The 72,089-nt window shown below is 44.7% G+C and overlaps 1 protein-coding gene across 1 annotated transcript; it reads left to right on the forward strand.

Moving 5' to 3' along the window:
• The first annotated feature begins 24,224 nt into the window (after positions 1-24,224).
• Positions 24,225-27,209, forward strand: LOC136472455 (NAC domain-containing protein 43-like). Its single transcript, XM_066470158.1, has 3 exons — positions 24,225-24,713; positions 25,150-25,454; positions 25,915-27,209. Exons 1-3 carry the CDS (start codon positions 24,542-24,544, stop codon positions 26,734-26,736), a joined length of 1,299 nt encoding a protein of 432 aa, XP_066326255.1. The 5' UTR covers positions 24,225-24,541; the 3' UTR covers positions 26,737-27,209.
• The last annotated feature ends 44,880 nt before the right edge of the window (positions 27,210-72,089 follow it).

Consider the following 72,089-nt stretch of genomic DNA (forward strand, 5'->3'; position numbering starts at 1 on the left):
CGGCTATTTGGCCGCCCTAAGCCGGTTCATCTCCTAGCTAGGCGAGCAGGGGATGCCTCTCTACAAGCTTTTCAAAAAGATAGACGCGTTCGTCTGGACTGAGGAAGCACAGCAGGCTTTGGAAAGCCTCAAAACGTCACTGACGTTGGCCCCAATCCTCATCGCTCCTAAACAGGGAGAACCCCTCCTTCTCTATGTCACAGCAAGCAACCATGTGGTGAGCGCCGCCCTAGTCGTCGAAAGGGAGGAGCCAGGACACCACCTGAAGGCCCAGCGACCCATATACTTCATTGGTGAGGTACTCACCAGCGCTAAGGTTTGGTACCCCTAGGTGCAGAAACTTCTAAATGCCGTGCTGATGATGACCTGGAAGCTCCTACACTACTTCACCAACCATGAAGTCATGGTCGTCACTTCATTCCCGTTGGGAGACATCATCCGCAATCGCGATGCATGGGATAGATCTCCAAGTGGGCACTCAAACTAATGGGCCATGACATCAGGTATATCCCCCACACCACTAATAAGTCTCAGGCTCTCGTGAACTTTGTTGCCGAATGGACGGAGGTCTAGCTCCCGACCCTAGACGTCACCCACGAGTACTAGACGATGTACTTCGATGGGTCAGTGATGGAGCCTAGCTCAGGGGCTGGAGTGGTTCTAATCTCCCCGAATGGGAGCAGGCTCTGCTACGTGATCTGTCTCCACTTTTTGGCCTCAAGCAATGCCACGGAATATGAGGCCCTCATCAACAGACTGCGCATTGCCATTGAGCTCAGTGCTACGTGGCTGTACGTCCATGGCGACTCGGAGTTGGTCATCGACCAAGTAATGAAGGAGTCCTCTTACAAAAGCCTCCTCATGGCAGCATACTGTCAGGAGGTGGGCAACCTTGGGACAAATTCTAGGGGATCGAACTACATCATGTCCCCCGAAAGGACAACGATGCCGCTGATTTTCTCACAAAATTGGCTGACAGGCGGGTTCCATCTCCAGATGGGGTCTTCATCAATGACCTTCACAAGCCGTCTGCCCACATCCTGGAAGGTCCAATCCAGACACACTCCAACACCAATCCAGCACTCGGGGGCTCTGACCTCGGTGCCTCCATGATGACATCGCCCACTGACATTGTTGTGGTAGCACTCGATCAAGCTGACTGGAGAGCACCGCTACTCGCCTATCTCCTTGAGGAGATTCTCCCACCAGAAAGGACTGAAGCATGATGAATTGCTTGATGCGCCAAAACGTTCATCACACTCAGTAATGAACTTTACAAGCAAAGTCCATCAGGAGTACTCATGAAATGCATTCCCACCGACCAAGGGAAACAGCTCCTCCTCGAGGTCCATGCTAGAATCTGCGGACATCACATGGCCCCAAGGTCACTGGTTGGAAAGGCCTTTCGCCAAGGTTTTTACTGGACCACCACGCTATGAGATGCAGAGGAGGTCGTCCACAGGTACGAGGGATGCCAGTTCTATGCTCAGCAAACTCATTTGCTGGCATAGGAGCTTCAAACCATCCCCATCACCTGGCCATTCGAGGTCTAGGGCCTCGACATGGTCGGACACCTCAAAAAGGGCCCGGGCGGCTTCACTTAGCTACTCATAGCGGTGGACAAATTCACCAAATGGATAGAGGCGAAGCCCATCACCAACATTCACTTGGAAGAGGCGGTCAAGTTCTTCCTTGACATCATCTACTGTTTCAGTCTTCCTAACTGTATCATCACTGACCACGAAACTAACTTCACCGGGAAGAAGTTCCTAGACTTCTGTGATGGATACGGCATCAGGATCAATTGGGCCTCGATCGGACATCCACGTACTAACGGTCAAGTTGAGCGGGCCAATGTGATGAGGACATGGCACCTTTGGATACGAACAATGATTATAAGGTGCGCTCGTTCCTACATTTGCATAGTGGATTTGGTTATAATTCACCACTATTTGATTGTAGGTTCAAATGTGTTTCATAATGGAAGTTCATCAAAGTTGAACTTTTGGTTCGTCGGCAGCCCGATAGTGCCTCATTGGGAAGGCCATAACTCATCCATCTGGAGTGCGATCGAGGTCAATGAGCACTTGATAGAAAGCTTGTTTGATAAGCGTTCAAATAGATCTGGTCCCATCTCAATATCACGTCAGCAATGCCTCCAAATCACCAATATATTCTGTCACTGTTTCTGGCGGGAGCTACACTGTCGTCATGGGCTTGTTAGACATCCTTGGGACCCAGGCCCAAGTTGGAGCCCACCCCAAGAAGATGGAGAACACCTAAGAGATGGCCTTGGATGTCCTCCTCCTTGGCCACCACCTTAGGAGGCCAGCAAGGACGTCCAAGCCAAGCCAGAGGCCCAGTCCAATCCGAGTTCGAGTCTGCCTCGGCCATCAGGACCAGTCTGCAATAAAACGGACGCCCAAGACGCATCCGAACTCCGTTTTCGATGATCCACATATGGATGGAAAGCTAATTTGATAAGGAAGCTAATCCAAGTTGTTTCACGTCAAAACCTCTTCGGAATCAACAGGAATAGTCGAAACAAGTTAGCGTCCGACACCTACTTTTGGTCCGTTGGATCGTGTATCGTGTTTGGGCCCATTAGGGGGTGCGTCCAGGGTAGGCGACGACCCTAAGACCTTTATAATCATACGCCACTGCCATCATTAGGTTTTGGGTTTTGTTTTAGATTAATCTGTCATTGAACAGTTGCCGTTATCGGTTTGTAAGACCCCAACTTCGAGTGCTTAATCATTCATCTGCAATTGTCACTTTAATTGAGTTGCTTTTTATCTTGTTCTTGCTTGTGTTCTTCGATTCGCAGCAGGGATTAGCCTTCTTGGCGAGGTCAACCGGTTTGTGACATGGTTGATAACCAGAGGAGACGTGGTGCTAAGGTTGCAGGGTTTGGGTCTTTGTGATCTAAAGTCGGATCGGTGTGTCGCTCTTCGAACAAATCGTTGTTTATCTTGAACCTGACGGAAGATCGGGACCCCATCTCCATTAAGTGGTAATCAAAGCTTCAAGTATACCGTCAAGTTTGCATCCCCTTAGTTCGAGTGTTTTTGTTTTTATCTCATAGTCCAATGCCATATTTGTTTCCTATCCTATAACCATCTGCGCCATAGCCTTTGCATGATTCAGTTTCAGAGTCCGCTTTGTTGAGTTTGTGTCCTAGGTCAAAGTCTTGTTGCTGGTTTAGATTGTGTTCTTTTCTAGTTTGTGTTGATCCCTTCACCCGCCGCTATTCCGTATCACCATCGGTTTGCATCTTGTGTCCACTAAATCCTTGATTCGAGCAGTTTCCTTAAAACAGTCATAACTTTTGCATCCGAACTCGAAATGGGAAAAATTTTATATCTACGAAGAACGCTAGAAAATTTTAGATCTATTTCATCCCAGCATTGCTGGAATCGCAAAAATTAGATTTGCGAAATTCGATTAGGAAAATTAAGTTTTGGTATGCTTTTTAGAGCACAGTTCTAATTTTCTATAGGCCACATCTTTTATTCAATTGAGCTCAAAATTTTTGTGGTTTATTCTTGTGTGCTCCTTGCTGAGAAAAAAATATCAAAAGAGCAAAAGCAAGAAAAAAAGATTGGACAAAAAATAAAAGAAAAAATAGTAAAAGAGAATAGAAGATATCGAAAAGGAGCATATAAGGAACACTCAATTGCTCTATTGTTTGTGGTATCTTTTGCCTTGTTCATATCCGTTGCTACCTTTAATACTTGTTTCCTTTCATCCTTGTTTCCTCTCTTGTTTATCACAACTGGTGATAGAAACACGTATAGGCCAGCAACTAGGACAAGTGCTCTGGACATTTATTCAATATTGCTGTCTGTCACTGACTTGTGTGCCACATATACATATTTGTTCTTTTGCGTGCCTCCCAAGCTCCACATATACTTCAGATCGGTACAGAAAAAGACCCTTGCAATCTCGGTAACACTGCCTCATAGGTATCACGAACCAGCCGCCGGTTGTACCGCCACTGCTTGCGTTGGTAAGAACTTTGTAAGAGCTTGGTAAGACGCTTCCACTTGCTGTGAAAAGTGACACCACTGCAACCACATAGTCATTTGGTAGGGATAACTTTCACAGTTTGTTCCTTGTTTTTGTGTTTACAATGACAGGTTGTTCGTATCCACCGACTTATGATGGTATAGGTGCTGGTGAGTACATGGAGTGGGAAATTGCCATCGATAACATATTTGTTACTCGCTTTATGTGTCCAAGGAGAAAGGTAAAAAATGCAGCTAGTGTTTTGCGACATTCTGCTTTATCTTGGTGGGAGTCTTTATATCCTTCTGATAAACCTCAAACTTTGAATGATATGAAACTTCTTATGCGAGAAACCTTTGTTAATCCACCTCCTGTTTTGACTTCATATGATGAGGTGCACCATTTAGAGGAAGAGTCTATTGTTATTCCTCTTGCTATGACTAATCTTCTACAGGATAATGTATATAAGCGAGAGGATGACATGGAAGAAAATGAGGAGCTCACAACCTCATATCCAAATTCAGAACCATCACTTCACAATGCACCTATTACTCCTGCTGAGAACACAGGTAATGCCCATGGTGCTACACTCATAGAAGGTGAAAATTGTCTTAATGTACTAAATTTTTCCACAAACCATGCTATCATAGAGCAATTGTTAGTGGAACCCTCTCTTGATTTATCTTTGTCCCGTGATAATTTGCTTGATGTTCCTTGTGATAAAGATGTATTAGTTGATGATGCTTCAGTTTTCCATGTTTTGGACCCAATTACTTATGCTGAACATAAACGTTTGCTTCCCATTGCTACTGAAAAAAAGAAAAGAAATTATTGTATTCTTCAAATACTTTGGGTTATATTGAGTTTGATACTTTATATGCTCTTAGTAGTTTAGAAGAGAAACTTAAATGTGTTGAATTGCCATGGTTGTCTACTTGTACATATCATTTTATTGGAAAATATAATTGTAAAGGAGAGTATATGGTGCATCGTGTCTATATTTGTTCAACTCTGAAATCTCCTAATATTGCGCAAAAGTATGATCAATGAAAGGATTCCAATTGCTATAATCTTGTCATGTCGAGTTTCCCTAGTTTTGTTATAAAGAAACATGTTAAATTTCAAGAAAGGGAGCAATGTTGGCTACTACCAACAACGTTTCCTTCAGCTAATCCCAAACCGAGGACGGTTTGTTGTCAAGAAGGGGAGGATGATGAGGACATGGCACCTTCGGATACGAACAATGATTATAAGGTGCGCTCGTTCCTACATTTGCATAGTGGCTTTGGTTATAATTCACTTGGTTCCACATGTACATGTCACTATTTGATTGTAGGTTCAAATGTGTTTCATAATGGAAGTTCATCAAAGTTGAACTTTTGGTTCGTCGGCAGCCCGATAGTGCCTCATTGGGAAGGCCATAACTCATCCATCTGGAGTGCGATCGAGGTCAATGAGCACTTGATGGAAAGCTTGTTTGATAAGCTTTCAAATAGATCTGGTCCCATCTCAATATCACGTCGGAAATGCCTCCAAATCACCAATATATTCTGTCGCTATTTCTGGCGGGAGCTACACTGTCGTCATAGGCTTGTTAGACATCCTTGGGACCCAGGCCCAAGTTGGAGCCCGCCCCAAGAAGATGGAGAATACCTAAGAGATGGCCTTGGACGTCCTCCTCCTTGGCCACCACCTTGGGAGGCCAGCAAGGACGTCCAAGCCAAGCCAGAGGCCCAGTCCAATCCGAGTTCGAGTCTGCCTCGGCCGTCAGGACCAGTCTGCAATAAAACGGACGCCCAGGACGCATCCGAACTCCGTTTTTAATGATCCACATATGGATGGAAAGCTAATTTGATAAGGAAGCTAATCCAAGTTGTTTCACGTCAAAACCTCTTTGGAATCAACAGGAATAGTCAAAACAAGTCAGCGTCCAAAATCTGTCAGGGTGCTGCGACACCTACTTTTGGTCCGTTGGATCGTGTATCGTGTTTGGGCCCATTAGGGGGCGCGTCCAGGGTAGGCGACAACCCTAAGACCTTTATAATCATACGCCGCCGCCGTCATTAGGTTTTGGGTTTTGTTTTAGATCAATCTATCATTGAACAGTCGCCGTTATCGGTTTGTAAGACCCCAACTTCGAGTGCTTAGTCATTCATCTGCAATTGTCACTTTAATTGAGTTGCTTTTTATCTTGTTCTTGCTTGTGTTCTTCGATTCGCAGCAGGGATTAGCCTTCTTGGTGAGGTCAACCGGTTTGTGACATGGTTGATAACCAGAGGAGATGTGGTGCTAAGGTTGTAGGGTTTGGGTCTTTGTGATCTGAAGCCGGATCGGTGTGTCGCTCTCCGAACAAATCATTGTTTATCTTGAACCTGACGGAAGATTGGGACCCCGTCTCCATTACAATGGCATGGTCCTCTAAGGACTCAAGCCATGCATCTTCGACCAACTCAATAAGAATGTTGGGTGATGGGTTGTAGAGGTCCCAGCGATCCTCTGAAGCCCGAGAACAACCCCGAACTGATCCACAGGGTTCACAACTTTCTTCCTGTCCTACGAAGCTAAAGTAGTGGCGCCCTCTGACCTTGACCACGGTGCCCCAAGAGCAAAGACCTTTGAACAAGACCGAGCCGTGGAGGCTCAGCAAGACGTGGTTGACCTACTTGAGGAGGCTCATGAGACGACCGTCGTCCACTCCGCTCGTTACCAGCAAACTCTCCACAGGTACCATGGAAGAAAAATCAGTGGGAGGGTCCTCGAGGTCAGAGACCTCATGCTCCAAAGAACCCAATCAACCAAGGAGAAACATAAACTCTCTCCACCATGGGAAGGACCCTATACGGTGATCGAGGTGATCCGACCGGGCACCTACCGACTGAAGGACGACAATGGCAACATTCTCACCAACACATGGAACATCAAACAGTTACATCATTTCTTCCCCTAAAACTCAGTCTTACCATTTTTCATTCAGCGTTTGCTCCTACAAGCACCCCAGCCCAAGCACTCTCGCCCTGGGTCGCTCGAGGGCTCCACAAGGGTGCGATACCACCCCTCTTTATTACTATCATATAGTAATACTTTTCACCCAAACGAAAGGGTAGTATGTTCCTTTAATTACCCTATGTAACTTATGTTTTAAACTCCTGACTGATCAAACCCTGCCATGACCTATGGTTATGAGTAGCTGAGCCTCACAGGCCATGCCCGGGTTCTTAAGGTTGCAGCCTATGGGTCAAACGGGTAGGTGCAAAAAAGAAATGATAAAAAACAAAGCTATGCTAGGGTAAAAACAAGAAACAGATGGGACAAGCTTCCCCTTATGAGTGATTCCATCACAAAACAAAATTGAAGTATTCATGAATACAAAAAACTGTTCACATGGGGGCTCCCCCATGAACTTATCTTTTACATATACTGACTGCTTCGACTCTAAATTCTATTGTGGCTGCCTGGCAGCATCGGCTGATGGCTTAGTCGACGAGGATAAGGGTTGCTCACTTTCCGACAGTACGACATTTGGCACGATCGAAGGTGGGACGACACTCGCTTCTAACCTAGTCTCTACTCCATCCGCAGGCTGGATGACATCTTCTTGGCGCACGCATTCAGCCATGCTCGAACGGTGAGCCTCCATCACCCACTGTGTGGAGACTTGCTCGACAACCATCTGTGTGTATGGCACCAAGCTCTCCCCAAGCACATGGATTGCATCCGCGCTCTAGCCATCGGCATACCCTCTGGTGACGAAGTCCAAATCCAGGTGGTGCATCACTGTTTTGCCGCCCACGCTCCTATCACCTCAGCCGCCTAGTCTTGGGACTCACGGTGGGTGGATTCTAGCTGGTGCTCAAGCTCATCGACCCGCCATGACATCGCAGCTTCCCGCTCCATCCAACCATGTTCCTCCCAAAGGAAACAGGACTTGCGGATCGATGTCGCCTCTAAATCCTGTAAAGCGAGAAGCAAACCTGCTAAAACAACTAGAGAAAGACCAAGGAGTCAAGGACAAACGCAAAAAACATAGAAAGCTTACCTCTATGACATATGGCAGGTCGACTAAAACTGCTTGATGGATGAGCCCAACCCGCTCCAAGGCCTCCTTGAGCCTCACCTTGGTTTGGGCGAGATCGAACTCCATTGATAGTCCTCTCTCCTCGAGCAAGTGCTAGAGCCCCACCTCCTCCTCATCGCGAAGGACAAACCGAGCCTTCCTCGGGTCGCTAGGGTAGGGCCACACTAGCTCATGGGTCACCCCCAACCCACTAGAAGATCCAGCCATCACAATATCGTGCGACTACCAGACCATCGCCAACTCCTATGATGACGGGATGGCTGGTGGCTCCACCTAGTGTCTGCCTCACTGGAGCAGGGGATCTCCACTATCTCAATTCTGCGACCCACCGGTGGATGTTCTGCCTCCGGCCTAGCCATGTCTCCTCCTAACCCCTCCAGCTCCGACCAAGAGGGCAAACCATATGTTCCTCCGCCGAGCAAGGCAGGAAGCCCGGTTTCCCTCCTCTCTTTTGTCGTGGTTGTTGGGGGAGGGATCACAAGGGTCACCTTTAACCCAACCTCTGCCATCACCACAAGGATCACTGCATCACCGCCGCTGCCGCTATCACTGTACTCATGACCGACCAAGAGGGCACAACCCCCAGAAGGAAAGGTCGCACCACCGCCAGTCTGCTTTCCCCGTCGCTTATCATGACTTGCTGTAGGCTAGGTCTCTACTCCTCCCACATGGGAGGTGGGGCAATGCCCAGTCCCATTAGTCCCTAGCCACTGTCAAATAAGTACAGGTCAATCGGGCTCAAAGAACTCAACTATGAGATCGAAAAGGAACAAAGATGCATACCTAGACGAAAGCGGCAGGGCCCTGAAGCCCTGACCCTCTAGAGATGAACCCACCGGAAGAGGACCGCTTAGGGGTCATGACCCATGCCCCCTCGTATCGACCGAGGGAGGAGCCGACTTGGCCGATTCTCGATCAGCCCATGAATGGCCACGACCACCGGCTCATGGCGTACTCACCGGAGCAACTAATGGGGCATCTCCCCATTGTAAGTCACGCACACGCACTGACCCTAAAGATATGAGGGCACGAGCATGCTCCTTCGACCAGCCTGCGTGCCCTGCCACGCTCGGAGTAGGGGGGTGCAGAGCCAACAATGCCTCCGTAGGGCGCGACGACCATGCCCGTTTCACCTCTCACTCGACGGTGGTATCTTCGCTCGCGGCGTGCTTCCTTGATGCGGGAACGTTGCCATGCTTCTCCATATCCTACCCACCGCCAATGGACGCGGTCATAGGCTCATGACGCTCCATCGAGGTCACGACCATGCCCCTGCCTCCTTCATCCTCAAAGGTGTTCGCGTTGCCACCCATCTCCGTGGGCTCCTCCAACTCGAGCTCTGCCTCCACGTCGCTCCTACTTTCACCTGCCCAAACCCGCTGGGTGATCTCCTTCTCCTTCTTGAACCTCCTCCAGGCCTTTTAGCTCTCTTCTTCTTTTTGGCAACCACTGCCTCCTTCAGAGCAGCTTACCAAGCTACGCCCTCCAGCCCCCTCGGAAGATGCGGTTGGGATTTGTAATCCACGAGTCCCTATGAAATGAATGACTCGAAATCAAAATAAAGGAGAGCAAGGGGAAAAGGACACGGAATAAGAAGAGGGGAGCATACCAGATTGGATAGCTTTGTGGCGTGAAGAGGTCCGGGCTTTCCTTCAAGGGACTCTTTATCCCTCAGCTGTAGCACCCGGTCGAGTTGACTCCAGACTTCATCCTTTGGCAACTCCTCTAGCGATGCAAGGTTGGGATTCGTTGGGCTAGAGTATGCCCACATCGACTGCCTCCTCTCCGCCAGTGGGGCAACTCGATGGTGGAAGAAGGTGTGGAAGACCCGTAGCCCATCGAGGCCATGCTGCACCAGCTTTTGAAGCTCCACCTCGATGACCTCCAGCTTGTTCTGCCGACTGGAGGGACCCCACGACTAGCTCTCCTACCTCTCCGGCCTTCTTCCGGTGAACGACGGGAATGGCACCTCCGCTAGGTTCCTAATGTAGAACCACTTTTCATGCCACCCCCGATTGGAGTCATAGGTGGAGTACGTAGGGTAGGAGCCTGATGGCCTCGGCTTCTTCTGTAAGGCAAAGCCCCCAACCGACGTGGTTCTGGGTGGCTTCCCCTCTGACAAGGCTCGCCCGGTGAAGACCCACTAGAAGAGGTCCACGTGCGGCTCCATCCCGAGGAAAGCCTCGCAGACGGTGATGAAACTGGCAACGTGATGCACCACAATCGAATTGAGGTGCTGCGGCTCTAGGCCCCACTTATTGAGGAGCCTGCACGCAGCTGTAGCCTATAGGAGGAGAGGAAGCAGCTGTGGTCTATAGAGACGACGCTGCCCCTACCCTGCACACCCCTGAGCACTACGTTCTCCGGCTCTGGGTGCCTGGCCGCAACCACATCCACTTGTTGCCAGTTGCTACTACTCATCACTCTTTCTACTATACTTACACAACAACACACACATAAGCACAACTAATGTTTGTTCCTCTATCTACCTTTACGTAGATTTTCTCTCTCTAGAAATAAGGGAGGGATGAGCGAGGAGGAGGTGACGACAGAGAGAGAAGGAGATAGAGAGAGAATTCTCCCCTAGAATACCCGTAGGGCTCCTCCAAAGAACCACCGTCCACGTCACCTCTAATTTTTTTGGCCGTTAGATCTTTGATCGTGTGGCCCAGATTGCTTGGAGCGGATTTTGTCGAAAGTGGCTTCTCGTGCTTCTCCTTGGCTTCTCCCGCTTCTCCTCTGCATCCTTCACTTCTCTTCTGAATCTAGAGAAACAAATATATACCCTAGCTTCCGCTTCTCTATCCAGCTTCTCATCCCCTCCTCTCTCATCTTTCGTTGTTTCTCTCGCTCTCCCCGTCTCTCCCCGACGTGGGCAGGGGCGACGGTGGCTGGCGCTGCTGAGGCTCGCTAGTAGCCCACCCTCCTCTTGCTCCTCCTCCTCCATTCCTCCCTTCCCCACCTGCCTCTCACCTCTGTTCCTTCCTTCCCTTCCTCTCTCTCTCTCTCCCTCCTGAGGTGGCGGCGGGCGTGAGGCGATGGTGCCCCCGCGGGTGGCGCTTTGCCACGGTTGTGGTCCGGCAGCCCCCTCCCTCTCCCTCATTCTCTGCGCGGGCTCCTCAACGCCTCCTCCCACCGGGGAGCGTGTGCTTCTCTGCTCGATGAAACCCTAGCTACCTATGCACATTCTTGTTACTTCTTCTCATATGGTTTTGTTATTGTTTTCGGGGTTGATTTTAGCTTTTTCCTTCTCTTACTTAGGGTTCCCCTAGGATCCCCAAATTTGATGCCTTCCTTCTCTCATATCCCTACAGCAGTAGGTGTGACGAACACCTCTAGAGGGGCTCCGTTGCTTTCGACCTTGGGGACGCAGCGTGTCAAAGGGGCTGCATCAGCTCCGGAGGTTCCAGGATCCGTGCTCCTCCTTGTCTGCTCGTCCCTGCTACTTTCGTGTGTATTTTGTCTATTTTCGTACTTATCCATTTATTGGTCCCTTCTGATACTTGCTTGTCCATTTAGTACACCCAGGTTTTGGATTTTATTGATGTCTATCTTACTTTTTTTGTTCCAGGTGCATCCACACTTCATTTGGTTGTAATATATGTACCTAGGAAGCTTGAGCACCCAGTTAGTTTCCCATCGATCTCTTCCTTTGGCCACCAGTTACTTATCCACTCATGACCTAGCCATATGCTGATGATTTTACTGAAATTGAAAAAACTGGGGAAACCATTGCACAGTATTTTCTTAAGGCTATTTATGAGATTACAAATTTAAACATTCTTCAAATCATGAACGATAATGCATACAACTGCAAAGTAGGTCCATGCGAGATTGAGAAATGATGGTTGCGGCCAAATGCTGAATTGATTGATATGCCACTGTCCTATACTTTAAATTTATAAATTGTAGTCTATAATCTATGCTTCGATCCAAAGACTATACTGCACTGATGACTATTGGTTGAAGGAGTGCAGCAGGACGATTTGGAGGCAATCCATCTATTGTTCTCCCACTTTTATCTTACCAATCTTGATGGTTACTGCCTTACAGCAGATTTTTTTGTATTGCCTATCGTGCCACCTGCTCGGTTCAGGCTAGGATCTTGAGACTACTAGGTATTGTGCCATATATCTGATGATATCACCATGTCAATGATATTTGTTCGATTTCTTAAGGTACTGCAGTGCTCATGATTATATGGCATATATCTGAGGACATGACCATGGCAATGATATTTGTCTGGTTTATTAGTTGACTGCAGTGCTTGTGATTTTCTGGTTTATATCTAAGGACATCACCATGATAGCCATATTTATTTCATTTCTTAGTGCACTGCAGTGGTCATGATTTTGGTAATGTCCAATGATGAGTACACTTTTCTCTTGTTGTTAGATTAATTTGAGTGAATAGGGTCGTGTTGTGATGAATACACAATAAATGTTTAATGTTTGATGCAGTGATCATGGTCTATCATTCCACAATTTACACCTCTTTCTTTTTCTAGATAACTAAGGCAATGCTCATGAGCTATGATGATTCTTCCTTTCATGTCTCTCTACTGTGTTCATAACTGAGGTGGTGATAATGAGGACAAGTTGATTTTATTTTTCATGTCGCTTTCTACCTGCTCAATGATAACTAGAGTTGATGGTCACTTGGTTGGTTCTATTTTTTTCGATGGTTTCCTTTTACATCTCCATGCTATGTTGATAGTTGACACAGTGACCATGACCAATGCTGATTCTATTTTTTGCACCTCTTTCTGCCTCTTCCATGAGCACTAAGGCAATGGATTAGTTGGTTGCTTTGATTTTTTTTGTCTCTTTCTACCTATTCTATTTTGTGTATTTTAGAGCCTTTCTGCTTCTTCCATCACAGCTGAAGCAGTGGTCAATTGGTTATGTTGATGACTGAGGATGTGATCGTGACCAATGTTGGTTTTATTTTCCCGTCTCTAAATACCTGCTCAATGATAACCGAGGTGATCGTCAATTATGGCCAATAATGCTGATTTATTTTTTGCACCTGTTTTTGCCTCTTCCTTGACCATCGAGTCAATGGTCAGTTGTTAGCTTCAATTTTATGCGTCTCTTTGTACCTATTCTATTTTGTATATTTTTGAGTCTTTCTGCTTCTTCTATGATAGCTAAGGCAATGGTCAATTGGTTAGTTGTTTTGCCTCCCTTTGCACCTATTCTGATCATTTCCGTTGGTTTTACGCTCATACTTGCTTATGATCATTTCCTGTGATGTCAATAGCACATAATTATGCAATCTGAGCTTCTGTTTATTGCCTATGAAGTGCTATATATATTTTTCTTGATTCTAGGCTTGTCATCGTTGTGTGTGACCATTGCTTGTGACGTCGGGTTATACACTTTTGGTTCTAAGCACACACCCTATTCCCAGAGATGGCATTGTCAGACACTTTGCTTGTCTATGATGACTTTTGCTTCTCCTATTTTTTTGAGTTCTCACTGCAACTATGTGTTGAGATAGGTCCGTTTTAATAGAGGCGGTCTTTTTCTAATTTCCTAATAGTGCAATAACTTTGAGGAGATTCGTTCTAATGTGTTTTGGGGGCTCTTGTTGTAATGCCAACGTTTTGATAAAAAAAATGCTCGCCATACCGGTTCGAGGTTGCGCACTATTGCCTTTGCTTCTTGCTGCTATATAGGTTCCTCCGCTCCGAGGCTTGCTATAATCTACCTATTTGGCTATTTCAGACCAATTACGCTCTATACTACAAATAGGAATTTTGGATTCAACAAAAGATTGTGGATTAGATTTGTTACGTAAACAATAGTCTGTTGCCTAATTCAAATTAATACTGTATAGACTGTCGCATTATCTCTTTTAGTAGTCTAAACTCCACCCACGAAGGGCAACATTCCAGTGCTTTTTAATCTTAAATTACAGCCTTTTTAGTAACTTGACCTTGCTTAGTTGAATAGTTAGGATGCAGTGCATGCTATCCGCTATCAATTTCTTCGTGCTCCTCATATCTTCCTAGGGTGAATAGTCTCCTTTGTTCCATATCACCATATCTAGATTCTTTTTTTAATGCATGCAGTTTACCTGCATGTGTTGCTTTGGTTAACAAGGGAACTGTTAATCGAAGATTCAAAATAAATTTAATTATGTTAGTTGTTGTATCAGTTTCTTTTTGCTTTTGGATGAAGAAAATTTAGGTTCCAGCTTTTAAAAAAAAATGATGACAGCAGTGGGTTTCCCAAAGGTGAAGTGAAAATCATGAAATGAGAGGTATGTGCTTCTCTCCAGTTATCAGTGCAATGATACGTTGTCAAGTGCAACTCAGTATAATGCTCTATGTCTCTTATCCCTTGATTTCATTTCCTGCACGTATGAATTTATTTTGCTCACGCATAACGTTTGTGTTCTTGCAGAAAAATCGGACCTTGGCTCAATGCACTGTGCTGTTGTTGTACTCTTTTCATCGGTATATACAGGTGTGTGCCTCCCAAAGGTGAAGTGAAAATCATGAAATGAGAGGTATGTACTTCTCTCCAATTATTACTTGCAATGATATGTTGTGAAGTGAAGATCAGTGTTCTGCTCTAAGTCTCTGATCCCTTGATTCTATTTCCTGTATGTATGAATTTATTTTGCTTATGCATAAGGTTTGTCTTGTGGCAGAAAAATCAGAGCTTGTCTCAATGCATTGTTCTGTTGTTGTAGTCTTTTCATCACTATATATAGATGTGTGTCTAGGGTGTTGCTTTGTTTATTTTTGTCTTAGCATATGCCATTGCTAATGGTGTACGTACCTGCTGCAACTTGAGCATATGATGATACCTGTGAGGTGCTTCTGATAATATGCAGTCATGATTATCACTCTTTTGTGATCGTTTGTTTCACATTGCAAGTGGGGCATCCCCATATGTCAAATCTGGCAATATTTCCATGTTATTGCTATTTTGCGTTTTTTCCGCCACATGTCAATGCCAATAACGTATCTGGATTATGGATACGTACATGTTTGTAGGCACCCTACCAATCTTAAAAGCAGAACAACATATGGTTGGATATGTATCTAGACTACCTTTTGGGTCTACTGTATTTGGGGCTAACCAAGATTTGTCACCTCAAATGTTAAAGAACCAAACTTATACTAATTTAGCTCCACCAAGTATTGAATCAAAATATCGATTTAAATTACTCATCCAGCCTGTTGAGTTGGGCATGACAGTTTTAACTAGATTTCTGCTCATATGTGCATATATAGCTGCTGGTTACCTTTTCGTGTTGATATGTAAGAACATAGGCTTCAATAAACAATGTGCATGTATATAACAACAATATAATATTGTTTGGGGGTTGGGGCTTCAGATGTATATGTGACAAACAAATTGGTGGCCATCAGATGCTTGAAACGTACAGAGTAAATTCAATTGCGCTACATGTTACCGTACAACATTGTAATGATTAGTTTGTTTTTTTTAACTAGCTTCCATTGCAACTGATCCAATCCTTCCCTCATTGCAGACTGTTGAGGACAAATAGCTGCGTGCTTCGCAGATGCAGTACCTTCACACTTGGTTGATCGGACAATGGTTCTTTGGAATGAGTGGAGTGCAAAGGCAACTTTAGTTAACATCCATCCATGACCCACCTTACATGCTGGAGAGTTTTAAAATATGGCCTGCTTAAAGTGTAACTTTTGCTGTAGTTCATTTGTGGTACTGCTTAAAGCTACCCTAGAATACTCTTAGTGTGCACTTATTCCAAGCAAATTTAGCTCCTGGTATAAATGCACGATTCAGTTGAGATTTATGCCGGACCACATTTGTGGTTCTGTCTCTCAGTGTCCCACTATGTTCTCATAATCTTTTTTCCTCACAGTTTAGTTTTTCAAGGCTTGCACTTGTAAAGAAAATAGTATCCATTCCTGTTGCCAGGATCCATTAACATCTACAAGTTTGCCATGCTTATATGAATAAGGTATACCAATGTAACACTAGATGATCACCTGCGGCGCGCGGCTTCTACTTATATAATATTATTGGGGACCAAAAGGCCACTACGTTGCACCACGGTACGTGCGCTGGGGACAGCCGCTAGTGACACAGGGCCCCCACCAGCCTCCCGTCCTCCATCGGACGACCATTTCTTGCTTTCCTCACTGCTGCGTGGGTCCATGCACGTACGTACACATGCACACTACTCTTTACTAGTAGTAGTACCTCTCGACATGGAGGCATGGACGGACCACCCCTTGATCCAGCGGTGAATGAAATAAATAATGGATTAAACTACAAGGAGTAATCAGTTAACTGATCATCATGGATTAATAATTAATCAATGCTTGGGGGGCAGAGGGCACCAATTCCCAACTAGTACTACCACCCCATGCATGCATGCATGCAACAAGCAAACCATGCAGGCATGCACAGGACAGACAGCACCACCGAGCTGGCTCTGTTGTGCTCCAGTACTCAGCATGGTCCATGTACGAGTACCATGTCTCCCTGCTCGTGTCCGGTGTCCCTCTCCGTCTACGTCTCTCTGTCTCTTCCCCGCCCGTGCCTGCCGGAACTACCTGATCTTGTTCATGTTTTCTCGGACACATGTATATTTCATTTGTCCCATAATAATAAAGCAATTATAAATTTAACTGATTTTAAATAGGTCTCATATGTCCGATGACGACCTTCTTTTATTTTTTTTATTTGCAATATTGACACGGCCAACTTATATACGTATGTACGTATTCGTGATGAGCTAGCTGCTAGCAGCAGATGGAGTAATGGTACTCTATGTGAGTGAGTATTGCGTACAAAGACAGGGTTACAAGCAAGCAAGCATGCATGGAACAATGGGGTGTGTGTGTGTGAACCGTGTAGCCGTGCAGGTAGCCCGGACGCAATAATGCATCCGAGCTTGTGGTTTTATAAATAATCAATTGTTAGAAAAAGGATTATGGTTGGCGATAACACAGATGGTTAGTGTCTCTGCATGGTTGGTATGTGCGCGTGCGCGTCCACGGTCCAAACTTGTCCAGCCGGGGTTACTACTATACGTACACACATATCGATATGATCCTGAATTCCTGATGCACACACCATGCATGCAGGTACCCTATATATCACACATGCATAGTCATTGTGACATGATCGACAGTATTTTCTCGGCCCATTTGGGAATTTAATTAATTAGTCACCCATCCTATTTGGTTAACTTAGTTAACCGTCTGCGGTTCATATATAGCTCGATTTTCACCGACGGTTCAGTAAAAATCGTTGGTGTTAATACATCACCGTTGGCTCGAAGTTAGGAAATCTAGGTGCGGTGGCCGTGCAAACCAGGGGTAAGAAGGATTTTTACAACCGGGTTATGTACTGAACAGGCCATGAAAACCTCCTTGGTTTTCATTGCTGGTGTGACACACATATTGACAGTGAATTCTTTTTCTACTCCAGTTTAATCGGCTTGAACGGCCACTACTATGCCACCTCCTAACAAACCGCCGGTGAAAATGGTCTTGTACAAAACCCTACTTCCCCCCTCTTCTTCCTCACACCCTCTCAACATTTTTAACCACCAACTTCCATCATTGTCGGAGCCAGTTTAATCATTGCTCAAGGAGGGCTCCCAATTCTCGAAGGATGCACCTCACATCCTTGTTTTAAGGGCTGGGAACTAGCAACCGTTTAAATTTCTAGCTTGTTCCTATGGATAAATATTACATTTTGGAACTAATAGCCGTTTAAATTTCTAACTCCCAATTGATCATGGAGGCCTATGAATTTTGAAGGTCACACATGACACCAAATTACTCTAAGGTTAGTATGTAGCCTCTAATTTAATTGTTAGCTTGTTTGCTTGGTTATGTTGTTTCCAATATATTGAGATGAATGTGATGGAGAGCCTCTTTAATTTAATTTCTTTATTTTATAGGGACATCTTTACCGAATTGTTCAAGGAGGCTCTCCAGAATTGTGAAGGTTGCAAATCACCAACATTATTGCTCTAATTAAGTTTGGTATCTAGCCACTCATTTAATTATTTATTTTAGCAGGAAAATTTTCATTAAATTGAATAGTTGTTTGGGTGCCATACATTTTTCTCCTCACCCATGCCTGCTCGCCGCCACTATTGTCGATGCACCTAGTATACTGCCCGCTCATCGCCAGCTTTCGAGACACCCCATGCCCTCCAATGTCCTCCTTGATGACCTTGATGCTCGCTTGTTGCTGCCATCCTTTGGGGGTATAGTATAACCCCCGATACCAACAGGGTTGTATATGGGCCGAGCCGCTAGGGGAGGTCCAGCCCACAAGACTGCGCGTGGGCCACGCCACTAGTGGAGGCCTAGCCTACAAGACGACACTGTGCGAAAACACGACACAGGTCGCCGTGCCTCGCAAGACTACGTGAAGATCTCTGGTGATCTAGGAAACCTGCTCGCATATGCTAGATCCCTGTAATATCTGTAACTTCCTATCTTGTAAAACCGATCAGGATAGAAACAATCGATCTGTAACCCTACACCTCGGGCTATATAAGACGGGTAGAGGACCCCCCTCGTTTTGATATCATTTCTCATAATACAATCCACAAAGACACAGAACGTAGGGTATTACGTCAAGCTGATAGCCTGAAGCCTATCTAATCGTTGTCTCTTGTGTTCTGTGTCACCATCCGGTTCCCTCACGCGCTCCTCCACCGATTCATATTCTACCGTGGGCATACCCCTCGGCAGACTGCCTGGACGTATTTCGTCGACACATTCCCAACGGCGCCCCTGCACCCGGTAGCCGCTGCAAGCCGACACCCCATCGCTCGCAACAGCTCCAATGGATGGAGGAGAGCAAGGGAGGAGGAAGCGCAACCGAGTGGAGCTATATGACATATCAAGGACCGGATGAGCCAGCAGGTGTGCTTCTCCAAGCGGCAGAGAAGGCTGCTCAAGAAGGCCCATGAGCACTCCTTGTTGTGTGATGCCAAAGTCACACTCATCATCTTCTCCCCTAACGCCACTCACTACCACCATGTGTTGTCCCCTGACACTGCTCACCGCCATAATGTATTCTCCCTTAACGTTAGTTTGTATAAAGAGTCGTCGGTGATAAGTTTATTATCACAGGCATTTTGTTTAGTGAACCAATGGTGATAATAATAACCTATCAACGCCGGTTTGTTTATCGAACCGGTGGTGATAAACGTGGTTTTCACAGCCGAATTTCACCAACGAGCGGGGTGAACCAGTGGCGAAAGAGAGGAGCTTGGAACCAGTGGGATAAGGCCTGTGTAGTAATGAATATTAAATAAACCGTGCACAGGTTTGCGTTCTCGCTCTAAAAATGAATACAAGTCTAGCTTTTAGATAAGTCGAACTTTTCGAAGTTTGGTCGAGATTGAGTTTATAGGAAAAATATCAACATTTATGCTGGGTTTAATTATGTTTATTGTAAAAATATATTCAGTAATTAATATAATGATATTTATTTGGTATCATAAATATTAATATTTTTATATAAATATGGTCAAATTTAAAATCATTCAGAAGTGAGAATTATATAGTTCTTTTGACGGAGGGAGTACTACATGCATTTATATATAATATATATAGTAACATTCTCGGCCGCTAAAAAATCAGTAAATTTCTTATGCATGCATGATTAATTTGGTAGTACGGTTAATTGTCCCTGCAGAGCGGTTACCGACTAGGAGTAGTACTTTTCCAGAAGAGGTAGCGTGCGTACGTACGTACGTATGCAGAGTGGAGTGGAATCTGAGGTCAATCAGCGGCCGGCGATCGAGTCGAGTCAGCACTGCAATACTACATCGATGGTCACCTCACTGCGGTTACCGGGTACATAGCAGCTATACAGCGCATGCAGGCAGCTTTCGCATCTATCATGCGTCCCCGTCCGGCACCAAACCGGCCTCGATCGACCTCTTGCAATTGCCTGCTTTGCACAACCTCAGCAGCTCTCACACACACAGGCGCATACAACGCTTTCAGTAGCCTGCTGGACGACACTCCTCTCTCTCCCCCCATGCTTTCATGCAATTCCATCCTCATCAACCGTGATTAGGGGATGATTAATTGCCTCTCCATCAAACAATGGCTTTAATTGATCAATTTTGATTCACGGTAGAGATATCGTCGCTCGATCGGTCCCTCTCGGTTGTGCCGTGGTTCATGCATAGAATCGTGTCAGTCAGCGATCACCAACAGTAACATTGAATTATTATCACCTTTCTCTGTGGTATGCATAAGAAAGCAAGATTACCAGTGCACTGCCCCAATTCGTCGCTGATCTCTGATGCTGATGGTTAATGGTGACATTGTTACCTAAACATGACCAACATGATTACGTAGCTAGCTATAGGTTAATTTGATTCTAGTTTAACTTCAGCGAGGAATTACTAGCTACTCATTCAGCATTATTCAGTACTCGCACTCAGAGTCTCAGACACTGACACTGCTCCTTATACATCCATAGTTAATTTTTTTTTGATAAAATAAAATACTAAGAGGTTAGCTTGCCGGTTTAATTAATTTGGCACCCTTGTGTACGTAATCAGCAGAAAAAATTAACACTGGTGCTAGAGAGTTTAGGCCGGTTACTCTTTGACAATTGGATGAATATTACTACAGAATGGACAAATACTGCCAAACCATCACTACAAAGGACAATTTTGAACCGACTATGATAGGTCTAACACAATCCGTTCGTAAGTAATAGGCGAACCACTGTCGGATTTTAAAATCACTCGGGCAGTGATAAGTATCACTGCCAGGTTGTATTACCCTGAATCCTAGACCTGCTTCTATTCAACGTGTTTAACTTTCTATATCCCGATCATGTCTTTGTCCTTATCTTCTCTCTCATTCTCCCCCGGCCTTCTCTCTCCTCCCCTCCCCCCTCCACTCTCCTCGCTGGCGACCCAGCACTGGGCAGAACCGGCGGCAGCCACCGTGTGTGTGGCTCGAGACGGGTGCGGCCAGCAGCCACTGTCCCAGACACGGGGGACGGCCTTGGGTGTTGCGGCAGACACGGTGCTAGGCGCGAGCATGGCCTGCGGCCACACGACCGTGGGCGTGGGCGGCGTTGGTGTTTTCTTTCTTCTCTTTTTCTTTTTTTTTTCTTTCGTGAAATTAGATCTCACTGTCGGTACTGAAAGTCCAAGCCTATCACTGCAAATTTCCCACTATCAGATCAAAATCCAGTAGTGAAGGCCCGTTTGGAACCGATAGTAATTGTCGTCCGTGGAGTAGTGACTCCACTTGAGCAGACTTCACGTTGAGATAAATTTACCGCCGAACAACTCACAACTGCATGACAGATAGTCATCGTTCAGGATATATGTAAAATCGATCGATCGGTTCCGAGTTGTGACATGACATCAAATGAATGTTGAATTACACTGGATGCATGGTATCTGGGCAAAGTGAAATAACAGCACACACTTGAATTTACTGTGTGGATTTTGACCGCTCATGGTTGATAATTGACACCTAAACACCACTGTTTACCTAGCTAGCTAGGTTTCGTTGTAATTCAAGGGATCAGGTATAGCTAGCTTTGATGCTACAACTCGAACACAAGCAATAAAATCAACCATATATGATAAAGGCTAATAATTACATGACACTAGCTAATAACTGCAACACCACACGTCCACACTGTATGAATTTAGTTCTGATCAGCGCAAGTTTTTTTTTTGGATGCAAAATCATCAAAGGGATTTGGCACCCATGCATGATGGGTAACTGAAAGAGATTAGAGATCGAAGAGCGATTTGACAAAGGAAAAACTGGTTACACGTACAGTAGAGCTAATAACTGCATGCCTTGGATTTTCCATGCACGCATGCCTTGGATTTGGACGATGGATGGCTCTAGTTGTGACTTGACCATTCCTGGGTCGCATGCATGCATCACCTTGGCTAGCTAGTACAAAGTAGTGCTTACAAGGAGGAGTATGTGTGTGTGCAGGGCATCTTACTAATACTACTTGATCATGTTAGATGTCATATGCATGCAAAAAAAAACTGAAACAGTAGCTTTGACCAACAAGGACCAGGCCAGGCCAAAATGACAAAAGGACGGGTGTAGTAGATACAAACCCTGAACTCAGGTGGAGGCTTTTTTTGTCTGTTGCTCTCTACATGTGAACAGAGATATGAACTACTACTCTCTATTTTTAAAAAATAAGTTTTTATATTAAGTACATAATTGCTTATATATAATGAAATTTTGTGTGGACACGTACTATATATCATTGTACTTTGATGCGAGTGACAGAGTGACACCAACATTTCCAAGAAACAGAGCTGGTCCATCCAAGGAAGAAGTGTCACCCATTATGCATTGATCAGCATTGTACCCAGCTAGCTAGCTGCTTATTATGCTACTATGCAGAGTTCGTAGCCAGAGGGAGGAGGAGTAACTATCATTATTTGAAGCAACCAGAAAGAGGACACAAATAATAGAGCTGAGATGAATATAGTTTATAAAAAGGACAAGTATACCTCCAGCTCCGTCCATGCATCAGGTTATATAATATTACCACCGATTAGATCATCATCCTGCAGTACAAACAGTACAAATCAAATTGAGCGGCCAGCACATGGGACAAAATAATGATAATAGCCTCAAAAGATTGCAAGGTTAGGCGTGTCAATATACACAACTCATATTATCAAGGGATTTTTTGCAGTCGGTCAAAAGAGAGTTTTGAAGGCGGGCAGGGAGTCCGCCTCCGAAGCAATGCCTGCGTAAATCGTTATTTTTGGAGATGGTCAAATGTTCGCCTTTGAAAATAGATTAAAAATAAAAAAAAAGAACATCGACAAGACCACTGAGCCCATCGACGCACCGCTGCCGCCGCTCGCCGGACCCGAGACCCCGCTGCCGAATTCAGCCATGGCCGCTGCTGAAGAGCCACGGGCACTGTTGAGCCCCTGCCGCTGCCGTCGCGAACACCCTGCACTGCCGCGGAAGAGACCCCCGACGCTGGCACGTGCGGCCCCCGTAGCCGTGGTGCGAGCGCCCCAGCCACCGGGCACGAGCGGCCCGCCCTCGCACCATCATCATTGATCGGAAGAGAGAAGTGCGCGTGTGGAAGAGAGGCAAAGAGGAAGAGAGTTGGACGTGGAACGGGTGGGAGGAGAATGAATGAGCTAGGGTTTCTCAGTTTATATACTTTGAACCCGTTAACGGGCCGAGATGGGCCAAAAACGGATGGGCTTAGCCACGATTAATAGAGCCCGCATCAAAAAATGGCCTTCATTTTCAGAGATTGAGCTCTTAAGAGGCCCACCTCCGTAAATCCATTTTCGGAGATGTGCAATTTTTTACTACTTTCGTAAATCCATTTTAGGAGACGGGCAATTTTTGCCTACCTCCATAAATAAAATGTTTGCCTCTAGTAATGCTCAGGTATTTTAGAAGACGATTGAATTTTGTGACCGCCTCAGTTAATGATTGGATAGTGTCGTGAAATCATTTGTGTAGTAGTGATATATAATTAAGTATATACATATACATATACATATACATATACATATACATATACATATACATATACATATACATATACATATACATATAGAGGTATATATCACTATATATAATGCATGGAAGAAGAGAAATGAAAACCGTTGGCTTGTCCTCTCCCTTTCTCTCTCTTAATTCTACTACTCAGCCCGTACTAGCAAGGATGCACCTTTCCTCTTTGTCTTTCTCTCTGTCCGGCGTCTCTCTCAGGAGTGGGTGGCAAAACTAACCCCACTGCAAGCAGCTCCGGGCTATAGCTGCAGTACACTGACTGACGACCCCTACTAGAAGAAGGGGTAGAGTATAGTGTGTAGAGAGAGAGAAAGAGGTAGCAGCAGCTGCTACAGCAAGCAGAGCTATCTAAGGTAGCTACTCACAGACAGACACAGGGGAGAGAGAGAGAGAAGGGAAGGCAGAGGCGGCCAAGGCAACAGCATGGAAATGGAATGATGGCAATATGATTCATGGATGGATCCATGGACATATGGACGCGATCCCCATCCATCCCCCTAATTTCACTCGGATCCCTCTGCTGCCTTTGCCTTGCTGGGCGTGGGCGGGCGGGCAGCAAAAGTACCCCAACCCCCACTATATAAGTGCGCGCCTTTCCTCCCCTGCCACCAGCTTCTCCTTCCCTTCCCTTCCCTTCTCTTTCCTCATCATCGTCTTCCTCCTCCTCTGGCCTCCTCTTCTTCCTCTCGTCCTCTCCCTCCTAGCTACCACTAGCAGCAGCAGCAGCCGCGGCTCGTCAAGCAAACTAATCTGTGAGTGAGTGTATGTGTGTGTGAGGAGATCGATAATCGATTGATCAATCGAGAAGGAACGAGTTAGAGAGATCGACGCCGGCACACACTAACACCTGCACGGGGAAATTAACAAAGAAAGAAAAAGAAATAGCAAGGAAGAAGATCGTAGTATCAGCAATGAGCATCTCGGTGAACGGGCAGTCGTGCGTGCCGCCGGGGTTCCGGTTCCACCCGACGGAGGAGGAGCTGCTCAACTACTACCTCCGCAAGAAGGTGGCCTCGCAGGAGATCGACCTCGACGTCATCCGCGACGTCGACCTCAACAAGCTCGAGCCATGGGACATCCAAGGTACGGTACTCACTCTCTAGCTGCTGCTACCTTCTAGCAGTGGCAGATCGTGGTCGTGGATCGATCGGATCCATGGGAGCTGGTGACCTGATCATGCATGAACATAGACATGGATCCAACTGCTACTGCACGTACGTACGTACCCATGGACCATGGCTTGTTGCACCACCACCACCACCACCTGCACCGTCGACTACAGCTGCCATGTGCCATGGGCTGGCAGCTGGGCAGAGCTAGAGCTTGCTGAATTTTGTAGTACGAATTGTGCGGTTTATTATGCTTGACCTGGAGGTGAATGCAACTGCCTAGCTAAATAGCTAGTCCCATGCATGTAGATGTAGCCTGTTCGTTCATCGACAAACTAATAAACGATCAAGAATTGCGTGGTAACAAGTCGTCGTCCATGGTGCTGATCGAACTGCGTGCGATTTTGCAGAGAAATGCAAGATCGGGTCGGGCCCCCAGAACGACTGGTACTTCTTCAGCCACAAGGACAAGAAGTACCCGACGGGGACGCGCACGAACCGCGCCACGGCAGCCGGATTCTGGAAGGCCACCGGCCGCGACAAGGCCATCTACAACGCCGTCAAGCGCTTCGGCATGCGCAAGACGCTCGTCTTCTACAAGGGCCGCGCGCCGCACGGCCAGAAATCCGACTGGATTATGCACGAGTACCGCCTCGACGACCCTGCTGCTGCCGGCTCCGGCGATGCCGCCGCCGCCGCCTACGCTGCCACCACGGTAAGCAAGCAAACATCCATGATCGATCGCCCACCCCTGCATCCAGCTCGATCAGATCTTCCTTCCTTCCCCTAGCTAACATAATTGTCTATGTTAATCTCTGCACCAATTCACGTACGCCACCATTAATTATTGCCTGCCGTAAGAAACAATTATATGGCGGTGGTGGTGCAATCATACGAGTACGGCTGACCGCCTTGATTTGATCCAGCTCCAGCCTGCCGTAAGAAAAAAAATTATTTTTTTTCTTCGTTTTTGACTCTTGTTTGATTGATTGACGAGGAGAGAAGAAGAAGAGAAAGAGGGTAGTACGGTGGTGGAGAGAGCAGTAGGCTATAGGGAAGGCAGTAATTATTATTAAACTTTGCCATGTGCTTCCTATGCCCCAAAAGGTAGAAATAATTAACATTGCTGCCCTGCTTTATCTCGTCGGCGGCGGCGGCGATGTCGTGGTGAACAGGTCGCCGCTGCTGCGTCGTCGGACGGCGGGCAGGAGGACGGGTGGGTGGTGTGCAGGCTGTTCAAGAAGAAGCACCACCACAAGGAGTCATCAGGCGGAGGCGGGGGCAGCAAGCACGGCAGTAACAACGAGCACGGGCACGGCGGCGGCAAGGGTGCGGCGGCTGCTGCGGCTGCGGCAGCGGCGCACCAGCACCAGCACCACGGTGGGCTGCAGTACTCCTCCAGCGACGACGCGCTGGACCAGATCCTGCATTACATGAGCAGGTCCTGCAAGCAGGAGCACGAGCTGCTGTCGCCGCAGCCGCCGCCGGGGCGGGCGGCGTCCAGGTACCTCCGGCCCATCGAGACCGTGCTGGGCGGGCACGGGTTCATGAAGCTGCCCCCGCTCGAGAGCCCGTCCGCGGCCGCGGCGGCGCTGACAACGCCGCTGCAGCACGCCGTCTCAGGCGACGCCACCGCCGCAGCCGGGGTCGTCGTCGACGACCTCCTCGGCGTCCACCGCGCCGGCGGGATCGGGATCACGGACTGGGCCATGATGGACCGGTTGGTGGCGTCGCACCTGAACGGGCAGGCGCCGAACGACGTCGCGCCCGCCGCGGACCACCTCGGCAGCTGCTTCGACGACGCCACCGGCGCCGACGACGCGGACGACGCCAGCCTCGCCTTCTACTCTGCCGCCGCTAACCGGCTGCTCGGCTCCGCCGCCGGCTCCAGCGGCGCTGGCAGCGACGACGACCTGTGGAGCTTCACGCGGTCCTCGGCTTCGGCAGCGGCGGCGGCCGCCACGTCGACGGAGCGGCTGAGCCACGTGTCACTGTAGACGCGGGGGCGCCCGGCCGTTCGTCGTCGTCGTCACCTTACTATGTACGTACGTCGTCGTAAGCACCTTCGTGATGACATGGCCAGCATGCCCCTGGTACAGTAGTAAAGAAGAGACAACAACAACAGCAACAAGGAGAAGAGAGAGAGAAAATAAAAGAAAGATCTCTAGAGAGAGAGAGAGAGAGAGATTTCAAAGGTGATTAGAGTGATGAGAGAGAGTGAAAGGAGATGGAAAGAATGGCCGATAGTAAAAGCTGCTGGCAGTAAGTTGGAGTGGCACTGTCACTCAAACGCCACATGATCTCGCTCCTCCTTCTCGATCTCGATCTCGATCTCGATCTCATCATCAGCCCTGTTTAATTAACCCCGACCCCCGATTGTTGTTGTTATATTATAATCACAACATTTACTAGCAGATGTTACTCATATGATTAGATTGATACTACATCTATCACTGTTACTAGTATTCAATTGCTCATTTGAATTAGGAGAGGGAGATGACAGAGACAGCATGGCATGGCAGGGGTGATATGGTAATTTGCTAGCAGGCATGCACACTGCTCTTACTACGTGCGTACGTACGTACTCTGGGTGTGTGCATGGTACGGTGGTTGGTGTGTCCGTAGGTGCTACACATGTGCATCCTTTTTCATTAATTCCCAAGACGTGGATATATATATATATATATATATATTTCTCCGGTGCCTCTCTCTCTGTTATTTGTATGAATATGAATGATACCCGTGCATTTGTCCGTGGCTGCCTGCTGCATCAATTTCCATCGGTGAGGTAACCAACTATTGGCCATTTTTTGCCAGCTTTTTTTTTGACAATTGAGGAAGTTTTATATATTTTCTGAATAGATTAATTCTAGAGTTATTTTAAGTTAAATGTTTTTGTGTTTAATTTAATTGAATTTATACAAAAGATCGAGCATAAATGTTTTAAAATATATTTTATGATGCACCTAATGATGCTAATTTGATTTCATAAACATTGGTGCTCTTTTCTATATATTTGGTTGAATTCAAAAAAAAGTTTTACTTAAATCAACATTGGAAATTAAATTATTCACAGACGGAAGGAGTAATTTACGACAAATTTTTTACCCTTCGATCCATGTGAAGCTTGTGCGTGAAACGAAGGTAGGTGGATAGCTATAGCTAATTACTATAGGTGGTAGCAGTAGATCACCTCGGCACCCACAAGTTAGTCATAGGACTATACTCACACATGGGCGGTGGGGAGAAGCGCTAAAACAGCCTCGGCCCGATCCTATCACCGAGCCATTAATTTTGATTGCCTTATTTGCGTTGAATGCATGCATATAAGCCCTCTAATTACAAATGTAATAGGTCATCTCGTTTAGGCACAACGGGAGAACGTAGATTTGCCGAGTGCCAAAAATCGGGCACTCGGCGAAGCCATTCTTTGCCGAGTGCCGGACCGGGTGACACTCGGCAAAAAGTGGTTTTGCAGAGTGCCACAGAGTGCCCGGCACTCGGCAAAGAGCGGCACTCGGTAAAGAGTGGCACTCGGTAAAAAAAATGGCACTTGACGGCCGAGCCCGCCCACGCCGTCAAATTTTTTTTTAAAATTCTTTGCTGAGTGCCGGCGTTGCCACTCGGCAAAGAGGGCCTTTGCCGAGTGCCAAGGCCCTGCACTCAGTAAAGATCCCTTCTTTGCCAAGTGCCACTTCCTGACACTCGGCAAATGACGACCTCTTTGCCGAGTGCCAGGGCCGGCACTCGGCAAAAAAAAAATTTGGTTTTTTTGACCCATTTTTTGTGAGGCCTTCCCACATTATTTAAAACTCCATGTTCAAATTTGGGACAATTTTGACTTTTTTTGCTATATTTTGTTAGTTTTTTTGTTTCGTTGAATTTTATGGAATATTTCAAATTTGAACTGCAGGTGCATGGAATAATCGAATTTGGTCATTCAAAAAATGATATTCATGATATTTGGTGTATGTTGAGGCCGTATCCAGGAACTCATATGAAATTTTGAGCATCTTGTTGACGTAACATGACGAGGTACCTGCGGGAAAAGTGTATTTAAATTATAAAATCCGAACGAAGTCCGAAAATGACAAAACTTGTCGGGGCGTCGTGTTATCGCATGTAGAGTCTATGGTAAAAAATTGAGAAGGTTTCGAGCAAGTTGCGACGTCGGATGCCTAAAACCCAGACATCTCAACAGGCACTCGGCAAAGAGCCCGCCTCCAGTAGTGAGGCCAGTCTTAATGAAGGTTTCATGAGAGTTGCATAGGCATTAAATAAACTGATATGGTATAGTACATATTAATGAAGACAGCATACCTGCAAAAAAAAATGAAGACAATAAATATGATAAAAATTTTATAGGATGAAATGAGTTTCACGAGTATAAAACTTGTATACACTATTTCAAACACATTGGAATCTTGGAAACAATGACATGGAACTCCCATTAAGACTCACCGTAAGACACTGGCATGGTCTTCAACGTGACACTTTGACATGATTTTTATTAAAATATACTACCTCTGCAAAACAATGATGCAACTACAAGTTATGTTTTAAATCAAATTATCTTAATATAGATTTGACACAGTTTATATAAAATATAATTAACATTTATGACTCCAAATAGATATATTATGAAAATGTTTTCCATGAGGGCTCTCATGATACTTCATTGGCATGTTAAATATTTTTAGATTTTTGTAAATATTTGATCAAATTTGAGATAATTTGGACTTAGAATATTCTACCTAGAGTTGCATTCTTTTTGTTATGAAATTACTTTCCTTGATAAATGTGATAATGTTAGCAATTTTTTGTGACTATGTAACATTTCATATATATTAATGGTCTAATATAAGTTTTTAAAAAACTCGACTAAACAGAATAGAATCATACAGTGACCAACATTTGGGGGGAGGGGGCGTAAGTGTCTATTAACGGCATGTAGTTACATTGATCAATTCTCTTCTTCAAGTGTCTGAGAAAAATGTACCGTATCTTCTTCAAGTAGCCAAAGATGGGCAAAACTTGGAAGTGATTTTGGTTGCATCAAGTCTTTGTAATGTGGAAATCATGTTCATCTTCCACGAGCCCTTTTTTATATAAATAAACCAAACAATTCCTATCCAAGTTAATTTTACATCTTTTTATGGTGGCCAAATCATCTTTGATTCTTAGAAAGAAAAGCATGAATTTTATGTATGTATCCCTTTTCACTAATCTCACGAATTTAAATTCGTTGTGAAGGAAATAATTAAATTGACTTATGTAAGCCCTTTCCATGACAACTTGGGTTACTCTCTAGTCTCTACTACTACCATGGTTTGTGTTGTCTAGCATGTTGATTTGATCACTACTATAAAATTGATTTTTAGGACACAACTAGTTTTATTAACAAAGGTGGTAAAAAATGTATATGTCTTCCAAAATACCTAATGGTTTTTAGAGACGAGGGCTTTTTCATGGAGACAACCAAAGAATGCCCGTATCTCAAAATTGATTTATAGAGATGGACCTATTAGCCACCCACCAAACCCTTAGTCCTCCTCATCTCCGCCCGTTAAGTCCTAGCCACCCACCAAACCCTAAGTCCTCCTCATATCCGTCCTCGAGTGCACCCTCTCCTATACCTCCTCACCTTCACGAGACCTAACATCCTTCCTCTCCTCTCTAGTCCCTTCACTTCTCCCTCATGCTCATGTTATTCAACGTAAAGATGAGTAAACAGCCGCCCGGCCCAGCACAGCACAGGACCGTGCCAAGCATGGCCCGACCAGGCATGTCACGACAAGGCCCGGTGTGTGAAAGCTCTAGTTTGGTTTTGGTGAATTGATGAAACCCTAAGTGCTAACCTAGTTTATCTAAGTGATCATGAGATAGGTATCACTATTACAAGTGGTGAAGCAAATGAAGATCATGATGATGGTGTGACCATGGTGATGATCAAGTGTTTGGACTTGGAAAATAAGAAAGAGAAAAACCAAAAGCTCAAGGCAAAGGTGAAACTTGATAGGAGCTTTTTGGTTTGGTGATCGAGATACTTAGTAAGTGTGATCACATTTAGGATCGATAGCCATACTATTAAGAGGGGTGAAACTCGTATCGAAATGCGGTTATCAAAGTGCCACTAGATGCTCTAACTCATTGCATATGCATTTAGATCTAGTCGAGAGCTAACACCCTTGAAAATGTTTGTGAAAATATGCTAACACACATGCACAAGGTGATACACTTGGTGTTTCGCACATTTAACCAAGGGTAAAGAAGTTGGAGTTGAAAAGGAGTTAGTCGCGCTAGTCACAAGGTGACCGGACGCATCCGGTATTTTACCCAAGCTTGGGCTTATGTTGCAGAAGTGACCGGACACGTCCGGCATCGGTACCGGACGAGTCCGGTATTTGGACCTAAGGTGAGCGACTAAAGCAGAGGTGACTGAACTCTAGCATGCGTCCATTAAGTGGCGATCTAACGTGTCCGGTCATGCTCTAGACCTCTCGGTGTAGTTTTTCGACGTGACCGGACGCTCAGTACTTCGAGTGACCTGACGCTGAGCGTCGCGTCCGGTCAGGGGGGGCTGCGGGCATGATGGTGTGTGACTTGACGCCGGGTGTGTTTGGTCGATTGTACCGGACGCGTTCGATCACGTTCGAGAAGCTCTGGGAGCTCTCTGGACTTGACCTGACGCTGCCTCTCCTGCGTTCGATCACTTTCTAATGGTACGTCCGATCAGTTGTGTCAGAGTGTGATAGAGAGAGAGAGAGAGAGATAGAGAGAGAGAGAGAGCCGTTGGGGCGCTAATGGCTAACTCATTTGAAGGGGACACATGGCTCTCGTGGTGTGACCGGACGCTGCGACCGAACACGTTCGGTCGCCACATCGAATGTGTCCGGTCAGTGCGCACACAACCCAATCAGGGAGCCAATGGCTCTATTATTTTGGGGTGTCTATAAAAAGTGTTTGGCCGGCTCTAGCTCATTCTCTTGGTTGTTTGCATTAACATAGAAACCTTGTGAGCTTAGCCAAAGTCCTCCCACTCATCTCCATCATTGATTCATCATCTTAGTGAGATTAGGAGTGAATCCAAGTGCACTGCTTGAGTGATTACATCTAGAGGCACTTGGTTTTCGTGTTTTGCTGTGGGATTTGCTTGTTACTCTTGGTGGTTGCCGCCACCTAGATGGCTTAGAGCAGCGAGGATCATCGAGCGGAGGAAGATGCTTGTCTTCGGCTCTGATCGTGGTGATTGCGAGGGGTTCTTGACCTTTCCCCGACGGAGAGCCAAAAGGTACTCTAGCGGATTGCTCGTGGCTTGTGTGATCCTCATCTTGTGTTGGTTGTGTGGCACCATATTGAGGGTTTGGCGTGTGATGCCAATTAGTGCGTGAACCTCTAAGTGAGTGAATCGCCACAACGAGGACTAGCTTGTTGGCAAGCAAGTGAACCTCTGTAAAAAATCTTATGTCACCTTGTCCGAGGATTTCTTGGTATTCATTGATTGATTGTGGTTGATTGGCTCCATCATATTGTGGTTGGTTCTATCCTCGACACGGTGGCATAATCATTACATCCCCTACCTTGCATTTACATTTCTAGTGTTGCTTCGCTCTTTAGTGTAATTAGTTTTGAGAGCAAGCTTGTGTCGGGTCTAGTGGTTAGTGTGGCTCTTTAGTTAGCCTTTGAGAGCACACTAACTTAGTGTAGTGACAGCCAATGTGTGCTTAGAGATTATAGTCACTAGAATTGCGGAAGGTGGCTTACATTTTTAGTAGGCTAGCACAACACTCGCTTCACCATTTAATTATCTAACATCTTTGCTAAGTGTTGTTGTAGAAATTTTTAATAGACTATTCACCCCCCTCTAGCCATTAGGACCTTTCAACGTGCCACCAGGCCATGCCACCCAGTCCTTCGTAACTGGCCGACGGCCCAGGAACGGTCCTCCGAGCCAATTTCCGTGTCGTGCCAACCTGATGAGCATGACCTCTCGAGCAGGCCAGGCCAGCCCGACGCCCATGCTGTCGCTGCCACTACGGCTTCGGCCTCGCCATCTACAAGGGAGTGTCCATCGTCAGAGGCATTGGCGTCGAGGAAGGAGGCCGTGACTGTTGCACTGTGGGGGAGAGGGATCGATGTAGCGGGACGGGGAAGGAGGCGACGACCTGCGTGCTCCACGTGGCCATAGCCAGAAGCGAACGCGCGACCTCCATCCACTGGGTGCGATCGCCGTCGGTCTGCCTAGCCAAGCCGTCACCGCAACCATCGTGCGCTCACCTCTGCCTGCCTCTCCCAGCCATCTCCATGGAGGAGGAACGAGGTCTGGTGGATTGAGATTTGAGAGAGAGCGAGATTGGGGGAGGACAGAGGAGCGACTCCGTGAGACGAGGGAAGGGGTCACGAGGATATATAGGGTTATGGGGAATAGAGACCTAGGCCTTTAGCAGGCCATGACAAGCACCGGGCCTTTCACTATTTTATGGGCCATGCTGTGCCGCCACCACCGGCACCTAGATGATACTTTGTGGAACTGCAGGATTAATTTCTTTTGGCATGAATCTTAACCTATCTCACTATTTACTTTAGTTAAAAAAATGTTTTTTTGCTTTTACCATAGCATTAGCACGGGTATGCTACTATAATAACTAATCATCCATTTGTTGGCATGATTGCCCTAGAAAGGACACCAATTAGCACCAAGAGGAAGGGAGATTACCGTTGTGCTTTTTGCGGGGCTAACTGCGTACAGAACAATGCAAGTGGGCAAGTGGCAACCTCATTCAACTGCAAGTAGAGAATCTTTAGATCTTTTTTATCTTATATATATAAGTTCCTCTGTTGTATTAAGGTGCATAGCCTCTACCAAGCTTGTGTGTTTGTGTGGCCTAACAAGCTCCGTGCAAACATAAAACACCCCTTCAGAAACACATCTTTCCTTTAATTTTTTAGGTAGCCAAAATAACTGTAGTATTATTGACATAGTAGAATGCCTGTGCTAATGATACGACGACATTTAGTGATGTATTTAAAAATAACAAAAAGATTATGCTTCATATTCAAGAATAAAATGGTAATTTTAAGATTCATGCAAAAAGAAATGAAACTTGGTACTACATTGTTGGATACACAACCATTTTCAATTTCTTTCTACAAATATATTTCATGAAGTTAACATACCACACAAAAAGATTTGATTCAGCACTCATTGAGTGTAAAATTTGGAACTGCAACCCAACCATGACCACTGAATGGGCACACCTGCAATAGTAATATGAATGGATTAAAGTCATACCTACAACTGCAATATTAATATTGTTACTAGTAACAGCAAATGTAGCTGATCACCATGCAGAGCGGGTCTAGCCACACCCGCGGCGGGTCCGTCCACACCCACGGCTGCGCGCAGCAGCAAGGCATGCTGGGAGACGACGACGCTCTGCGCATCAGGCGACCTTGGGGTGGATCATATCCAGGCCTTTGGAAGGCGGATCCAGCGGAGACCGCAATGGCAGCAACCCAGCCACCACGCAGAGCCGGCCCGGCCGCACCCTAAACCATAGTCAAGCAACCATAGTCCGGAACTTTCTGAACAAATGATGGACCAAAATCATCGACATCAGATCGTGATTCAGCATTTGATGTATCACTTAACATGCCCTGCCACTGAAAGAGGCCAATATAGTAGTAGTTTAGAACAAGAATCCAGAAAAGCAATCAACTTCTTGCAATACTACTAATTATGAAGGCTGTAATTTTAGAATATTACTTTCATCTGTTCCAACCGAAAGGAGGAGTTGCTTTATTTCTTCCCCCTCAGAAACATGTTTGATTTCCCTCACGCATCCAGCTTCCAAATTGTGGATCAGCTACAAATAATATAAACAAGGACAACATCTAGATAAACTATTTTTAGGTATACACAAAATAGTAAATGTCACCTTCAATATCTAAGGATCATTCCACCGTCCGAACTTGAGAAGAAGAAATTCTATTAATCATTTAGAGCTTCTCCCATTACGCTTGATTAGACATCGAGTATGCCAACAGCAGGCTGCATAATAATCAAATCGAAGTTGCAGAATAACACCAGCTTGTCGTTGGTTATCCATAGCAAAAAAAAAAATCTCGAGATCCAATCTGCCCTTCGATCAAACAAGGAAGGAGAATCAAAATTGGCAAGATGGCAGGACGCCGAGAAAACAGAAACAAAATTTTCTACCAGAGCAAAAACCGTCGCGTCGTAGGCGGCCGGCAGTAGACGTGGGTGGGCAGCAGGGTTCCTCGGCCGGTCATGGTCGCCGCCAACGCCCCTGTCCGTCGCGCGCGTGATGCCGCGTCTAGGCCGTAGGTGCAGCCCGTCAGCGTCGGCGTCGTCCTTGGCGATGTCGCGTTCAGGCCTGCAATCTACGCGTTGCCGTCGATGTGGCCGGCCGGAAGTAGCCGTGAGCGGCCAGCAGGGTTCCTTGGCCGGCGATAGCGGCCTGGTTGGCGGCATCGGCGGCGCATTTGTTTTTTTTTTCATTTTTTCCGTGATAGGAGGGTTCGATCGTGGGTGGTTCTACGGTAGACGCGCGTTGAAGCCTTGCGGTGCCACGCGTTGAAGCCTGATTTGATACAAACAACCATGGCCACATGATTGGGTTGAAGCCTCTCACGGTGATTTGTAGCCCTTGATTTTAATAAAGACGATTTTCTGGGTGCAATTTCTTTGGTGCATATGGTTGGAACCACTCAGCAGGGGACGTTTTTTGGGTGGACCTAGTATAGTTTGGATTGGTCCCTTATAGTAGAGATTAGCCCCCCCCCCCCCCCCCCCCCCCCCCCCCCCCCCCCCCCCCCACCTAATCTACCGCTAGGTAGTCTCGTTTGTTGTCGTGATATAAAAATACATACATATCCTAGGCAAAACTAGGCAATTTCATTAGATATAAAGTAGATGAATCAAAATTCGGCTAGTTGGAGACGTGTCACGAAGAATATAGGTCTCACTCAACTAGTTGAGGTAAACTCACTTCTTGACATTTGGTGATACGACGGAACCATTGAGTGAGTACTGAGTATGCCGCATTAAAGAATTAAGCCAGTATAGTATATATGTAACACCAAACCAAAAGGCATAGGGGTGGAGACCGGAAAGAGAGGTGTGCCCGTGGAGTGCTCCACTAGAGTCTAGAGCGCGGCGTGGATGCATGCACAGGCGTAGTTTGTTGCTTGCTTGGTACATGCGCTCTAGCTAGCCATCGATCAGGATCAGCAAAGTGTACTGTAACAGATAGAGTGCACTGAGGTAGCCGTAGCGTAGTAGTACAAACTACCAATGTAAAAAAGCCTACTAGTCCTTGCCAAACCACAAGGAGGAGTACTCTCTATGGGTCTCTCTCACACACGCACCAGTCGGACATATTCGCTTCTGTTATCGTTCGTACTTTTTAGCTTAGATTTTTAGTTAGAGTAGTATTTTTCTCCGGTAGATTAATTGGAATAGTGTTTTGGTTTTTTTTAAGAAGCAAACGGAGCCCTGCCGAGGAGTTTGTCGTGTGCGCAGTGCGCGCAATATAATTGTGCCCTGCTGCACGGACCCCGGCGGTCCGCCGGCCGATGAGCGCGACCGTTCTATGCATGGCTGCGGCACACAGTGGCCGGCCGGTCGCTTTTGCCCGTGGGGATAGGGATGCATGTGTGCGCGTGTTGCGTGCGCCGTGCCCCCCGGCCGGCCCCGGGGGCTCCGCTCCCAGACCCATCCATCGATCTCACACAGTCCCCTGGCGATCACGTACGGCTCCGTTCGATCGGTCCACATCCATCCACCGTTCCGTGTCCATCCGCCGGCTGGCCCCTGCCGGACTGCCGGACGGACACCACCACCACCACCAGGAGTCCAGGACCCAACCCCGGCCAGCCTGCTATTAGCTACCGATGTACTCTCCTACATGCATGTGCATCACTACTGTGTCTGTACCTCTCGATCCACTGCACAATCTACCATGACTGCTACTAGCTACCACCATGCACTCGCGTTGTTGTGAGCAGAGCTGCTGCGGCGGCGTGCTGCAAGCTCGTTCGAGTACTCCCAGGTCCCAGCTACATACCTGGTGTGTGTCTATTCTAGCGTGCAAGCCTCTTGCTTGTCTTTTGTACTAGAGTCCAGACCCAAGCTAGCTCTAGCTAGTTTATGAGTACGTACGATCGACGGGCCATGCACAGGTGCTATAGCTAGCTCCTGATCCGATCCATATGCATCCAATGCAGTGCAGTACAGAGCCAGGCCAGAGCTAAGCCACAGGTCCAGGTGACATTTAGACTGGCCGGACAGATGAGACTGGTACCTGCCCTCTTGTATTCATGCGTTTGCTTCGTTGTGGATGATGGCCGTGCGTACGTTGGCACGTTGCTTGCTAGCCTAGCCTCTCGCCTGGGTCAAGGGTGGAGAAGGCAATCCACGAGCTAGAGCTAGCGCATCTATCCATGTGAAGAGGCCGGACGACAGTGTACTGCACTCTGCAGATTTGTAATAATTGTAACTGAGACCATCGATCCATCTATCTCTCTGCATGCCATCCGTCCTTTTGACTTGCTCCTGTTTGACAAATTTTTCTTTCGTTCTTTCCAGCCCAGGAAAATTACTTTAACAATCCTAATTTTTTGATATATATATATATATATATATATATATATATATATACACACACACACACACACACACACACACACACACACACACACACACAAGCGTTGTGCTAGGAAAAGTTATTAACACGGACCATCCTATGGCTGACCATGGAGAGGAGTTGAATTAGGGGGAATCATGCATGCATGCACAGGAGCTGATTTTACATATATATGGTAGATAGACTGTCCCACTACCCAACTTCTCCTTGATAAAGTAACGATCAATCTCATTGTGCATGGCCGCTTCTATCATGGTGAATAGGATTGTTGGCTTTATCAATAGCCGCCTTGCTGTCATATATATAGTACAACATTAAGGACTCGTCTTCAAATAGTTTTAACTCCGTCAAGAGAACATGCAGCCATAACAGCTAACACGAAATTCAGCCTCGGTTGTGAATCATGCTATAACACTTTCCCTATTGCTTCACCAAGCTACTAGCAAGATCACCTCCAGTGAATGTACAATATGAGATACTTTAGGATCTTGAATAAACTGGCTCACTACACTTACCGCAAAGGGTTAATTCGAACGGTGCCATTACAATTCTGCGAGTTTGGAGAAATACCATTACTATTCGTGATATTGTAAAGTTGCCATTATAAGTCTAGTGGAATGTGAGAAAAGGCATTTTGCTTAGTTGGGTTTGGATATAGGCTTAACCAGGTTTCCTAGTGAAAATAGACTTGGCTGGTTTTGAATTCCAAGTAAACAGGTTTTCTCAAAGAATTTTCCAGTTGTGTCATTCTTTGCTCGTGTTTCAATACCAATCTACCATGTGAAAATAGACTTAGCTCCTTTTTTATTTTGACCATTCGATTAAATAAGGTTATGTTCCATTCCCACTTTTTAGCTATTTATTAATTGTATTTGTTATGGAGTTTTTATGTATTTTGGTTCCTAGTCCATGTGAAACTCATATATATTGTCGGTGTTTTGTCAATCAACGAGTGAATTTATACGTATGTCGCACTGCTCTAGGAAGACAATGATAGCATCCAAAGACATAAGGAATTATACTGGTTCAGGCCGCAGCCCTACGTCCAATCTTAGAGAGAGTTCGAGTGTGTGTTTCTCGGTTGAATGCTCTAAATTTTTTACAATGGGGTGTGTAAGAAGAGGGAAAGAGGTAAGAGAGTGATGAGGGACCGCCCAAATGAAGTCTTGGGAGTCCGTCCCCTTGGGAGGGAGCCCTGGGTGCCCTTATGTAGAGTTCGGGGGCCAGGTTACATACAGAGAAACAGGTTCCTCAGATTAAGTGGTTGTTAGCCTGAGGGAGGGGAAACTAGTAAACTTGGCTTGCAAGGAAGGCCGTCTTGTCTTGGCGTCAGTGTACGTCTAGGTATGGTTGTCGTCATGGTTTTGTGCCCACGTCGCAGCATGGTGTGGCATGATGCTATAGTGTCGGTCATGATGGTACTGTTGGCATGGTGGGGGTTCGCCAACTGTTCTGTGATACGTAAGCTTGCCGTGGCCTTCGTCATTGTCTCTTGTTCTCCCGGTGGCGTCGTGGCGACAATGAGGGAGTAGGTAGCCGCCCTCGGGTCGTCGGTCGCCTGTGCTGGTTGTGGTGCTGGTGACCTCGATCCCGAGATACGTCGAGGCCTTCGTTGGCTTGGTTTGTCTTGAAAGTGAAGGTCATGGTTGTGCGCCCCATCCCGTATTGGGTGGGGTCGTACGCTAGTCTCATCGGGCCGTATTTGAACTGTGGGTTACCGTACCAGTCGTCACCGCTTGGCGGTGTTGTCTTGTCCCCGCAGTATGGCACAGGGATGTCATCTGTCCTAACTGAGGGGATAGCTGTCCCCTCGGTCCTGGTGGAGTGAGTGGGGCATGCCTGCCCCTGTCAGGGTTGGCGTACCTGATGGGGCTCAGCCCCTCCTCGTCCCTTCCCAGGGGTCGGGACAGAAGAGAGGTCGTGCGGTGGCGCGTAGTGTGCAGCGGAAGCAGGAGGAAGAGGTCGTGATGGACCTCACGGCTTGGTGCTTGGCTCGGGGCCTTTGTGGCTTTGGCGAGCTGCGATTGCTGGCTTCTGCAAGTTGGGCCAGTGTGGGCCGCCCGAGCGGCTAAGTATTCGGTGTCCTGAGATACCCGGGGTATCATAAATCCAACATATATTTTTCCTTAATTTTATTCTAAAATTTAGCTATTCATTAAATTATATTTATGTTCTTTATTGAGAAATGTTGCTTTCCAATCCCAAAAATCTTAATATATTTTCTCATTATGTTTATTCTAAATTTACCTTCGTATTAATTTTATTTGATATGGTTTCTTTGTTTATGTATTTTACTCTAAGCTTTGTTTAAATTATATGCATGGGTTCTTTATTTAGACATTTTGCTTCTAATCCAAATAGACATTAAAAAATTCATAATTTTTATTGTAAATTTGGCTATTTACTAATTATACTTAATATAGAATCTTAAATATTTATTTTTGCCTCTAAATTTGTATGAGAACAATTACTTATTTTATTTTTAGTTGTAAACTTAGCTATGTATTAATCATATTTGCCATGTACTTTTTATGTTATTTTTAGTGTTTGATTATCATAAAAATTTCCAAATCAACGATGAGTACTCTTTTCTTTTTTGTCACCTTTAACTTTTTTATAATTTTCTTTGATCGTTGAGTGATGGGTCTATAAAATGATTTTAAAATCAACTTTAAAGTTGTGAAAGACTGATCTATGCATGGTCTTTTGGAGCCTACATGCATAAACTCCTCCATCCATTATACTTTTTTTACCATTAGATGAACAATTTTTCATGAGTTTAAAATCTCATAATTGATAGGTCCTCTCAGGGAAGGTGGTATATGTCCCTTTGACACTGTGGTAACAAGATAGTAGATTAATGACTGGATAAAACAAGTGATTATAATGATCTTGGTCTGTAGCATGCGCTAGCCACTACTAGAAACCGGCACTTTGCCGAGTGCCGGAGGCTTTGCCGAGTGTATTTTATCGGGCACTCGGCAAAGACGGTCTTTGCCGAGTGCCTAATAAAATACACTCGGCAAAAAAAACACTCGACAAAATGCGTCTTTGCCGAGTGCATTTTTTCTGGCACTCGGCAAATATGTATTTTGCCGAGTGCTATTTTTCGGCACACGATAAAATGCGTCTTTGCCGAGTGCCTTTTTTTTAGCACTCGGCAAATATGTATTTTGCCGAGTGCTATTTTTTGGCACACGGCAAAATGCGTCTTTGCCGAGTGCCTTTTTTCTGGCACTCGACAAATATGTATTTTGCCGAGTGCCTTTATTTTGACACTCGGCAAAGAGGCATTTTGCCGTGTGCATTTTTTTTGGCCCTCGGCAAATCAGTTTTTCAAAGCAATTTTTGAGGCCCTAAATGAATTCAAATGAAAAACTTTTCAACTACAAAGTTGTATAACTTCTCAAGATCTACAAAGTTTATTTTGGTCATTTCTTCATTTGACAAAGCGACAATAACGTTGTTCATAAAATCTACATCTCTCGTATCTCTCATATTAGTTTCATGAAAGTAGAAGAGAGATATATATGATTTGTGAACAATGTTACTACCACTATGTCGGATGAACAAATGACCAAAATAAACTTTGTAGATCTTGAGAAGTTATGAAATTTTGTAGTTGGCAACATTTTGATTTGAAATCATCTTGTCATGCAAAAACGACGTTTGAATTTGAAAATTTTAAAATTTGATTTTTTCAAAAGACATCGGATGGAAAAACTTCCTAAATGAAAATTGTAGATCTCCAAAAGTTATGAAACTATGTAGTTGACAACTTTTTGATTTGAAATCATCTTATCATGCAAAACTACGTTTGAACCTCTCAAATTTGAAATTTGAATTTTTCAAACGACCTCGGATGGAAAAACTTCCTAAATGAAAATTGTAGATCTCGAAAAGTTATGAAACTTTGTAGTTGACCACTTTTTGATTTGAATTCATTTAGGGCCTCAAACAAGCAATTTACTCTCGGTTTAGTATAATATATGAGGATATAGATAACGGAATCTAGATACAAGTGACAGTGTAGTGTAGTGGTAGAGCAACAGACATGCGAGGGAGAGGTCGTGAGTTCGAATCCCGCCGGCCGCATTAGCCGCGAATTTAGCGCAAAAAATGCACCGACTTCGATGAAGACGGGCGGGCGCTGGCTGGTGGCGGCCTCCCTCGATTTTTTTTTGAAAAAAATTTACTATTATTTTTGGGTTTTTTTTCGTATTTTTATTTTGCCGAGTGTAAATCTTTGCCGAGTGCCCGACAAAAAGCACTCGGCAAAGAAGCATTTGCCGTGAAGGGATATGCCGACAGCTCTTTGCAGAGTACAGCACTCGGCAAAGGCTTTGCCGAGTGCAAAGTCTTCTTTGCCGAGTGCAATTGCACTCGGAGAAGCACGCGTTTGCTATAGTGAGCTAGCATCCATCGAGCTACTCTCGATATATGCATAGGAAATGAACTCATGCATTGTCTGTCGATCGACTACAACAGCCACTACAACTTCAAAGTGCTTAACGCATCAAGTTGCCCTTCTAGTTAAATTAGTGAAAGTGATCAGATTCGCCATACATATAATTTTCCCTGCTGCTGAAAACTAATATAACCCGGCCAATCTCCTGTGGTCACTTAGTTGTCATCCAAACTCCAGCAGCGACTTGCCAACAAATATGAACACCACTCGCTGAGAGGTTCGTCGTCATGCATGTATAGGCCTGCTAGTACCAAGTAGATCGAGCCACCACTAGTCGTCCATCGATCGATCCTCTCATTTGACTAGAAACCAACGCTTGATTAGCTGATGAATTACTAATAATTAAGAATAATTCATGATCTCGATGGACGAGATCTCTCTGTCTCTCTCTCTCTCTCTCCATCTCTCTTCTCTTTTTTCCTTGTCTCCTATAAATTGATTGAGTACTATTTCCTTAAAGTTGTGAAATACTGATGAGTAATGGAGCCACATATATACATACATGCATTATAGTGTATAATATATATAATATGTTGGGATATAGAGAGAGATAATGGTTACAAGAGCCTTGGTAGCACTTAAGATTATGGGATCTGACTTCCCTTGAGAGTGAATATTTTCATGATTTAACGGGGCCGTGCTCTCAGTAGTAGGCGACGTTCCTGTATGTAGTGATTTCGTCAATCTCAAGGATTTGCCGACCCAGTCCAAGACGCTCATACATAGAGTAGGGTTTATGTGCATGCGTTCATATAGGTAAGTGTGCATGTGTTGTCTAAGTTGTAAGCTGTAGATTGTAATCCAAAAAAACTGCATATGCATGGGAGGGACGACGATTGGATGATGGGCATGCATGGCCCACGCACACAAATTGCACGGAGAAAAAGGTCATGTGCCGACAATTAAAAGCTGCATGATTTGTCCAAATAATAGTGCAGTAGTGGCATCATCGACCATAAAATAAAGCGCGATCCGAGCAATTAGTTGCGTCGTCGTCGATCCCTGGCCCGCCGGCCCCTGCGTTCGCGCGCGCGAGAAAAAAAGGGCCACGGGGATCCGCCCGTTCATATCGCTCGCGCGCGGCAAGATAATTGCATGCAAGAAAAATCTGCTCTTCTCCGATCCCCCCTTTGAGCGCGTTCATTAGTGATTAATAAGTGCACGTCACGCTCTACCTTTCTGTTGGGCAATCGATTTTACCGTATCTCAGATCCCTTTTTGTCAATTTATTTAACTTCTCTGTATGTACTATATATACGTGAAGTAGCTAGTCACAAGTCCATGACGATGGACAAGTGCGGGTGTATACTTATTTATGAGTTTGAGTATGTTTATATGCTCAATTTAAGATATTATAAATCTTGTTACATGAAAATAGTCCCGATAAGCCCATATGTTTTAGTATATTGCTTGTCATAGTACCATCACAATAGTATATAAAATTGGAGCAAGTAGCAAAGGATATCTTTACCTAGGCATATGGCTGGCGATATAATCTTAGGATTGAACATCACTAGAGTATGCTCAGAATACTTTTAATCTTAAGTTGTGTGCCTATCACTTAGGTAGAGGCTATCGTTGTTCCAAGGCCGCGTATCAACTCGATGTACTGATATTAGGATGAAATGAAATCTTCCTTTTCCAAAAAAAAGTAGTATGCAAAATAAGTATAACCACATACTCTACGTATACTGGCATACTTGACATATATTCTACCCTAGATGATCTAGTATGATCACATACTCTGTATACATACACTTTGTTAGGCCATATGCACCGTAAATCCTGAGATATACACATGAGAGTAACTACACCTAGACGTAGAAAATGTATATACACACAGGGTACTAGCTCATCACTATGTCCTCTCACCCTAGCCTAAAGGCATCCCAAACAAACATTTCAGCGGGTACCAGCTCATCACTAAGTCCTCTCAACCCATCCTAAATTAATAAGGCATCCCAAACAAACATTTCAGCCAAAACTTCCTCACGCCGTTCTGTTACCACACATGGTTTTGCTTTTTTTTTTGGGCCCCAACTACAAAAGAAGAATGTTCAGCCAAAAAGATTGGAAATGGTGGTCATATACGTCTTTGCCAACCATGAGAGAATGCTACAAGCTAATAATAATAGACTATGGTATGTTTAGTATGAGTTTTCAGTAATAGATGGTTGAGTGCACACAACATATGCAACGGTAGGAATAAAGACTATTCCATCGTTAAAAAGGTATCGTCACACATCTAACAAAGCTCTCTACACCTAGGACACACATGCATGCTTTGTCCTACTTTGGGAGGATCGGCGTTGTGACGCGGGCCTGTGTGTCGGGAGATCCAAGAGTGGTATAGGTGTGAAACCAATTGTTTGTTGATCCGACGACGGACCAGCGACGGCTATATATGCTCTCTCGGGCGCTAAATTCCTCCTTGGAGGTATATCATCTATCGTTGTTTTATCCTCACTTCCCTGTGTCGTCAAATCTTTTGGTGAAAACCTCGTCCATGTTGAACAGGCGATGTCGGCATCACAGTGTTGCGTTTCTCGTTGGAGGCATCACCATAGTGTTTGCAACAAGTTCCCTAGATCAGTTACTCAAGTAGATATCGGATTTTTCTATCGAATATATAGTACGTAATCATTAATCAAAGTAAATAAGCAGGCTACCAATAATGCAAGTCAAATGTTCTCAGCTGGGTAGTACCTACTATATAAATGTGATGGACTTGCAAAAACGCAGAATGACTCACGTACTACGTTCAATTCTCTGCTAATGTTGCAGCTAATGAATATGGATTAACACACACACACACACACATGCATGCATGTGCTTGTGCATGACGTGGATGGAAGGGCAGCTGGAAAAGGATAGGCTGGGGGTAGGTTATGGTCCTGTATGTTGGCTAGCTGTATCTGTATATGGTGAGTTGGTGACCGACGTGGTGGCGCCCGGCCATGCAATATTGCGAGTGCACGTACGTACGTTCTCTCTTCCTCTCACTCGCAGCCTTAGGTTTCAAGAAAACAGGTGATAGGTCATATGCAGCTGCATTGCATACGTTAGCTAGGATTGGGAACACCTCCTGTCCCTCCTGTGCAATGCAAACTGCAGGTCTCTCTCTCTCTCTCTCTCTCTCTCTCTCTCTCTCTCATCTTATCTCTGATGGGGACACCAAGGACAAATCTCTGCTTATTGCCTGCCATACATTGGACATTAGTACTACTCTCTCTCTCTCTCTCGCTGACTGAAAAGGGTGGGCCACAAGCAGGGCCTATTATATTGAAGTCTCCTAGTACCATCATACACACCATATGCATATGCATGCATGCATCCTGCGACCTAAGGGAGTGTTTGGTTCCTATAGGAAAATTTTAGTCCCTGTCTCATCGGATGTTTGGATATATGCATGAAGTATTAAATATAGACGAAAAAAAATAACTAATTGCACAGATTGTGGCTAATTTACGAGACGAATTTTTTAAGCCTAATTAGTCCATGATTTGACAATGTTGTGCTACAGTAAATAAGTGCTAATGACGGATTAATTAGGCTTAATAAATTCGTCTCGTAAATTAGCCTCTATCTGTGTAATTAATTTTATAATTAACTCATATTTAGTTGTCCTAAATAACATCCGAACGTCCGATGTGACATGGACTAAAATTTAGTCCAGAAAACCAAACACCCCCTAATTCAGCCGTCGACGTTGAGTCGAATCAAGAGCGCTGGGTGCCTGGGGATCCGGACGATTACGACAAACCTCGTGCTGTTGGGATCCTTTAATGGAGCCTAAAATAATGCGCGCGGAATTGTAGCCACTTATTTTAATTTTAGGATATTTAATTGAGGTTAGTTAGTCCAGCACCTTCATTTCATTAATTAGTATCGCAGAAAGCAAAGTGTTTTCAGGATTACTTGTTTGTCCTGAAATGAAGGTGGTGTGGCAATTTAGCTTGTTGTCCCGGTTTCTAGTAGTAATTAGCATGCATGACACACCTCTAGGGGGCTTTATGGAGGACTATGTATATCACCTTGTTTTTACTGGCCCCGTTCGCTTGTCTTAAAGATGGCTTGTTCGGCTTCTTTTTTCAGCCGGAACAGTGTTTTTCTCTCACAACAATTCAGCCGGAACAGTGTTTTCAGCCAGTTTCAGCCAAGTTTCAGACCAGCGAACGGGGCCACTATGTATATTATTAACACTTATGTCTCCAGTGTACTATGAAAATATATTCCATGACTAACCTAATAATGATACTTATTCGGTACTGTAAATGTTAACATTTTTTATAGTTTTGATCAAACTAGAAACTGTTTGACTTCTCGAAAAACGATAATTACATTCTTTTAATAACGGAAGGAGTAGGAGATATACTGTGCCAGATGAGTGCAACAATTTATATCATATGTGGCTATTAATTAGTTGGATAATCATCCATGTCCTGAATCTAGTTACTCCTGTTTAGGGTTACGATGATGGCTTGGGAGCCACAAGTCTACCAATATAATCATCCCTGCCTCGCACATGATTACCATGCATGTACTACTGTACTCCATGCAGTCTCAATAATCCACCGTATGGTACACTAAACATGTACGTGACACCGATTATTTGTCTAATGGAGACAATACAACTTGTACGAATGACTTGTGTACATGACAATTCATGCTATCATGTATCAAACTGGTAGGGATCGGATCAAGATGTTATCTTGTGGAGAAAACAATGTACTTGACTGGTCTATCCGACCCTCAAGTGCCTGCTTAAACATTCCTTCTGTCCTCACCCTTCTTCCTTATCCTTAGATCTGCTCACCAAGCCATGCATGATCCTAGCTAATATAATGCTGTCGCTCAGTAGTCTATACGTACAACATTCCTATGTGTCCAATAATAACACGAAACCTCCTCTTTCCTCCACCCCACCACGCCCAACGTTAACACCACAAAAAACATCCTCCCTTGTTTGCCAGTTGCCCCCACCCTCAACAACGTTGATAGAATGGTAGTGCCGGCCGCTCCCCTTTTTCTTCAGTACTAGCTACAATGTAATGCACCTCTCATCTCACCATCACTACAACTGTTACAAGGCCCCAAGGCTATTAGTGGCCCTTGTGGACCTTAAACTCTAGTGTACTTAAGCCCTAACCTTGTAGAAGTTGAAGAAGACGCAAGAGCTAGCAGTGAAGTGTGCATCATCATCTCTGCTGGTTGGTGATGCAGAGAGCAGAAATTAGCTTCAGTGATGCAGAGAGCAGAAATTAGCTTCATCATGATCTAAAAAATGTAGTTTTCTGGTGATTGAATAAGCAAGTAATCTGAAGAAAAGTAGCCCTGATTGTACATAAAACTAGCTCTTGCAGTAGTCCATGTCAGTAAAAAGTTGTGGTATATTAATATATATATGTGAATAATCCAAACAAGGAACTGGACAGAAGGATACGGTACATACAGTGTGAGGTTAACTTCACTACTTTAGTGATCTCTCTCTTTCCCCTCCGTAGTTTTCATCTAGAAGAATATGTCCCATACAGTTGTTGCATAATGATGAATTCTTCTTTTTTGGCAAGAGATCTTATTTCCCCTGCACCGATTTCTCTCTCTAAAGATCATATGGCGTTCCTCCATCTTTTTCTCCAAATGGTGTGATGTCTCACTGATAGTGACGACACTTATACTATGTGTAGCCTTTATGTAAAATACAAGAATAATAATGCCATTAGTAGATCCATTAATCTTTTAACGGCACCTTTACACATATTGTCTTCTCTAAAATTGTACACGAAACGAAAGAGTAAAGCCTCTTTAATTTAATTCTACCGGTCGGCAGTTTAGCTGGGCTATATATATATATACCCAGGCGCTAAGCATATATTTCCAATCATGCCAATCATCTACTGTGCCCTACAAGCATATGAAGGTGATGAAATAGTTGATATTGACTTCCCATAATTTTGTGGATATAGATTCCCTACATCTTTTTCTCTCCGGAGAGAGAGTGTGGGAAGAGTTCACTAGCAGGCATGCATATTCATCATCTAGACTTCGTAGATTCACTCGAGAGTTCTCTAATCCAGAACTCTTCCAACCCCCGTATCGCACTATTTTGCAAGTTTCTCGACGAGAGTTGTGGACGTTCTAGATGTAAGTGCATCTAACCCCCATGACATATGCTTGTTTTTGGAGCTTCGAAAGTTCCTGACCTCCGGAAGTTCAAGAGATTTTTTTCGGAACTTCTGTCCATGTACAAGTTCAACGGCTATTTTTTCAAAATTCGGTAGTTCTAGACATTTTTCTAGAAGTTCTAGACCTTGACAGGCATAACGTCTAGTTCGTGAGTGTGGGGTATTTATACCCCGAGCACTCGATCATTACGAGGGGTTGCTGATGCCTCTCCACACCCACATCTGATTCAAAAGTCTCTAGCTCTTCCCAATCCCTTTTTGTGAAGATTGTTTGATTTGTGCAAAAACTAGTGAGTTGGGTTGAGAGATTCAATGATTGAGAGCAAAAGTGAGCAATCAAATTCTTAAGCACTTGGAGGTGAAGCCTCCTAAATGGCAAGGCGCCGCCCGATGAGCTCCTGTGCTTGTGGTGAGTGGGGGGATGTTTGTAAGGGAAGAGATCAAGCTGGTGGATCGAGGCAAGTAATTGAAAGAAACACGACTAGAGCTTGACCATGAGTGGTCGCTCAAGGTTTCCTCGATAGAGACGTAAGGTTCAAGTGGGAACAAGTGGGAACCAAAATTTCGGTGAAACAATTCCTTCTCTCATTGGTGTTTTACTTTGCATATTTGTGATTCCCACTCGATGTACTTGTTTGTTTTTGTTAGTACAGGTGCTTTTGAACTTGCTAGTGGAGATCTCCAAATGCAAATCTCCAAGTTTGGTTCGAGTTAGAACTTTCTAAGCATATTTTCATCTGAACTTATTGTTTTAAGTTCAGAAGTCCGGAAGAAAACTTCCAAAGGTTGTTTAATCTGTTACTTTACATGTAGCGATTTTTGTAGCAAACGCCTATTAACCCCTCCCCGTCTAGGCAACATCTCAGTCCTTTCACTAGGTTGTCTTGTCGTTCTTAGAACAACCTTAGACACATCTTCCCGTCTTTCAAGGAGGTGTTCGTAGGTTTTTGGGCAAATTTGCTAAAAACCGTTCTAGAAACCGGCCATCATGGTTGTCGCGGGTTCACTGTGAGTTGCTGTGATTTTGCGGTCCGAGCTGTCAAGCTATTTTGGTGTGGGAGCTTTACTACAACAAAACCAACAGTCAGATCTAGCCTAATGAATCTAAATTCTCACTCTGCCAATTAAGCCGAGTAAATTCATACGTTCAGCTAGCCAGCTGAGTGACATTTGTCAGGCCATTTTTTCAGACTCGAAAACAGCAAAATTTGAGTGCAAAAACAATTGAGGTTTCTGAATATTTGAGTATATAATCAACATGTTGCTATCATTTCTGCATTGATCGATCCATTGGTAGGGACAGAAGATTTGATCAGCCATCGATCGGTGAAAGCTCAAAAGGATGAAATAAAAGTGCGCATATATATAATATGCAATTTCTTTTTAGTCCACAGGAATGGTGTTCGTTGAGGTGCTTAATCAATGTCTCCCCAACTAACCGGGTCACGTTACGTGATAATTGATTCCTTTGTGGCCATCACTGTCACGATTAGTGCCTGAGTCTTCCAGAGAAAAAAAAAACAGCTTAGTTAGCTCCAGCGTTTTCTCTCTCCATGTGAATGCCTATGACGTGTACACGTATGCTTACGTCATCCTTTATATATATATATATATATATATATATATATATATAGAACAACTACTCTATAGCTGGCTACAAAATAACTTATTCTGTAGCCACCTTGAGTTACTATAATTACTATGTTAATTTATGAGATTATAGTAACTCCTTACTAAGTGGTTTACTATAACGTTATGGTAAATATCCCTATGTGTTATAGTAACCCAACTATAGTAAATATATATTGACATTATCGTAAATTAGTATATAAAATTATGGTAAATGGAGGTGGCTACAGAATAACTTATTCTGTAGCTGGCTACTGAATAGCCTCTCCCTATATATATATATATATATATATATATATATATATATATATATATATATATATATATATAGAACTACTATCCTGTAGCTGGCTATAGAATAACTTATTCTGTAGCCACTTTGAGTTATGATAATTACTATGTTAATTTACGAGATTATAGTAACTCCTTACTAAGTGGTTTAATATAACATTATGGTAAATATCCCCATGTGTTATAGTAACCCAACTATCGTAAATATGTATTGACATTATGATAAATTAGTATATAAAATTATAGTAAATAGAGGTGGCTACAGAATAACTTATTCTGTAGCCGGCTACTGAATAGCCTCTCCCTATATATATATATATATATATATATAGGCTAAAAAATAACTTATTCTGTAGCCACTTTGAGTTACAATAATTACTATGTTAATTTACAAGATTATAGTAACTCCTTACTAAGTGATTTACTATAACGTTATGGTAAATATCCCCATGTGTTATAGTAACCCAACTATCGTAAATATATATTGACATTATCGTAAATTAGTATATAAAATTATCGTAAATAGAGGTGGCTACAGAATAACTTATTTTGTAGCTGGCTAGTGAATATACTCTCCCTATATATATAGGGTAAGACTATTCTGCTGGCCATAGAATAACTTATTCTATAGCCACCTTGATTTATGATAATATTTGTACCAATTTACGATAGCATGAATATGCATTTACGATACTCGTGTTACTACAACTGACGGTGATATTTACGATAATGTTATAGTAAATCACTTAGTAAGGAGTTACTGTAATCTCATAAATTAGCATGGTAATTATCATAACTCAAAGTGACCACATAATAAGTTATTCTATGGCCAGCTGCAGAACAGTAGTTATATATATATATATATATATATATACACTATCCTGTAGCTGGCTATAAAATAATTTATTTTGTAGCCACTTTGAGTTACGATAATTATTATGTTAATTTACGAGATTGTAGTAACTCCTTACTAAGTGGTTTACTATAACGTTATGGTAAATATCCCTATGTGTTATAGTAACCCAACTATCGTAAATATGTATTGATATTATCGTAAATTAGTATATAAAATTATCGTAAATGGAGGTGGCTACAGAATAATTTATTTTGTAGCTGGCTACCGAATATACTCTCCCTATATATATTATTTTGTAGCCAGCTAACTCAAAGATATATATGCAATCATTCATTTATCTTCGATTTTTTTGTATTCATTGGCTTATCGTGAGTTCTTTCTAGGTTACCCATCTTTCTATTACTGAAAATTCCTATTAAAAAATAACCTTGTTGCTAGTTCTCACGAAATGCATTAGAAAAAAAAATCTTATATACAGATTCTGATAACAATAAGAAACATCCGGCATTTAGTTTGTTAGACTCTAATCGTTATCGCCAATGATAACTAATGGATCTATTACATTTAAAAAAAATACTCACATCGGTCTTTATGAAAATTCCATAAAGTAGCTCAACAAATTTACATCTCAATTACCAACCTCTGTAATTATGAAAAATAATTTTAAAATAAGCTCTATGTTTGCATATAAATTACTCACATTGTTGTCGGTGTTTCGGATCACCGGCTAGTAAATTTTTAGTTTGCGCGTCTGGCCTGAATAGTGTGCTCAGAGGATACAAGAATTATACTAGTCTGCTGTTGCTCGTGTTACCGGCACTGTCTGTAGTAGGGGTTATAGATGGGCGAGAGAGGGAGCGGATCCCAAGTCTCTGGTGGAAGGATTGAAAAGTGCTGAGAGTTTATTCAGCTGCTCAGCCATGTGCTCGTGCCTCTCTCCCTCATCCCCTTGTGTTGCGTTGTGTTCCCCCTTTTATAGAAGAAGGGGAAGATGCCGGTTACATCAGAAAAAGAGAAGAGCGCGCGAGAGAGAGAAAGAGGAAGAAAATCGAGGAGAAGAAGCCCTCTAGGACCGCTGTGTCCTTCTTCTCCTTCATGCGGGTCCCGTCGATGTTATAGATGGTGTCGGGGACGGCTCCATGTCAGACTCCTGTTCACCACTGGTGCTATGCGTCGAAGTCATCAGCTGGTCATGGCGTTCCATCCTGTCCCGACGGACGGCGTGGTGAACCGACATGCTTATCAACCGCCGTATGGGGATTAGGCATCACAGTGCCCATGCACCCATCACTGTTGGCGATGCGAACCCCCGGGCATGGCCTGTCGTGGCCACAGGTCACGTCAAGGCGTGCCCATGCCCCTTCTAGTGTCAGAGGCTTGATCCAGGCCCACATGCTAGGACCCATAGTAGTTGGGGGTGGTACGGACCTCGCCGACCCCACATGGCAGCCACCTGCCCTCCGCTTCGGTGGTTTGCCTTCTGGAGTCTTCTAGAGTCTTCCCATGTTAGTTTCGCTGCGAATAAACGTATTTGCTTCGACAAATAGGCTCTCCTTGATGGTTTTCTGAATAAATCCTCCCGTAAATACAGATTTATCAAAACTTGTGGAATTTATCAGTTTAAACTTCTAGACCTTTGTTGGTGATCCTTTTTATGCATTTATATAAGTTATATTGATGATTTATGATGAACATTAGCTACCATCAACAAGCTCCCCCACACTTAACATTTGCTAGTCCCTAAGCAAAGCCAAACTCAACAATGGATCAGGAGTTGCTACAATGCTTTCACTCCTCAAAAGTACACAGGTGTTCAAGCAAAAATTCTCCTCCGGATTATAATAAATTGATCTGACTTTCAAACTTACCCATATTACCTTCAACCATAGGGCTTCTCAGTCTTTACAGGGGTCTTGAGCAATTGAAAGACAGAACGATCAAGTCAAGCACTATGCCTCAAGGTCTTTGTTCCACCATTGTTCATGAGTTTTTACAAGTTTTCAAAATAAAACTCAGAGATTCCATTGTATGACACTCTCAAGTCTCTCAATATATATGGTATTTGTGGATCCTCACCAAGGCAATAAAGATGGTATGCCTTTTCTCTTTCTACCACTAAGGCTTATGTGGAGTTCATAGGTAGGGAGAAGGCTTGAGCATACTTGCAATGCATATTTTGTAAAGTCAAACCTTGGATCCATAGAGAGTTGAGTCATACAATGAAATCAAGATGTGCATGTGTGTGGATATATGAAGTGGATACATGTGGTGGCTAACCTAATTTTACTATGCTCCTTAAAAACTTATCTCTCTTTTGAAACTTGGAAATATTTTTGCAAGAGAATAGGGGCTATCTTATTCATCTCTCTCTTCTTTTTTTCTTTTCAGGCGGGCATCTACGTACCTATTGTTTTAAATATCTCGAACACTTGTCCATTTTTTCTCAACTTTTTTTCTTTTTTATGAATAACTTTTACATAGCCCTCTGTCTCTTTTCTGCAACAAAAGTTTTGAGAGATAGCAACAAGAACTTGGAGCATTTATTTGAGGAATGGAAAAATCTATCAAGAATATTTTTGGTGTTCACTCCCAGTGTAGGAGTAAATTATTTTTGGGTTGATCTAAATAGAATGGCATGTTTTTGCGCCTACCCCAGTGTAGTAGTGCATATGTGGGTGGTGTGTAGTGATCTTGATTTTAAGAGCATGACAAACCTCTCATAAAGGTCAACAAAGCTTGACAAAACTCAATACAAAAGCAAGTAGCATATATGTGAAAGTTTTTCTAGCCTAAATAACATGTATTGCTCTCTTGGGAATTCAAGCTTTGTCATACAAGAACTCATCATGTAGCATTTTTGTGTTTTTCAAAAGATAAATCTCTAGAACTTTAGTGTCACTTGGAACAAGATAGACATCAGCTCAGACCTTCTCATATCATATCCGTTAATTACCTAAACTTAGATCAATCATATGCTACCCACAAGTTTCAAGTTTAGAGTACATCCTTATATCAAAACAGTTTTATCCAAAACTCGGGAGAATTCAAGGCTAAAAACTAGGTACTTTAAAGGAATTACAACAGAGCAACTATTCATCATTTCCATTTTAAGAGATTATCTTCAGGGTCTTTTTTATTTTATTCAGCTCATAAAACAAATTAAAGCAAACTGGACATACTCTATTTATTTATTTTTCATTTTTTAGATCACACATTATAACTATATATATATTTCTATAAAGATAACTTTTACTTCATTTTTTAGTTATTTATCTTTTTTCTAATATATATAAAGCAAACTAAGAATAATAAAAGGAAAGAAATACTTATCTGGATACATGGGGAATGTCTTCTCCCCCAAGCTGGTTGTTGTCGTGGTTGCTCAACGAGATGGCCGGATGTGGAGGTGCTAGAACAGAGCCTTCCAATTTTGATTTTGCTGTTACTATTGTTGCTGGAGGCTAGCCATCTCGTGTCCCATGCCTACCTTTGGCCAAAGAAAGACATGCATCCTCCCTGATGCCCACTTAAGGTTGCTTCATAATCTTGCCCTTGGTAGTTGTGGAAGTTCATTGATCGAGTACTTCGATTTGCTCTTGATGATGAGGATTCTTGAGGTGGCGCCTCCAGTAGTGGCGCTTCCACTAGTGGTGCCACTTTATTTTGCCAAACCGGACTTGGTTTTGAGTTTGATTTGGGTTTGATAGGTTCATCCTTTCTTGACAGGTTCCTCCTCCTTGTTTAGCGTTTTAAAGTCAACCATCAGTAATAGAAATTGGTGACCTCTTGTGTGCATCATTATTGTCGGTTCAGAACTTTCACTCATAGAATTTAGGGGATCAATTCCCCCACACTTTGCTCGAAGTGTGTTCTGGTCATAAATACAAGGTAGAGATCAAGTGCATGGGCTCTATTGGTGGAAAAACACCAACAGAACCAAAACTTTATTTACTCTTCTCTAGCCTTAGGCACAATGAATCATGATAGAGTTAATATTATATGCATTATTTATTCTTATAATATGAGTGATAAGATCAGAAGGATGCAGCATTTTGACTGTGACAAAAAGAGTGGAGTTGCTTAAACTATGGAAGGATTGTCCATCTTTATAATGTATTAAACTTTACATGATTATGACTATCATCCTCCAAGGGTAAGATATGCAACATTTTAGCTCATTTGGTTAAGACTATGAGATCAAGAAAATGGTGCTTTGAACAACTTAAGAAACAAAACGTGTTGAGTTAATTAGGTTGGATTAAGCAAAATTGTTACTCAATCATGTTTGTTTCTTCATTTATGTGCATACCAAGATCAAGAGGAAAATAATGACCACTTACCTTAAGATGTTACCTTCATTATTGGAGCGTGATGACACCATGTGATAAAGGTGTTGTAACACAGCCTCTGAGAGTGGCGGAGACCTACGCGGCCAGTAGTTCGCAGAGACGTCTCCGACCAACTACCTAAGCAAAGGCCCAGCTACCACGCCTCCAGACCCAGAAAGATGACGGTTTCTCAGACTACTTGCAGGACGCTGCCGGTGACCCTAGCGCAGCCTCTGCCCGGTTAGCTCGTAGGCGTCTCCGGGCGAAGGGGGCAGAGGCTGCCCCGCTGTAAGGCTAATCAAGTGCCAATGTTACCTATGTATGTGTGTAGGAAACTAGAGGAAGGCGCTCGTGAACGATGCGGGCGCGCCGGACCAGCCTCCGCTCATAGGGACGGAGACCCAAGCAAGAGGATGGCAATATAGGGCATCGGGGGTCTGCGGCCCTGGCGTCCTAGGGGCGGAGACCGATGGCGGAGGCCCAAGTGCCCTTCGCCGAATCCTGAGGCCTGATGGGGCGGAGACTGACGGCGGAGGCCCAAGGGCCCTTCGCCGAATCCTGAGGCCTGATGGGGCGAAGACCGACGACGGAGGCCTAGAGGCCCATCGACGAATCCTGAGGCCTGATGGGCCGACTGATCGCGCAGGCCCAGTACCTGAGGGCGACATGACAAGATTACCCCCGAGAGGAAAGGTGAGTAATGGAATATTCTGAGAATGTACTATAGCAGTTGGAGGGTACTATTGTAAACTCTATAAAAGTGGTAGTTGAGCCCTATAAATAGGGGACACTTGTAACAGTACGCCGGGTTGGAAAGGGCATTTAATGAAGCCCTAGTATTACGTGCCACTTCTCTTCACGCCCACTTGTTGAGCCTGTTTCCAGAGCCTTCGCCCATGGGCAACGCTTAGCGGGCGGAGGCCTCTACCTCCTCTACACTATCTGAGACCGCTAGTCTCAACATTGGCGCCCACCGTGGTTTGGCCAAGGCAAACCAATGATGGTAGGGAAAAGAAAAACCACCACCAGAGCAGCAACGACCATGGGTCAAAGAGGAAGGCCTAGGTGCACCACTCATAGTACCTATGCAACCTCGCCAGTGGAGGATGACACCAGAGCAGATGCTCAGGGTCAACCACGGGAACCCCAAGATCTAGAGATTCAAGATCCGGAGGCCCAACCAAATTGAGGCACAACACTCGAGCAAGAACTGCAACAGTTGCAAGCACAGTTGCAAAGAGCACAACAAGAGAGGGATAGAATGGCAGCAGCATTCGCAGCCAATCAGCAAGCTACTCAAGTGTCAGCACAAGCAGTAGAAATAAGGTAGCAGTTGGCAGTCCTATAGGCTGAGATGCTAAGTATGCAGCATGCGGTACTAGCGTCAACCTCTGCAATCCCACCCTCCGCAGCAACACCTCCACCAGCGATCATCCCGACCATGACGCCATCTCAGGTGATGCGGAGGCCTATTGATCCCAAGTCCCCACTCTCTGAAGGCATACAACAGTCGCCATGGCCATCGGTGTACAAGCCAATCACACTACCAAAATTCAACGGCAAGACAGACCCCCATCAGTTTATTATGAGTTACGAGGCAGCAGTAGCCTCCGCCGGCAGAGACGACGCCATCTTGGCAAAGTCATTTGTCATTGCAGCCAAAGGCGACACATTGGCTTGGTATTCTATGCTCAAACCAAGCACAGTCTATTCTTGGGAAAACCTCCGGGACAAGATATTGGCAAATTTCAAGGGGCTGATAGCACAATCGCTGACTTCCATAGATCTGTTCCAGTGCAAGCAAATGCAGGGAGAGACACTACATGACTACTTCCGGAAATTCGTGCAACTAAAGGCAAAGGCACCAGACGTCCTAGACGAGATCACCATCGAAGCAGCGATCAAAGGCCTCTGAATTGGGCCATTCGCAGCACACCTAGCAAGAAAGAAACCAACTTCCATACAACAGTTCTATGATGAGTTCGAGAAATACTACAGATCAGATAATGACCTCTAGAAAAGTCTGGAGGAGCAGGGTCAAAACAGACAGCAAAACAGCAGCAAAAACTCCCAGAAAACCTACAATAACCAAAATGCATCAAATCAGAAACCAGGCTAGGCCAAGTGCTCAGCATCGAGTGTCAACCTCACCCTGATCAAGGCAATTGGAAGCGCCAGCACGGCCGAAGACCCAGACCAGGAACCAAGGTTGGCAAGGTTACCAAGGCAAAAACTGGAACAAAAACCACAGCCAGAAACAACATAGGCCATATTGCGTTTTTCATGGCAAAAACGCAGGGCACAACACCAAAGATTGTCCGGAGACAAAAGAGACACAGGAAAGGATGAAGAACAAGCAGACTGCCCAACCTCCGACACAGCAGAGCGCAAGAGAGGTCAACAACACCTACACAATAGGCCACTAGTAGTACTGCCCAATGTACCTAGCGCTAAACACAACCCAAATATATCCCTCCACACTGGCCTCTGCCTATTACCCAAACTTCCTACCAGCATGGCGGTCATCGCCTTCGCAGTAGCCTCCAGCGGGCAACTATAGGTCGGAGGCAAGCCTGACCTATATAAATCCAAAATCTCCCCATATAACCTACCTCGAAACAAACCCACCGGCACAAAACCAAATAAGGTTTGAGCCTCCGCCGCAACAGCACCACATGCAGCAACTGCCTCCACCGCCACCTCACAGCCAACCACCAGCACCAAAAAATGAGCCAAACCAAGAAAACCAAGTCAACCCCCATGGACCGCTACCAACAATAGGCATGATACTACCAATCGCCGAGGATCATCAATGGAGTTTCAAACGAAAAAACAAAAAAAGGATCACCTCCGCCTGGTGAACAACGTAGCAGTCCAAGGCCTAGCGAAATACACAGATTGGTCCAGAGTCCCAATCACCTTCACAAAAGAAGATCTCTAGCTAGAGAGCTACCCTCATGCAGATGCAATGGTAACCAAGACCAACATAGCAGCATGGGAGATAAGCAGAGTACTAATTAACACTGGCAGTTCAGCAGATATCATCTTCGTAAATACCTTCGACCAATTGAAGCTCAGCAAAAATCAACTACAGCCCTCTGAATCCCCTTTGATAGGATTTGGAGGCAGGCAGATATAAGCATTAGGAAAAATCTCACTCCCAGTGTCGTTTGGAACCCAAGCAAATGCTAGAACTGAGTACATAACCTTCGACGTCGTCGATCTGTATTACCCATACAATGCCATCTTGGGTAGAGGATTCACAACCAAATTCAACGCAGCCCTGTATATGGCCTACCTGTGCATGAAAATACCAGCACTCCATGGTATTATCACAGTCCGAGGCAATCAGAAAGAAGCAAGAAACATAGAAAAAGCAATCTACAGAGCCCAAAGAAACATCAATGTAGTCGAGTCGGCACACAAAGAACTAGAGCCTCCGGATATGCCCAAAGGAAAAACAGATATGGTAGGTCAAGAAGAGACAAAGGTGACCCCTCTAGAAAAGGAGTTACCAGATAGAAAAGTAACAATCAGCTCAGAGTTGAGCAAGGCAGAGAAGGAAAAACTCATAGAAACTCTAGTAAAAAACAAAGACATCTTCGCCTGGTCAGCTTCCGACCTACAGGGAGTCAGCAGGGACATCATACAGCATGAACTCGATATCAATGAAAACATGAGGCCAAGAAAGTAGAAACAGAGAAAAATGTCGAAGGATAGAATCCTGGCAGCAAAGACAGAGGTGCAAAGGTTGCTAGATGCAAAAGTCATTAGAGAAGTCAAGTATTCAGAATGGCTTGCAAACGTAGTACTGGTGCCAAAGAAGAATGGCAAAATGAGAATGTGCATAGATTTCACAGATCTGAATAAAGCTTGCAAAAAAGACCCTTTCCCATTGCCAAGAATAGATGCCTCCATCGACAAGGCAGCCAGATGCCAGAGGTTCTCCCTCCTTGACTGTTTCTCTAGGTATCACCAAATCTGGATGAAAAAAGAAGACGAAGATAAGACAAGTTTCACCACTCCATTCGGGACATATTGCTACACCAGAATGCCGGAAGGCCTAAAAAATGCTGGAGCAACCTTTGCCAGAATGACAAAGGAGGTTTTGGGCTCACAACTAGATAGAAACATCATAGCCTTAATCGACGACATAGTGGTCATGAGCAAGAACAAGGATGATCACGTCTCTAACTTACAGCAGACCTTCGCCAACCTCAGGACAGCTGGCCTCTGCCTCAACCCAGAAAAATGTATATTTGGAGTAACAAAAGGAAAGATGCTCGGATACATCATAAGCGGCGAAGGCATCAAAGCGAACCTAGACAAAACCAGAGCAATAATGACAATGGCAGAACCCAAAAATAAGAAAGAAGTGCAAAAGCTGACGGGAAGAATAGCAGCACTCAACAGATTCATCTCAAAATCAGTAGAACGCAGCCTCCCCTTCTTCCAAGCACTGAGGGGTGGAGACAACTTTGAGTGGGGGTCCAAGCAATCAGAGGCATTTCATAAATTGAAAGAGTATCTAGCAAACTCACTGGTGGTCTCTATCCCAGAATCAGACAGCCAACTATTGCTATATGTGGTGGCCTCCGACCATGCAGTCAGCGTAGTCTTAGTCCACGAGCTGGAAAAAGAATCAGGCAAAACTCAAAAGCCAGTTTATTTTATCTCAGAAGCATTGTCCGGAGCCAAGCTAAACTACACTGAGGTAGAAAAAGTTATCTACGCAGTACTGATGGCATCAAGAAAACTAAAGCATTATTTCCAAGCCCACGAAATCTCAGTTCCAACATCGCTGCCACTGCAAGACTTGCTCAGAAACAAAGAAGCCTCCGACAGAATAGGCAAATGGGCCACAGAGCTATCACAGTTTGGTATCTCGTATGTCCCCAGAACAGCAATCAAATAACAAGCACTAGCCGATTTTGTAGCAGATTGGACACCTCCGACAGAGCCCAAGGTACAACCAACCACTCAAGGCTAGATAGCATTCACGGATGGAGCCTGGGGCCAAGCCAGAGCAGGATCCTCCGCCGTCTTAATGGCACCCTCCGGCGTCAGACTAAAATACGCAGCATGGCTAGAGTTCAAATCAACAAACAACATAGCAGAATATGAAGGCCTCATCCTAGCGCTCAGTAAAGCAAAGGCCCTAGGGGCAAAAACATTGACAGTCAAAACAGATTCTCAAGTGGTTACTGGCCAAGTAGAGAAAGAATACATAGCAAGAGAGCCAGAACTCATCAAATACCTATCCGTTGTCAGAAATTTGGAGCGCAGATTCGAGGGCTTCACCCTAAAGCACATCCCAAGATCAGAAAATGCAGAGGCAGATGAACTAGCTAAAGCTATGGCAAACAACCTACCACTACCACCAAACACTTTTTACCAGATCTTGAAGTCTCTGACAACTGCGGAGACATCTAAGACACCTAAGCCCATACTGCACCTGCAAAATGAAGATTGGAGAAAGGCGATAACAGAATTCTTAGAAGGCAAAACCACCAAAGAAGATGAAGTAAAAGCAGCAAGAATACAGGCCAGGGCAAGAAATTACACAATCATAGATGGTGAACTATACAAGAAAGGAGTGGTCTAGCCTCTCCTCAAATGCATATCGCAGAGCGAAGGCATAGAGTTGCTACAAGAAATACACTCAGGAATTTGTGGGTCGCATATTGGCTCTAGAGCATTATCAGCAAAGGCAATAAGGCAAGGCTTTTATTGGCCAACACACATACAAGACGCAGAGTAGACAGTCAGAACATGCAAAGCATGCCAAACATTCTCTCTTGGGCAGTCAAAACCATCGTCAGAGACCCAGCTTATACCTCTGACATGGCCGCTACAAAGATGGGGTATGGACCTGGTCGGCCCATTACCACCATCCCAAGGAAGAAACAGATTCGCAGTAGTGGTAGTAGAATATTTTACAAGATGGATAGAAGCAAAGCTGCTGGCGAAGATAACCTCAGAAACCGTCAAAAAATTCTTCTAGCAAAACATCATTTGCAGATTCGGTGTACCGAGGATTCTGACAGTAGACAATGAAAAACAATTCGATTCAGAGAACTTCAAAGAATTCTGCAAAAGCATGGGGACAAAACTAGCCTTCACCTCAGTGTACCACCCAGAGTCCAATGGTGTTGTGGAAAGAGCAAATAGAATAGTGTTTTCAGTAATATCAAAAACATTGCTGGGCCTACGCAAAGGAAAATGGGTAGATGAATTACCCAGAGTGATTTGGTCACACAATACATCTATCTCAAGAACAATAGGATTCACACCATTCAAACTGCTTTATGGAGAAGAGGCCATGGTGCTAGAAGAAATCAAGCACGAAAGCCTCCGCACGACAAGACAACTAATGTTGCAAGATGAAGAATATGCAAAAGAAACAATAGAAGCCATAAGACTGGAAGCAGTCGAAAACATTGCAAAATATCAGTCCCAAACCAAGAAGTGGAGAGACTCTCAGGTGGTAAGGAAAGACATAAAACACAGAGACCTCATACTCAGAAGAAAACCCAACGCACAACTAGTTAGCAAACTGCAACCGAAATGGGAAGGCCCATACACAGCAACGGCAGCAGGCCGCACTGGCGCTTTCCACTTGACCGACAGCGAAGGTGTCACAACAACCCACACCTAGAATATTGACAGCCTCCACAGATACTACATCTAGGCAATGTACCAAAGGGCAACCTCCACAAATAATAAGCGGAGGCCCCTCCGTTCATTTACCTTTCAGTTTTTTTTCTTCGACCCAAAAAATGTAAAAGAGCCTGTACTCTTTTCCTCACAGGGGAACTCCAAGCGGAGGTGAGGTTTTTAATGAGGCAGGCTCAATGTAAAAATCCTTTACAAGTATAAAGAGGTAATTCCCCAAAAGAACGCTTGAAAAAGTCCAAAACCGAAAGCGGCCAGCTCTGGCGCCACAATATTCGGTGAACAAAAATAAGCATAGGTCCTTTCAAAACGCCGGCCACATGCATTGGCAATTTGAAACGACCTCTATGGCCAAATAGGCCTCCGACATTGACAAAGACCTGTCCAGGTTCAGGCATCAAGGCAAAAACAACCTTGACCAAATAGGCCTCCGACCTTGACAAAGACCTGACCACATTCAGGCATCAAGGCAAAAACAACCTTAGCCAAACAGGCCTCCAACCCTTGACGAAGACCTGACCAGATTCAGGCATCAAGGCAAAAACAACCTCGGCCAAAACAGGCCTCCGACATTAACAAAAAACCAACCCAAGCATCAGGGGCAACACCATTATGGCGCTAGAACTAGGAAGAAGGTCTCCGTCATCTAAAACAGCAAAACAAGGAAAAGGTCTGACAAAACCCTGTCATTTAGGCACTACGCCCATTTACTTCAAAAGATCTCAAAAGACACGAATAATTCAAGCAAGATATAGGCCATTAAAGCCAAGATACGTTCCAACAAACAACATACCAAAAATTTAACAACCAAAATCCACCACCCTGTTATAAAACGGGTTCCCCCCATGCCCTTAAAACCTCAGTTAGCACAAGGCGCAAGGGGGGAAGAAGGCAGAGCACAAGCACAAGCCACAACAATGGCCATGGAGGCAGTGGTCTCGTTAGATATCTAAGTCGGCCGTAGATATTGTACGAAAACTCATAACGTCGGAGGCACCAGTAGACGGTCGGAGACAGTGGGAAAAGAGACAGGAACTATGACACGGTGATGAACAGTGCAGGCCTACGGAAGAAGGGGGATAACGCACAAAATCTCGTAACATCCCCCTGAAGCCGGTGACCTAACCTGCCATCCCCACAAATGAAACATGTCCCACGAGTGTGCAGCATCCAAGGAACATACCACCAGACAGCTAAAACACCCAGCCAAAGAAATACCAAAAGTCTCTGCCGTCTGCACAAGCTGTGCCACACCTCCTACCAGATCACACACCGATTCAGCAAGCCTCGCCAGGCGGACTTCAAGTACGGCTCCGCCGGCCAAAAAACTGCCAACACTTCTACACCGACCATCAAGCAAGCACAGAGAAGGAGAGAACATGGGGCGAAGGTCCTGGCCACCACCTCTATATCATGCATGTTCGCCCAAGCAAAGGCCCACGGTGTGCAAGCTCGGGACTAGACGAGATATGTAAACTAGCACAACAGACATAAGCCCCCGCACAAACAATCAAGAAAGTGAACCTGTTTTGTATTCAATAAAACATCAACTAGCATTCTTACAGAACACAAACTTACAATAAAGTCCAAACTATTGGGGCAGAGGTCCGTGCCAAGCGAGCGCGCGAGTAAACCCAGCGCACTCGTCATCTATGTCAAATTTAACTGACTCAAACACATCGCGCGCAACGCCCCGGGGAAACGCCAAACGCCAATACTCCCAAAGCTCTCCGCTCACATAAATACCGTCGTTGTAGAGAGTCAAAGGCGCAACATCTTGCGCAGGCTCCCGATTTGGATCCTGCGCAAGATTAAATTTTCCACAAAATCATTTAGAACAAAATAAACTTTATTTACAAGAGTCCAACGGGAATACAATATACAAGTCAAAATAGCTAAGTCCTACAAAGAGCCTAGACCTTTGGCGTCCCGGCCGTAGCAGAAGTCCCTAGAATGGAGGCCAAATCAATTGAGGGTAGGGACGGCGCCTGCGGCCTCCGACCATCACCACCATCAATCGTAGCGCCCACCGGAGCGCCAGCGGTGGCGGAGGCATCGCCCGCGGTCGACGAGCGCGGAAATGGTGGAGGCCTACTATGGGGGTATTAACCCCTATACCCTTACGGCTAAGCTTGGGCCGGCCTGGATCAATGGGTCCGATCCACCAAAAGACGACGTGCGGCCCAGCCAACCTGATCGGAGTCCCGCACAAGGAGTCAAGGTGGATTCGGCGATCAAGCAAGATCCTGGTCGGTTAGAATAAGAATCCTTATCCAGCCACATATAGTAATTGTAACTGGCTAGGATTAGTTTCCAGATCTGTAACCCTGCCCCCGGACTATATAAGGCAGGCAAGGGATCCCTCTAAAAAACATCTTTCATTGACATACAGCAATACAAATCAGACGCAGGACGTAGGTATTACGCCTTCTGGGCGGCCGAACCTGGATAAAACCTCGTGTCTGTCTTCCATCACCGTCTTGTTTGTGGCTTGCACATCTATCTGCCAATAATCTACTACCTTGGGCATACCCCTAGGTAGACTGCCGACCATATTTCGTTGACAGTGGCGTGCCAGGTAGGGGGTGTGTGTACTGCTCTCCAAGCAAACAAGATGGTCATCGTCTCCGGCTCCATGGCTACGCCGAACGGCCTCATGTTCACCGTTGACCAGATCACCTGGACCACCGGCTCTGACGACTTCATCGCCATGACCACGAAGGAGGCGTGGATTCAGTCTGCGCCGACCACTGCTTCTCCTGCATCGGCTACGGCTCTGACCACAATGGGTATGGCTCCAACCACGATGGATCTAGCTCTGACCATGGTACATCTGGCTCCGACCACACCTACATCATCTTCAGCCACGCCGACAACTCATCGTCCGCTTCCCCGCTACAAAGGGAAGCGGATCGATAACACCGACCTGCTCAACTCCATCGATCGGGTCGGCACCAAACTCGCTGAAACCCTAGCTCTAGTAAGTACGATTCAAAGTCAACCTAACGAGCAAGTAACCACTCCCCACAATAGATCTACCCGACCAGCTCGAACCAGTCATCCTGCACGACTTGGTACAGATCTCGTGGTCATATCTACTCCTGAAGGGCGCTCCGCTCGTCGCCAGCCAGCCTCCGCAACGGGTCTCTAGCTCTCCAAGTATGAAGCCTCGATGGAGAACCACCAGGTCCAGCCCTATGGCCTGCGAAACGCTGCCTCTAGCTACACGTATAACCTACAATGCCGCTTGGATCTGTGTTTTATGCACCGACCTCGGCCGAAGCCACGCAACTTCGTCAACATGATCCAGACTGAAGATTATCAAGAAGGATCCGTCCACACAGTCTAAGAGGGTGACTCCAGCTCCTTATCTGGCATCACATCTAATGCATCTGTCCACACCGAGCTTTAGCATCATGAAGATGACAGCGCCAAGTACGATCTGGATCTACCAGACCACGCCCCGGGGTTTTCACAATTCCTGTCTTTCCCGCCAAGACGAGGGGATTTGATCCATGTTGTTAGCAATGACAAACCGCCAGTAGTTGGCGAAACAGAGTAAGAAAGGACTGCGCGCAAAGCACGCAATATTGACCAGTTTAATCGCTGACAAATCAAAGCCGAAGCAAACCAGGAGGCACGATGCATAAGGGTCCAGCCACACGACCTCAACGATGCTTTTGACAGGGTGGGGGACAAATAGGTCTTTGGACTCCAAGTGCCAACATAGCCGTCGCCATGGCGACAATGCAACAGCTACCCAACACCCCGGAAACCCAAGCGGTTCGTGATGAAATACAAGCCTATCTGACGGCTGCCATGGCCCAGATCGTAGAGATTGTAAATCAAGTCCGGGCTCCATCCATCTCAGTCGAGTCAAGCCACAACCGCCAGCTCCCAAGTCGCTCATAGCCACTCAACCCACGTGGCTCGCACAACAACGACCCATCAGACAACCATCAAGGCGGAAACGGTGGCCACGGTGGTGGTCAGGATGACAACCGCCGTCGGGAGGACAACTGTCACGACGTCTAGGATGATAATCGCTGAGACAACCACGACAATCGCCATGATAACCACGGTCGTAGGGCTAATCCAGATGGCAATCGAGATCACCGCGATGGCAATAACGATCTCCGCCATTACCTCGGTGGACGCGATCTGCGCGCTCGCATCAACCAGAGAGCCGACAATCGAGCATCCTATGAAAGCTATCACCGTATGGAGTATGACACTACCCACGGTCCACCGGGTTTGAAGCAGTTTACTCCACACCTTCGCCAAGTCATATGGCCCAAGAATTTCAAGCTCGAGAAACTTCAGAAGTACGACAGCAAGGAAAACCTGTTAACACTGGATTTTGGTCGATTCTGGAGGATGACAGGTGGACCCGCATGCGAGAGGAAGGGTATTCGGCAAACAAAACAAGCGGTCGGCTAAATGCTTGTGCGGTCAGTTACTCCAGAAGGCGGTGACTCCATTCGGGAAAGCAGAAGATGGCAGGCGAGGCCGATCAAAAAGATGAAAGTTGTAATAATAAAGGACTCTGAGAGTTTAGGGGGTTCACAACCAAATCAATACAACCGGCCCCATGCCAACTTTCGAGTCCTTTTGTCGTGTCGTCGAGTTCTTCGAGAGGAGTCATCGATCCGTCGACCTCCGTAAGTTCCGACAACCTTGTTATCATGTTTAGTATCATGCGGTGGATTTAAATGTGATGCAAGTAGTCTTGTTTGTTTTCGATGGTCGTGCGGCGGATCTTTGCTTGACAATCAAGAAGTCTTTGCTTATGCTTTGTTTATGAGTAGATACCGTGCGGCAGGCGTTTGCTCAATATGCTTAGTGAAAGCAAGATAGTTATCGGCTCTATTAGATATGGCAAATCTAAATAGATTCATTAAGTTATCCAGTGTTGCACGTTTTAAATATTTTATATATTTGTAACACACTTCTGCCCAATCTAGATTGATATTGTTCGGCTCTCTCTTATGGTTTTATTCGTGCTTCGATGATCATTGCTTTTCATACTACCTTTGCAAATAGATAACATGCTCATAATGGCTGAGTTATTTTAATCTAGATTGTCACATGTCGCGGGTTCATGCATGTTAATCACGTTTAAGCTTTAACGAAACCAGGTGTCTGTGCGGCAGATGCAGGTTTTAGATTAGTTTAATCGTTTTTATTTGCACGTTCCTTCTTCATGGACCCCAATTCGGCTGGACTGCTGAGCTTGGTTATGCATTAACTTATAATTAATTTCACTTGTTTCAAACATGTCTTCCCATGCACATGCATTCGGCAATCAGGTCTTTACGTGCATTCATCTTACGATTAGCTGAATGGTTTATAAACTTGTTGGCAGACAGCTCTCTATAGCCGTATGTCGTTGTAAGTGGCTTCAAGGCCGTATATGTGGAACTGTCTGGTCTCACCCGACATGTTCCGGTTTGGCATTTAATTGTTTTATCCCTTGTTAGTTTTCGGGTCAAACTGACTGGCACGCTTCCGGATCACGAAGCACCCGGGAACCCGATTGAAGCCACGCTTTCCGGCTTGCTGTGTGTGAGGCACAGTGTGTCACATTTTGTGTCAACACACTTTTTGGCACGCTCGGTGGGACCATTTGTTAGTTCAAGATGGTGTCTGAGATCAACAATGATCATGTTCTGGATATGAGCATGGCAGAATTGCCAGATAATTATAGGAATTTAGTGCTACAAGCATGTGAGCAATACCAACGGAAGTGTTTGATGTCTTTTTCCAAAAACAAGAGCAATAAAGTGTTTCAAAAGCAGTCAATGCCAATGGTTCTTCTTCCGCATCAAACTGATTACACTGAAGAAGAGGATGCTCAGAAGATGGCAGCCCTGGTCTATAAAGCTATAGGAGAAACCATGACAAAGCATCACACAGCTTTTCTGAATACCTTTCGGGCAATCGTGATCAGTACTTTTGGTCCAATGGTTGATAAATACTTCGAGGAAAATGTTGGACCACTCAGTGGACCGACGCTTTTCAATGTTCCAAAGCATCAAGAGAAGCCTGTTGGAAAAGAAGTAGCGTCGCCTTCAAATATAGGTGGATTGACTCACACTGAAAAGCAATCACATCCCACCTATGGCCAGGTGACATTTGGTACCACAGGAGAAGTGCCACCTTCAGCTTATAGAGTTTCTCCAGCATCAAATAGATTGTAGAAGAATATGTATAGAGATGGGTATCAAGAATTTACTGATTACAGTGCTATCAATGCTGTGCCAAATCCAGGGTATAGGAGTGTTTCAGGATTGCCTTCTGGAGTGCAAGTACAAGGAAATCAGGATTCAGTCATTGATGTTTTGATGCACAGGATGGCTGATATGATGCAGAATCAGTTTGGCTTGAAGCCAAAAAATCAATCCTATTCATACAAGTCTCCTTATCCAGAATGGTACAATAGAGTGGCATTACCTCCAAGGGTGAAGCCTCCAACAGATTTGACCAAGTTTTCTGGTCAAGATGATACTAGTACCATAGAGCACGTCAGTCGGTACTTAATGCAGCTTGGAGAAGCTGCTTCAGATGAAGCTTGGAGGATTCGATATTTTCCTTTGTCTCTTACAGGACCAGCTTTCACGTGGTTCACATCTTTACCAGCTCATTCCATCGATACGTGGGCAGAACTAGAGCAGAAATTTCATTCATATTTCTACACGGGTACTAATGAGAAGAAGTTGGTTGATCTCATGAGTCTGAGGATGAAAACAAATGAGACACCATTGGAATATCTTCGCAGATTTAGGGAGACCAAGAATATGTGTTATTCTCTGAATTTACCAGATGATCAACTACCTGGAATAGCTATAGCAGGAATGTTGCCGAATATCAGGGAGAAGTTGTTCGGCATGGAGTTTGATGATCTTGGCCAACTTGCGCAGCGTTTAGCAGCTATGAGTAATTAGGCCCAAGGATTCAGGAGAGATAATCGCTTTCAGAAGAACAATGCCACTAATGAGGTGTATCAAGGTTTTCTGGAGGAAGCGACTGAGTATATTGATGAAGATGAGATAGCTGCAGCTGAGTTGAATTGGGCAAAGGAACCCACTCAAGTTAGTCAACGCTGGTTGAAACAACAAAAAGGAACCTATGATTTTGATGTTACTAAGGCAGACAGGCTTTTTGCATTGTTGATAAAGGAAGGACGCATCAAGCTGCCAGAAGGACATCCTATGCTATGGCCTAAAGGAGTGAAAGACAAAAAGTATTGTGGCTTCCATAACACTAATTCTCACTCTATCAATGATTGCTGAGTGTTCAGAATACGAATCCAGAAAGCTATCCAAGAGGAACATTTGAAGTTTGATGGCAAGATGAAAATTGATGATCAGCCTTTTCCACAAAATATGATTTCTTTCTCTGTGAATATGGTCTCTGCCAATGATCTCAAAGGTAAAGGCAAGGTAAAGGTGTTGACCTCTGATAGAGCAAAGGAAAGTGGTGCTGTTGACCCGGATCGGCAAGTCACCAGTAGAGAGCTGCAGCAACGAGTTCGGTTTCAGAATAGCCGAACCGAGAAAGGTCAAACTTCCAAACCCAGAGTTACATCACGTATTTTGCTAAACAAGTGGCAGAGAGAGCAAGAGAAGGAATACTATAAGAAGCAATGGTTTATGGAAGAATGCCGGAGGTATGAGGAAGAGGTATACCGAAGGGAGCAAGAAGAATACATGACAGAACAGGAGCAGTCTCATTGGGGTTGTTAGTTCTTTAGGCATTGTTGGAATGAAGGCTTGAGGTTGCCTGCAAGAAATAATTGTCCGGAGTGTAGTGCTCAGTACTCCGAGTATAGGCAATCTCGAGTCAACCGCCGTCCCGTCTATGAAAGACTTGGAACGAAGGTTCCTGAAGATGATCGGCGCTTAAAAATAGATGATTTTGAGAATCAGCAAAGGAAAAGATTTGCAGGTCAAGGTTGGATTCATGATAGGGTGCATGACGAAGAAGCTGATTCCTATAGATACGTATGGCAAAAAGAACAGTGGTGTCCTCCAGGCCTGAAGAAAAGTCAGAAAAGAAGAGTTCAACGGTTGAGGAATAGGGAGTTGGAACAGAAAGTTACTGAGACAAAGCAAATATGGCGTCCTAAGAAGAAGCCTGATGGATGTGGTCCTTTGGCTGATGCTTGTATGGCTTTTTTCCTCCCATCAGAGTTTATAGCTCCCGAAAGCCAAGATGTCCAAGAAGAGGTGTACTCTGATTTTGATGAAAGTGAATGTCAGGATTTGATGGCTCAGCTTGTATTAACACGGCAGGCTGTTTTTGACAAACCGGTCAAGAATCGTCATTTGAGACCACTCTATTTAAAAGGATATGTCAATGGCAAGCCTTTAACCAAGATGTTTGTTGATGGAGGGGCTGCTATCAATATCATGCCTTATACTACCTTCAGAAAGCTTGGGATGACTAATGAAGAATTGTTGAAAACTGACATGGTGCTTAGGGACTTTGCTGGCAATCCTTTCGATACCCGAGGTGCTATCCATGTTGAGCTGACTATTAGGTTGAAAACTCTGATTACTACCTTTTTTGTCATTGATGGCAAGGGGGCATATAGCCTACTCTTGGGCAGAGATTGGATCCATGCTAATTGCTGCATTCCTTCAACCATGCATCAAATTCTCATTCAATGGATTGGAGATGACGTTGAAGTTGTACATGCTGATGATTCGGTAAGTGTTGCTGCCACAGAATCTACCTACTGGGAATATGAGGGCGTCGATTGTTTCTCTGGAAAAGTGTGGAAAGAAGGTCCTATAAATGTTTTCAGTGAGGGTCAACAGCTGATCCAAGCAGTCGGCTCTCATAGCAATTTTTAATGGGAAATCTCGTCGATGGCAACAAAGGAAAGTTGGGACGTGGTTTTATGTCGGCTGATAAGTTGGAAGAAATTAATGTTGGTGATGGTTCTAAGCCAAGGCCGATGTATATTAGTGCAAAGTTAGACCCAGAATATAAATCAAAGTTGATAGATCTGTTGAAAGAGTTTAAAGATTGTTTTGCTTGGGATTACACGGAAATGCCTGGATTGGATCGTTCCATTGTTGAGCATCGATTACCCATTGAACCTGGATTTTGTCCTTACAAACAACCTCCACGGAAGATATACAAAGAGGAAGTATTGGCCGATGTGAAGAAGGAGGTTGAAAGATTAATAGAAGCAAACTTCATTCGGCCATGCAAGTATGCAGAGTGGATTTCAAATATAGTACCGGTATACAAGAAAAATGGAAAAATGAGAGTTTGCATAGATTTCAGAAATCTTAATAAGGCTACTCCCATGGATGGTTACCCAATGCCAGTTGCCGATTTACTAGTAGATGCAGCAGCAGGTTATGAAGTCATTAGTTTTATGGATGGTAATGCTAGCTATAATCAAATTTTTATGGCAATGGAGGATATTTCGAAAACAGCTTTCAGATGTCCTGGTCATATTGGTTTGTTTGAATGGATAGTCATGACATTTGGGTTAAAGAATGCCGGTGCAACTTATCAAAGAGCTATGAATTATATTTTTCACGAGCTGATCGGCAAGATTATAGAGATCTACATCGATGATGTAGTGGTCAAGTCTAGAAATCATGAAGGACATTTAGCTGATTTAAGAAAGACTCTAGAGTGCACAAGGAAGCATGGCTTGAAGATGAATTCAAACAAATGTGCCTTTGGAGTTTCAGCCGGTGAGTTTTTGGGATTTTTAGTTCATAAAGGAGGAATTGAAGTTGGGAAAAAGAGCATGGAAGCAATAGACAAAGTTGTGCCACCAACCAATCTCACAGAATTACAATCATTGTTAGGCAAAATCAACTTTGTAAGAAGATTCATATCCAATCTATCAGAGAGAGTTTTACCCTTTTCTCCTTTATTAAAGCTCAAGAAAGATCAAAAATTTGTATGGGGTGACATACAACAAAAGGCTTTTGATGAGATCAAGCAATATATGAAAGCACCACCTATGCTGGTACCTCCGCAACTTGACAAGCCTTTTAAGTTGTATGTGGCGGCCGGTAGCCTAACAATAGGATCGGCCCTTATGCAAGAATTTGAAGGAAAAGAAAGAGTCATAGCTTATCTTAGCCGAAAGCTGCTAGACCCGGAGACAAGGTATTCGGCTACAGAAAAACTTTGCTTGTGTGTGTATTACTCATGTACCAAATTTTGGCACTATTTGTTGAATGCCGAATGCGTGGTAGTTTCTAGTTTTGATGTAA

Source organism: Miscanthus floridulus, chromosome 8, assembly GCF_019320115.1.
Source record: "Miscanthus floridulus cultivar M001 chromosome 8, ASM1932011v1, whole genome shotgun sequence".
NCBI classification, from domain to species: Eukaryota; Viridiplantae; Streptophyta; class Magnoliopsida; order Poales; family Poaceae; genus Miscanthus; species Miscanthus floridulus.

Excerpts from the sequence above, each read along its gene's own strand:
- LOC136472455 (XM_066470158.1), top strand. The coding sequence starts at position 24,542 with ATGAGCATCTCGGTGAACGGGCAGTCGTGCGTGCCGCCGGGGTTCCGG. Across the intron at positions 24,714-25,149 it reads CGAGCCATGGGACATCCAAG|AGAAATGCAAGATCGGGTCG; the intron begins GTACGGTACTCA and ends GCGATTTTGCAG. Across the intron at positions 25,455-25,914 it reads CCGCCTACGCTGCCACCACG|GTCGCCGCTGCTGCGTCGTC; the intron begins GTAAGCAAGCAA and ends CGTGGTGAACAG.